Source organism: Symphalangus syndactylus, chromosome 8 (assembly GCF_028878055.3).
Source record: "Symphalangus syndactylus isolate Jambi chromosome 8, NHGRI_mSymSyn1-v2.1_pri, whole genome shotgun sequence".
Taxonomy (NCBI): Eukaryota; Metazoa; Chordata; class Mammalia; order Primates; family Hylobatidae; genus Symphalangus; species Symphalangus syndactylus.
The window spans coordinates 61,880,192-61,939,627 of NC_072430.2; the positions used below are offsets into that span (position 1 = coordinate 61,880,192).

The window sequence follows — 59,436 nt, forward strand, 5'->3', positions numbered from 1 at the left end:
GCATGCTGTTGGCATTGTTGTAAACAAGGGCAAGATTTTTGCCAAGAGAGTGAATGTGTCTACTGAGCCAGGCTGGTCTTGAACTCCTGACCTCAGGTGATCCACCTGCCTAGGCCTTGGCACTCTAAGAGCCAAGTAAGTTTCCTGAAACGCGTGAAGGTAAATGATCAGAAAAAGACGTCAAAGGGAGAGGTGTCTGAGTTCAACTGAAGCACCAGCCTGCTCCACCCAGAGAAGCACTTAGTGAGAACCAATGCAGAGGAGCCTGGGTTGCTGGAACCTATTCCCTATGAGTTCATGGCATAATAGGTGTCAAAAAAAATTCTGAACTGTACAAATGTTTCTCTTCATTGAGAAGTGTGGCACTGCCCCCTCCCCTTAAAGAAATATTTAAACTACATTTTGTATCCAAAAACCACAGTGCTCTGTTAAGTAATACATTAATATGCGTTCTCTGAAAATATATAGCAATATATAGGAGTTTCAAATAACTGCATAAGCTAAATACTATCTGTGATATCATCTAGCACGATAGGAATTAATTTGTATTTTTTGCCTTCTAAAATATTGAACAGTTGATCCTGATCATTAGGTATTAAGCACTGTGAAGGATCCTGTCTGAATACAAATGAAACATAAGCCCGAGACCTTAATAATCCTTTTGTTTGAAATGATCAGAAAGACTTCTCACTTAAAAACAAATCTTAAACTTTCAGGAAGCATTCAAGTTTAGTTTAAACTCTATTCAAGTTTAAACTGTATTGAAGTTTAAACTCTATTCTGAAAATAGAGAATTTTTGCTTTTGCTTGTTTTTGTAATCCTACGTGATTTGTATTTAAAAAGACTGGGTAAGATTAAGAAGATGGAGGAGCAAAGGGCTCAGATTCAAGACCTAATTAAGCTGTAGAATCACCAGCTTTTGATGGTGATGTGGAGATTAACAGGGAGGGATGGGCTAATATGAATCATGGCTCTTGGCTGTAAATCATCAGTGATTACGTCCTTCACCAAAGTAAGAAAACAGGTTTGTAGGAAGGTAGAGGTCAGTTTCCAACAATTTGTTTGTGGTGTCCTGGAATGTCACTTGATACCTAGTAAGTAGTTCTGGATCTTTGGGTATGCAACTTGAGAAAGGAATCCTGGCTAGAGAGAGAATTCAGGGCAGTTTATCAGTGGATAGTCTAGTAAAATCATCCTTGGGAATCACTGATCTATTTAATCTGACCTATAAACTCACTTTTCTCTGTAGTTTAGAGGCAAATTCAAACACTAATTACTCTGATAGGATTCTCCCAACACATCACCTTATATATCCCCTATCCCCTAAAAGAAACTTGAAGGGAAGTCCTAACCATCTACCTAGTTCAAATTCTCTTAAAGCATGGCCCAGGGTAGGGAAGGTACGTTAGCCAGGTGATTAACTTTTCAGAAAGATACAATTCTGACTTTGCACGTTCACTTTGGTGGTTTTCACTATTGGTAAAGTATAATACTATTAACCATATTAATCCTCACGGCATTAGATGGGTACTATAATTCTATCCATTTAACACGAGAAAACAGGCGCAGAGAGATTAAGGAACTTGCCCCGAGTCACACAGCTATTAAGCAGGTGAGTGAGCCAAAATTCAACCTAGTTCCAAGACCCAGCCCCTTCACCCTACTTTGTTTGCTGTAGTTTTAGCAGATTTTAAACCATCCACATTAAGTTAAATTCCCTTATTCTGCTCCCATTCCGTTTTCCCAGAATCCTTAGGGTATGGTATTACAATTTTCTGCACAAGTTTGAGGCTTTAACTCGTAGTCTTGGCCTGAGCCAGCAGATAACATTTTGTTTGGCAGACTAGCCCTCTAATATAACTCTTCCCCTGCTTCGGGACCTGTTGCCCCTCAGCAGACCGGAAAAGCAACAGTGCCCAGGACAGGTACCATGGGCGGCAGAGGAATCCGGGGGGTCGCCGGGATCCCAGCCCGCCTTCCCCAGGCCCCTCCTCCTGGCCCAGAATGCACCCGGTTGAAAACAAAATCCCACGTGACTGACTCTCCTCTCAGGCCATCATGGCGTCTCCCAGTGGGAAGGGAGCCCGGCCGCCGGAGGCTCCTGGCTGCGGGCCCCGGCCGCTCGCCCGGGACCTGGTGGACTCCGTGGACGACGCGGAGGGGCTGTACGTGGCTGTGGAGCGCTGCCCGCTGTGCAACACTACCCGCCGGCGGCTGACCTGTGCCAAATGCATTCAGAGCGGCGATTTCGTCTACTTCGACGGCCGCGACCGGGAGAGGTACGGCGGCCGCCACGGCCCTATTGTTTCTTCTGCTGTGTCTCCTCCAGCCAGGCGGCCGAAGGCTGGAACCTGGGGCTCCCCGTCCGGGCACCAGATCCCAGCGAGAGGAGGGAGAGGGAGGGAGTGTAGCTAGCTGCTCTGCACCGGAGCTTTCCTACCAGAGGACAGCGTAGGGGCCAGATGAGGGAAGGTCGCCGTTTCCCCATCACCCACCCAAGAGGCGTTTGACCCCACGGTGCTCTCGGTCACTGGGGAAAAAAGGAATAAGTGGTGACTCTCTGGAGAAGTTTTCCCCTGTTGCTGCCATTGAGTTAGATTCCTAGCTCTTTGCTGTATGTACTCCCATTCAAAAGCTTGGCTTTCTATTTTCGAAAGCGTGTTTATACTCTAGAGGAGAGAGTAGAAGAGAATCAAATAACCGCTTTAGAGGGATTTGAGCCTGGTAGTCTGTCACAGATGGACTTTGTTATCAGACATGCTTACTCTAATGTGTGAATTGGTGCTTGCTGTTAACTCCCCTTTCCCCTCCCTGCCTCTAAAGATTGTTTTGGATTCTTAGGAATTTGGGAACGTGTTTTGGTCTTGTTTTAAAATTCAGATTGGGAGCTGCATGCTTTTAGTTAAGAGAATTGCCTTTAGGAACGTGTTTTGGTTTCATTTCGAAATCTAAACAGACAGCTGCAAGTTCTTGGTTAAGAAAATTGAAAAATTAGTGTGATTAGCTGCAGGATCTCCCACTCTCAACTTCTGTTTCAACAACTTAGTGTCAATGATAGTAAGATAGCTAGCATTCTGAGCACAAAAATTCAGGTATTAATTCATTCGCAACAACCCAATGACTTATCCCCAACTTATTAGGAAGCTGCACAGTAAGTGCTTTGCCCCAGGTCACACAAATAGTTAAGTGTAGGAACAAGAATTAAAATTCAGACAGCTTGGACCTATGTACCCGCACTTAACCACTAGACTTTATATCCTCTATATTTGGGGACGTTTTGAGTTAGTATTTCTGTGATCGTGGGTGGAGTTCTTTTCTTTCTCTTTTGAGGAGATTTGAATGACAAACTTTTTTAGTTTGTTGCTGTGTCTCATTGGTGCTCTTGATGACTTTAGAAACTGCTTATGTAGTAAGTGATAGCTTTAAAAATTAAACCAGTTATAAGAATACTGGGTATGAGATGGAAATGTCTAACTGATGCAGTTAATTGAGGATTTAGTTCTGGACCCTCTTGTCTATCTGCACGTTTTACTGTATCTATTCATATAACTTAAATACCATCTATATGCCTAAGACTGTCAGACTTGTATCTCCAACCTAGACTTCTCTGAAGTCCAGAAAACAGCTGCCTATTCAACATCAATGTTTAGATTTGTAATAGATATCTTCATTTTAATATGGCAAACTGAACTCCTTATTTTCCATCATAAATCGGTTTTCCCATGCTCCTCCCAACCCAGTAAATGTCAATCTCATTGTTCCTTTGGTTCAGGCTAAAAAACCTTTCAGTTCTCCTTGACTCCTCTTTTTTTTTTTTTTTTTTTTTTTGAGACGGAGTCTCGCTCTGTTGCCCAGGCTGGAGTGCAGTGGCGCAATCTCGGCTCACTGCAAGCTCCTCCTCCCAGGTTCACGCCATTCTCCTGCCTCAGCCTCTCTGAGTAGCTGGGACTACAGGCGCCCGCCACCACGCCCGGCTAATTTTTTTGTATTTTTAGTAGAGACGGGGTTCCACCATGGTCTCGATCGCCTGACCTCGTGATCCGCCTGCCTCGGCCTCCCAAAGTGCTGGGATTACAAGCGTGAGCCACCGCGCCCGGCCTCTTGACTCCTCTCTTAACCTAACTCTATTTAGTCCCATCAACAAATCCCATCTACTCTTCAAAACTTATCTTAAATCTGACCCTTTCACCATCACCTGGTCTGATCTACTAGAAGCATAAGGTTATTTCCTCTTATGTCTCTGCTTCCATCCTTGCTCCCCTTTTATACAGTTTCCATATTGCAGCCAGAGTTATGCTACTCCTCTATTTCTGTTCGAATCTTCCAGTGGTTTTTCACTTTACCCAAAGTAAAAGCTGGAGTCCTTAACGAAAGTTCTATATTGTCTGTTCCTCTGATTTAATTTCCTATTATTTTCTCCCTTACCTAATCTGCTGTGCCACTGTGGCCTCCTTGTCTGTCCTCAAACATACCAAGAACACTCCTTCCTCAGGGCCTTTGTAGTGGTATTTAGACAGCCTCTTTTTCTCTCAGAAATCTTCATGGCTGCCTCCTTTGTCTGTTTTTAGGTGCCTGCTCATACGTTAGAGAGACTTTTTCTGATCCTTCTATTAAAATGCTAACCTCTTGCCTATTTAACCAGCTTTATTATCTTTTCCATAACACTTATCACCATCTGATGGTTGTACATATTAATTTGTCTAACTGCCCCCCACCCCAGTGATATAAACTCTATGAGGGCAAGAGTTTTTCTCTTTTATACACTGTCGTATTCTCACATAGTAGAAGCTCAATAAAGATTTATGGAATGATTGAGCTGACTCTGTCCGTCTTTCCCAAACTCAGTTTCTAGACCATTTTGGTATTATTCATCATGATCCATTTGTTACTAAAGCCAGAAACCTGGGAGTTATCCTAGACTTTTCTTTTTCTCTTACTCTCTGCATCCAAAAATCAGCAAGTGTAATTCACTTTGATGTCAAAATATATCTTGAATCTATCCGACTTTTAGTTCAGACCACCATTATTTCTCTCCTGACTACTTAGTGATCTCCCTTCTTTTACGCAGACAACTCTTCCTTAACTTGCCTCTGGTCTCCAAACTGCAGCCACAATAGAAATGTAAATAAGATAATGTCACTATTTTGCTTAAACCTTTCATTGGCTCCCATTGCATTTAAAATAAAATCCAAGCTCCTTACTATGGCATACGAAGCCTCGTGATTTGTCTACTGTTTGCCTCTCTTAGACTCTGGGGTTCAGTTTAAAATGTGGGCTTTGGACTCATGCTCCCTTGGATTGAGTCCAAGCTCTACCACTTGCTATGTGATTTATTTTATTTTATTTTTTTTTTGAGACAGGGTCTTGCTTTGTCACCCAGGCTGGAGTGCACTGGCACAATCATGGCATGCTGCAGCCTCAGACTCCTGGGCTCAAGCAATCCTCCTATCTTAACCTTTTGAGTAGGTGGAACTACAGGCATGCACCACCACACGTGGCTAATTTTTAAATTTTTTGTAGAGACAAGGTCTCCCTATGTTGTCCAGGTTGATCTCGAACTTGTGGGCTGAGCGATCCTCCTGCCTCAGCCTCCCAAAGTGTTAGGATTACAGATATGAGCCACCGCGCCTGGCTGCTATGTGAGTTTGAGGAAGTTTTTTTGAGGGGGGAGGGGACAGGGTCTCACCCTGTCACCCAGGCAGTGCAGTGGCAAGATCACAGCTCACTGCAGCTTTGACCTCCCTGGGCTCAAGCGATTCTCCTGCGTCAGCCTCCGTGGTATCTGGGACTACAGGCGCGCATCAATACGCCTAACTAGTTTTTTTTTTTTTTTGAGAAGGAGTCTCGCTCTTTCACCCAGGCTGGAGTGCAGTGGCGCGATCTCGGCTCACTGCAGGCTCCGCCCCGCGGGGTTCACGCCATTCTCCTGCCTCAGCCTCCCGCGTAGCTGGGACTACAGGCGCCTGCCACCTCGCCCGGCTAATTTTTTTTTTTTTTTTTGTATTTTTAATAGAGACGGAGTTTCACTGTGTTAGCCAGGATGGTCTCGATCTCCTGACCTCGTGATCCGCCCGCCTCGGCCTCCCAAAGTGCTGGGATTACAGGCGTGAGCCACCGCGCCCGGCCACGCCTAACTAGTTTTTTTGTATTTTTTTGTAGAGACAGGATTTTGCCATGTTGCCCAGGCTGGTCTTGGACTCCGGAGCTCAAGCCATCTGCCAGCCTCAGCCTCCCTGTGTGCTGGGATTACAGGCATGAGCCACCATGCCTGGCCTTGAGCAAGTTTCTTAACTTCATGTTTATTTCATTTTGAAAATGGCAGGGTGTCTAACTTCATAGGTTTCTAGTAGTGATTACATAAGAGCATGCATTTAAAGTGTTTAGCATGATGCCTAGAATGTGTTAAGCACTCAAATAAGTTCATCCTTGTGCTCCCTCTTTTTCACTGCTCCACAGTTATAGGCCTTCTCTCAAATCCTCAGTCACATGAAACTTCCACCAGTGGGGCTTTTTCCTTGCCGTTTCTTCTGCCTGGAACACTTTTCCTCCTGATTGATACCTTGTCTTTCACCATTCAACTTAAAGGCCACTTCTTCGGTGAGGCCTTTCCTGACCTCCCTCACTAAGATAGGTTCCCATCTCCATCTTTTCCCCCATTCATTATGTGCTATCACAGTACCGTATTTCTTTCATGGTACCACACACAATGTCTAATATTATTTATTTGAGGAAGATAGCCACATCCAGAATGTAGTTTCATGAAGGCATGAATTCTGGTCTTGTTCTTTCAGATCACCAGCCCAGCAGTAGCAGGTAGCAGAACTTAGGCATGTTGTTGAAGGAATGTCAAAAGCAATACAACTTTTAAAACTCAACATAGGGGTTGGGCGCAGTGGTTCATGCCTGTAATCCCAGCACTTTGGGAGGCCGAGGCAGGCGGATCACTTGAGGCCAGGAGAGCGAGACTACCCTGGCCAACATGGTGAAACTGTATCTCTACTAAAAACACAAAAATGAGGCCGGGCGCAGTGGCTCACGCCTGTAATCCCAGCACTTTGGGAGGCTGAGGTGGGCGGATCACGAGGTCAAGAGATTGAGACCATCCTGGCCAACATGGTGAAACCTTGTCTCTACTAAAAATACAAAAATTAGCTGGGCGTGGTGGCACGCGTGCCTGTGGTCTCAGCTACTCAGGAGGCTGAGGCAGGAGAATCGCCTGAACCCAGGAGGTGGAGGTTGCAGTGAGCCGAGATCGCGCCACTGCACTCCAGCCTGGCGACAGAGCGAGACTCCATCTCAAAAAAACAAAAACGAAAATTAGCTGGGTGGTGTTGTGCAGGCCTGTAATCCCAGCTACTCGGGAGGCTGAGGCATGAGAATTGCTTGAACCTGGGAGGCAGAGGCTGCAGTGAGCCAAGATCACGCCACTGTACTTCAGCCTGGACAGAGCTGGACAGAGCTGGACAGAGCTAGACTGCATCTCAAAAAAAAAAAAAAAAAACCTCAAAAATTCTTGGCTAAATTTGAGCATTAGATTTTCAGAAGAGAGATACGTTATAGTGGATTTCTTTTCCTGACCAAACAGAAAAATATAAAGCAAATACCAGAACCATTCAAAATTTAGAATAAAAAAGAAATTTTAGAGTTCAGGGATAACAGAACTGTCACAGTGGTCTGCTTAGATCAGCTTCACCTAACTCTCCATCTTTCTCTTTTCCAGACTATGTGTTTTAAGAAGAATGGTTTGTTAGTTTTTCTCTGTTTCCAGAATAGTGCCCAGTATCTAGTAAGGTGAAAGAATCTCTTGAGACCCAGGACCATTGTTCTAATAGCCAAATATTTTTTAATGAGCTCTTATTGGGCACTGTTATGTGCACAAAATTTTCTGGCAATACAGAGGAGAAAGGTCTCTGCTCTCAAGGATTTTTACTGACTGTCAATAGGCCTTGAATTGTGTGGGCCACAGGTTGATTTTGAGATACTCTGTCTTCATTATTTTTGAAAATGTATTCTGATTGCCTTTAGACTCTTTTTCCCCTTAATGTCATGAAAAGCCCCTAACTGTAGAAAACCACTTGTTAATAAAATATGGAACCTTACAGCACAGTTTTAAAACCCTTGTTTAACCTCTGATTTTCAGTAAATTAGCCAAACTGGCTGTGCCTGCATGGATCTTGAATGTGATCATGCATATCAAATGTATTCTTGTAAATGTATTTTTTTCAGGTTTCATTAACAGACTAGCTGAATATCTAGGTTTTAGTGGTTTAGCAGCTCAAGGAAAATTAAGTATGAAAGAAATAAATTGATCTCACATTAATTAGTTCCTTTGACTCTTAAGAAGGGAACCATGTGTCTTTATATACTTTTGGGGACAATATGAGTTTGGCAGACAGATTAGCTGAGAAATACCTAAACTCATTATTTTTTTGTTGTTGTTCGATGGGAAGACTTCCCTACAACTTTGATATCCTCACCCACATCATCCTTTCCTCATCTCCCACCTGGCCCCCAGTCCTGAACAATACCTCCTCTGCTTTCACATCTGCCTTTTCTTCCCCTGCCCCCCCCCCACCCCATCCCCAGGGGAGACCCAGCCTTCAATGTAAACTGAAGGTGTGTTCCCTGTCATCTGCCTTTTGAACTGTATGCTTCCTTAAGGAATGAAGAAGAGGAATGATATTAGGCATTACCTCCAACACAATCTTCTTTGGATCTGTACTGCTGGACATATTAAAATTAACAGGAACAGAACTGTATGGATTATGTATTTGTCTGACACCAGAAATAGCACTGCTACACAGTAGATACCTGATAGGTTGAAGTAATCTTTCCACTCACAACAGGAAAGAAATTGGTTACCAGTTCGTGGTAGGTGGGAGAATGAGACTGAGAATTAATCTAAGGATACCTGGGGAAATGTATCTGCTGGTTTAGGAGTCATTGATTTTCACATGTAGATTACAAAGAGAGACAAATTGTATGAACATATAGATACTGCTTTATAATTATGTTTTCAGGAATGATGCCACATTACTTTCACTGACAAGTTTTAGAATATATGATTATACTTTTGCCATGAAACAGAAATGCATGCCCTAAACAAATTGAGAAATGGGATAAAGGATGAGGAAGAAATTTAAATATTACTGCAGATTTCAAGGGGAAGGCACAACCAACATCCAAAAAATATCCTTTGGATACTTCTGTTCTCCCTCCAGTATATTTTTGGTTGTCAGCCACTGTGGCCCATAAAAATCTATTGTCTTGAGAATTCAATTTTGTATACTGAGCTCAGCAGAACAGAAGCTCTACAGGTAGACAAGAGTTCATCAGCCTTACGACTGTTTCACTGTGTCCTTCAGAGGGTCTCAATTCCTGTCCAATGGAGTTTGTTTATGGTATTTCCACCAGAAAATGTGGATCTACTAAGAAAATATAACTTGTTTTCAGCCAGTATCACTGGCTAGTCTTATGATTATACCTTTTAGAACTTATAAAAGATTTTTGCATTTACTATCTCATTTCTTCCCTACCCTCACCCCATGAGTTATTAATGTATTTAAAGCAGAGGAAACTGAGTCTCAGGGGTGTTGTGGCTGACTGACTCCTGGGTTGTGCTAATTCTTAAGTTCACATTTAGATCTGAACTGTATTTTTATACTGTGTGCATGTGTGTGTGTAACAGTATCAGAAAAGAAAAACATTCCATTTTGTTATACAGATTGCGCTATATCTTGGAAGGTCATATGTGCTCTAGTGAACCAAGGGCTGGGATTAACCCTGGAGAGGCAGCACCCCCAACCTGTACACCCTGCCACTGTGTGAAGATTGCTGGAATGCCCAATTTCTCTCCCCTCTAGATATTTTCAAGGCCTGTCATAATGCAAAAGAGTTTTCATAATCTCAAGTCTCTTTTGAACACCAAAAGACATACTTCATGGAAAATAAAATGTGATTATATAAAAATAATCCTGAGATTTGTCACCTCCTGTTGCTAGGGAAGGTACTGAATTGACGTGATGATGGAAATTGAGTGCTTACTTGCGCATGGCAGAGCAGTGATGGCACATCCCAGAGGGCTGTGTAAGGATTCAGAGAGAGCATGTGTTTTCTTTTAGAAAGGAGCAGGGTGCTTTAAGGATCAGGTTAAGGTGTCATTGTGAGATTTCAATGAGTGTCTTTTTAGTAAAATTGAACTACTTTCAGCCAGAGCCCAGTGAAAGTCTCCAGCCCTAGTTTAATCCTTTAAAATATTTTTCAGATGAATTTGTAGTCATGTCTTAAAATGGAAAACTTAGTTCACTTAATAATCAGAGCCCATTTGGGATAGATATTTGTGAACTCCTCTTGAACTGATCTACCTCAAGTAAATGATGTAATCCAGGCTCCCAGAAGGTCAGTTCCATGGGTCTCCTCCTTGGTAAAGAATAACTCTCAGTGACCATTTCCATCCCATCAAATTTTAAAAACGTTTTTATTTTGGATATTTTCTTCAAACAAGATGTAGTTGAATTTGAGTATTTTGAATTTTAAGTTTACATTTTAAATCTAAAATGCATGTTTTTAAAGAGTGCTTAATGTTGTAAATATGACATTTGAAATTTTGAAATGTTTACCTCAAACATTGTAGAAATAGGAAAATTCTCTCTCAATCCCACCACATAAAGGTGCCTCTATTATAGATGAGGCACAGTCCTCAATATCCTATGCATATTCTCTGCCAAAGTGGGATCACACAATACATACTATTTTGCTGGTTCGTTGTTGTTGTTGTTTGTTGTCATTTAACATACCTAAACATCTTTTCATGCCGGTATACAATATTCGTTTTACAGCTGTAAACTTTTATCTTTTTAAAACCCAAAGTTAGAATCATTCAGTCACTTCATGAAAAAAAAAGATTATATATGACTATCCCTTTTATTTTTATTTACTATTTTACAAACAAATGAATTTTTCTATTTTTGTTTCTAAAGGCTGTCCCAGTTTAGAGTAAGCTGAATGAAGGAACTGTAGTATACATTTTCTCTGTGTGCAGAAGAAGCGAGTGTAGTTAGGACTGCCTTATCCTGGTTTCATAATCCCTCAGTCTCTTTCCATGGTCTGATTCTATAGTTGAGTTTAATGCATGGTAAGATTAAGTGCAGAATCACTTGTTGCAGTGAAGAAATGGAAAGCTGGCATATGTGTGTGCTAAGCATCTGTACCCACTGCTTTCACATTTATTTAATCCCTTTACCAAGGAGTATGTAAGCATTATTCGCATTTTACAAACGAGGAAACTAAACAACACTTTGTTTCTATTTTATGTTTTGAGAGACAGGTTCTCACTCTGCCATCCAGGCCAAAGTATAGTGTAGGATCTTAGCTCACTGCAGCCTCTAATTCATGGGCTCAAAGGATCCTCCTACCTGAGCCTCCAGAGAAGTTAGGACTATAGCCATGCACCACCATGCCTAGCTATTTTTAAATATATATATATATATATTTTTTTTTTTTTTTTTTTTTTTTTTTTTTTTTGTAGAGATGGAGTCTTACTATGTTGCCAGGCTGGTCTTGAACTCCTTGACTCAAATAATCTTCCTGCCTCACACTCCTAAAGTCTTGAGATTACAGGTGTGAGCCCCACCACACCTGGCCTGTTTCTAATTTCTGTAAATGATTTTTAACCTTTATTCCTGACAGTGGGATATATTTATGCTTTCTCATATCCTAAATATTCTAACATAAGGTTAAAAAATCCTGATAAGGACCAGGTTTTTAAATCTTATTTGCCTATGAAAATCATGCTCTTGTATGATTAAAGAATAAAAGCATACTTATATCTTTGCTGATAAAAATATTTTAATGTCTTTTGTGGCAATATACTATCATTTAGTCTTTCTCCCAGTGAACACTAGTTTCCAGTTTCTTGCTGTTAGGACTGATTTTGTGATTGATGCCTTCAAACTTGAATCTTTCCTCATCTCTGTTATTTTCTTAGGATAGATTCTTTGAAATGCAATAACCGAATCAAAGGGTTGAATATTTTTTTTTAGGCCCTCAATTGCTTATTTGAAATCTATTTTTTGCCTTTCTTAAAATACATTAGTAGTGTTTCTGAGACTTTTCATTGCCATAACCTTAGGCACAAAGTAAATGTGTAGCCCTAGGATGAGGGAAAGGATTAGACAGGCAGGTAGAGGGGTGAGAGTTATGTTATGAAAGGTGCTGTGCTTGGGACATAGTAAGTGCTCAGTAAATTGTGGGTGTTACGGTGAGGCTAGTTATTCCTAGCACAGAATTAATAGTCTGCATCCCTAATAGAGTGCATGCCTCGGTGTTGTTTTTCTGGTAATACAGGGCAGATTTATGTGAATAGTCTGACCTGTGGTTAGGTCCACTCAGTTGCCCATGATTGTAGTCGGGGAACAGAGTGGAAGTGAGACTCACATTCATAACCACTACCTCATTAGTAGCATACTCCCGTCATTGTTTTCCCACTTGGCATGTTGAAATGCTTTGGTGCAGTTACATAGAATTTTCTCTGCCTCCATGCCCTTCCTTCCCTTAACAGGATCAACTCTGGCTCACCCTCAGGTCTCAGCTTGGACAGGCAGCGCTCCTGGGTGGCTGCCTCTGAAGCCCGAGCTGGGTTGTGTGCTTTCTCTGGTGCCACTGGGGCTGTGTGTGAGCACCTCTCTCCTTGTTCCCATCAATCTGTATCACAGAGGGACTGCTGGAAAGTCAGTTTAAGGGAGTACCTTTTTTAACAGAAAAAAAAAATCGTAAGTCATAAAAGTATGGAAGAATTTATGAAACCACAAAGTTCATTTGAGAGAATGCTTTTTAGGGGGGAACAACCCAAATCATATAAGTATGGAATAATTTAGTAAATAATATAGAAGACATTTTTTAATTGGGAGAGAAAATACAGGAAATAGTGTTGTAAGAGCCAGGCATGGAACAGGTTCACTGGCAGATTTCTTTCAGAAAACAGCACAAAAACTAGTGTCGTTAAACAACAACAACAAAAAGATGTGTGCCTACATAAAAGTTCAGAAAATTCTGTAGAGCAGAAACATAAGTAACATGAAAATAGAAAAAGTAACTTGTGTGAAAGAAAAATGACCAATTTCCCTGCTAAATAATCCTCAAAGGAAAAAAAAACTATAAAAAATTGGATGAAGGACATAGGGAAATAACAAGAAAAATCAGTAGCCAGTAAAATATGAAAAGTTGTTCAAACTTTCTAATAATGAAATAAATGCAGATAAATGAATTATGAACCATCTCTCAGAGGGAGGGATGGGAGGCCAATCAAATTAGCAGAGAATAAAAAGAAATGTCCAGTGTTTGGGGAGAGTGTGAGAAAACAGGTTCTGTTGGTGGGGTTGTAAACTGTATAAGTGTTTTAGAGGAAATTTGAGGATTGCCCACAATTTTGCATGTAAATATTCTTTGACTAAGCAGTTTATTTTATTTTATTTTATTTATTTTTTAAGACAGTCTCACTCTGTCACCCAGGCTGGAGTGCAATGACGTGATCTCGGCTCACTGCAACCTCCGCCTCCCAGGTTCAAGCAATTCTCCTGCCTCAGCCTCCCAAGTAGCTGGGATTACAGGCACCCGCCACTACGCCCGGCTAATTTTTTGTATTTTTAGTAGAGACGGAGTTTCGCCAAGTTGGCCAGGCTGGTCTCGAACTCCTGACCTCAGGTGATCCACCCGCCTCGGCCTCCCAAAGTGCTGGAATTACAGGCGTGAGCCACTGCACCCGGCCCAGTTTATTTTATTTGTAGGAATTTCTCATAGAGAAACTTAAAAGCCTATAAAGGTGCACTAGGCTATTCACTTGTATCGTTACTGATCATAGTGAAAATTTGGAAGGAAGAATGGTGTTCACCTGTAGAGGTTTATATAAATATATGGTGTCCATCCAGTGAAAGATACTTTATGTGACAGCCGCAATTTGGAAAACAATATGTGAAATATGGATCCCCCTACACACACCTTTAAAAACTATATATATAATATGTATCATTAAATTTGGTTTGAATATAGTGATACTCTGTTTTTCACCTCTTGGAAGCTGTATTGAGAAAGCACAGACTTGTGGAATGAGTTTTTTGTCTCCTTCTGTGAGTGGTGGGATGGAGACTGCAGAGCCTGGATGAGTGACCGAGTAAGCAGTTGCAGCCCTGACCCACCCGTGTGGCTTGGTATCATTTGCTCTTTAGCTTTACTGACACCACCTTTTTTTTATTTCTTTCATGAAGGAGGACGTGACTCATGAAGTATTAGGTTGGTGCAAAAGCAATTGCTATTTTTGCCATTCTTTTCAATATTTGATACACTGGGACTTATCTTTTGTTTTTCCTGCTGCCATCTGTATATTTGTAAGAGTTTGTTTCTTTTGTGTTTTTAACAAAGTCCAAGAAAATCAACCAGCTCACTATTAAGCTAGACACAGTTGTCTGTCTTCCCAATTTGTTTTAGAGCAAAGTGGCATTTTTACAACAGACCTCAAAGGAGAACTTTTATGGCCTCTGAAGTCAAGATTTTATTTTCCCTGTCAGTCCTTTGCATGGTTTGAGATTGCTAACTTGTGAGTTTGTTATTTTCTACATTATCAGAACATAAATCACCATGTTGTCTCAGTGATGTAAAAGTAAATACTATATTAGTCTCTCATTTTTGATACAAGGAAACAGAAGCATATAACAAGTAATAGGTCCAAGAATTCACAGTCAACTGCAGGAGAATTTATAATTAGATTTCTTAGTAGTCTGGAGGATGCCTTGTTCTGTGTTGCAGGTACCTAGTAAATGCCTGATAGACTGATTGATGAATCTGTGGGTTCATCCACATTCCACATTGGTTTCTGAGTTTTCTAATACTGTTTCACGCCATTGCCACCTTACTGGACATTACAGTGCTATTCAGTAGAACTTTCCGCAGTGATGGGAATGTTCTGTATGCATGCCATCCAGTAAGTCATATATGGCTGTTGAAATGTGGATGGCAGTACAACTGAGGAACTGAACTTTTAATATAATTTTAATTAAATTTAAATAGTCACATTATAAGTATATAATTCTGTCACATATAATATTGCCTATTTGCTTTTTCTGTTTAATGTATATTGTGCATTTTCAGTGACTATTAAATTTGTTAGGGTCCTGATTAGACCATTTTATTTCTTCCTCTTAGAAGCAGATATCTTGGGGTATGTTTCAAACGTGGGGTTACAGAAATGGTATTTTAGAAAGACTTCTTTGTCCAGAATATTTTTAAGTCTGTTATGGCCTGTTGAATTGTTTTCCTTTTTGCTGGGAGATAGCCAAAAGCCTGTTCTTGAACACCACATCATGTTACTGCAGCATGAGTCATTATCCCTGTTCCCTTGAAAATGGTCAGTGGGTCACGTTCACTCCACAGTCAGTTGTATGATGTTAGTCATACAATTTTTTTTTTTTTTTTTTTTTTTGTCCATGCCCTTATTAAGCAGCAAGCCACATCTTAGGCACTCAGTAGCCATATGTGGCTGGTGGCTACCACATTGAACAGCACAGATCTAGAAGACATTTATAGAACACTGCCCAACAGCTGTAGAATACACGTTATTTCAAGTACGCATGGAACTTTCTCCACGGCACACCGTATGCAAAGCCATAAGACAGTCTCAAGTTACAAGATTGAAATCACACAATATATTTTGTAACTACATCAGAATGAATTAAATTAGAAACAGTAACAGTAAGCTACCTAGAAAAGCCTGTATATCTGAAAATTAAACAATATGCTTCTAAATAATGGATGGGTCAAAGAAGGATTCTTATGGAAGATTAAAAGTTTCAAACTAAATAATAATGAAAATACACCATACTGAATCTTAGGATATAGCTAGAACAGTGCATAGAAGGAAATTTAAAACTTCATGTGATTATATTTAAAAGGAATAGAAGTTTAAAATTGACCTGAGTTATCACCTTAAACTGCAAAAAAAACCAAAAAACAACCCCAAGTAAGTTAGCAAGAAGAAAATAAGGATAGAAAACTGGCAAATAGAAAATAATAACTGCTGCCAGGCGTGGTGGCTCACACCTGTAAGCCCAGCACTCTGGGAGGCCGAGGCGGGCGGCCACCAGGTCAGGAGATTGAGACTATCCTGGCTAACACAGTGAAACCCCTTCTCTACTAAAAATACAAAAACAAAATTAACTGGGCGTGGTGGCGGGCGCCTGTAGTCCCAGCTGCTCGGGAGGCTGAGGCGGGAGAATGGCGTGAGCCCAGGAGGCGGAGCTTGCAGTGAGCTGAGATCGCACCACTGCACCCCAGCCTGGGCGACAGAGTGAGACTCCATCTCAAAAAAAAAAAAAAAAAAAAAAAGAAAAAAAAGAAAATAGTAACTGCAATGTGATACCTCTTCTTTTTGATAACTTTTACGAGTAATTTTTTAGCCTATGATAACTAGCAATAAAATTAGTGAAAAAAGTTTACAATTTTTAAAAATTTATTATAAGGAATCAGTTTATAGGAGAGAGCAGGATTGAATCCAGATTCGTAATTAAAATTTGTTTTCTAGTAAAAGCATCAATTTCCTTGAATTCAAATTCACTTTAGTGTTCTGATGTGCCTGTTTTGACAAATAATTTAACTTGGGGGGAAGATATCTATAGACATATTTTATAAACACAGGAAATAATTTTAAAGTTGAGGATTTGAGCTTAGTTTTAAAAGAACCAAATGGTTAGCAGTTGTGTGCACCCCGTTGAGAAGATGTGTATTTACTATCAGGACAGTGACATTTTCACATGACTGCAGAATGATTGGTTCTTGGGAATTTGCGTTGTCTCATTGAACTGAAAAAATGAACATTTAAATAAGACATTGAATTTTTTTGTTACAGGTTTATTGACAAGAAGGAAAGGTTAAGCCGACTTAAGAGCAAGCAAGAAGAATTTCAGAAAGAGTGAGTGTTTTGTTTTGCCTTTTAATTTGTGGAGGTGATCTAGTCACCATTTGGTTGAATTCATTGCTGTGGTATGCAGATATACGGATTGCTAACTTACTGAATTTAGGATACAACCTCTTAAAGTGTGGGAAAGGAGTGCATCTGGGAGAGGTAAAGCAGGAGAAGTTACCAAGTTTCTAGAAAATACTGGCCACAGATCCGGTGCATGGTACACAGTGGATACTCAATGAATCAAATCCCTGGCACTGATAATTGATATGTGGGTCCAGGACAGTCAGCATGATTAGTAGACTTAAGTTAGTGCTGGTGGCTCCCACAGGACATTACTGCTTCCATTTACCTTTCTTCTTTTGCCCATATCAGTATTTTACAACATATGGTCTGTACATTACCTGTATCAGAATTCATTAGCTGAGATAATGGTTAAAAATTCAGATTCTTGGAATCCTATCCTCAGAGATTCTGATTCAGTAGATGTGGGGAGAGGCCTAGGAATCTGAGGTTTGTTTTTTTGCGGGGGGAGTGGTGGGAATCTGAGTTATTAACAGGCACCCCTGATGAATCTCTGACCCCCTAGGATTGAGAATTGTCCTATAGAACCTTCTGGTATAGAACCTGCTCCCTAGATGCACCCTAGAGGTTTGCATCTCTGTGCCTTCATTCAGTTTCTCTCTACCTCAGTGCTTTTCCTCTTCTCTGAGCACACCCTGCCCAACTCTCAGGGTTCTAAAAGGGTTGTCTCTTCTGTGGCACCTCCCCAAACCATGCCAACATGGATGTCTCACACCTCCTGATGAAAACAATTAATGCCCAGGCCAGTGATTCCCAAAGTGTGACCCGAGCTTCTCTAGAGTCTGCAGTGGTCTGATAAACACATTCATGAGCAGTTTAAATCTACCAGGATATTCTGTATTAGAGAAACTTGCTTGAATTTATTTAACTCTGCAATTTCCGTAACTTACTCAAACACAAAAACTTTATTTTTCCCATAGAACATTTTATTCCATAGAACCAATATTTGGAGATACTGGCGTGTATCATTTCTTTGGGGACTATTAGATCATTAATTCTCTTGTAACTATTGCTATGAATTATGACGGATGGCAGTTACTGATGATGACTGAGGACAAAGGCTAAGACTGTTAGGCAGATTTATTGTGGACATTTGTAGAAAGGCTCTTAGCAATATTCAGAACTACAAAAGGAAGGAGATGAAAAAAATTGCAGAGAACAGGGAATTTGGAAAACACTTTAAATGCTAAGTCCCATTTTGATATTTCTAGCCATTTCTAAGAACTTAATTTTAAAAGTGTTTGATTTTACATTTTTGAACTTCACAGAATTTTATTATTTTTAAGAGCTTATTTTCTGTCTCTTTTCCTTACAGAGTGTTAAAAGCTATGGAAGGAAAATGGATAACAGATCAGTTGGTAAGTTGTAATACATGTTCTTTTTACTTGAGGCTACATGTTTTTAAGTTGGTAGAGCTTATAAAATTATTTTTAATTAAAAATTTTAAAAATCCTATTTAGCAGTCCTCTACTTAATCCACTTGTAGCGTGGCCTTCTCAAATATTTCATCTAGATACCAAAAATGGGTATCGGCTATTAATTATGGAGCCATTGTAAAGGATAATTGTGAAACCTGAGGTGTTGACATAGAAAAACAAAAACAATGGGCTATTACTCTTTTGTGCAAAAATTATTTATCATACACACTCCAAATGGATTAATGATTAAATGTGTCAAAGAAAATATGGGTGGCTATTTACATAATCTTGGAGTGGGGAGAACCTTTATAAACCATAGAGGAAAGCATTTTGACATTATATAACAGTTTAAAACTTCTGGCCAGGTGCAAGGGCTCATGCCTGTAATCCCAGCTACTTGGGAGGCTGAGGCAGGAGAATCACTTGAACCCGGGAGGCAGAGGCTATAGTGAGCCAAGACTGCAACACAGCACTCCAGCCTGGGCAATAAAGTGAGACTCCCTCAAAAAAAAAAAAAGGAAAATTTAACAAAGAGTTTGGGAGAGGCGTGGCAGCGGCCAGGCAGCCCAGCTTTGCTGAAGCTCTAGATGCGCTATGCCTCGCAGGCACTCGGCACGCGCCTTCCCTGCAGCTGGGATGCCCAAGAGGAAGGTCAGCTCCCCTGAAGGGGCCACAAAGGAAGAGCCCAAGAGGAGATCGGCACAGTTATCAGCTGAACATGCTCCTACAAAAGTGGAAACGAAGCTGAGAAAGCAGCAGGAAAGGATAAATCTTCAGACAAAAAAGTGCAAACAAAAGGGACAAAGGGAGCAAAGGGGGAAAAGTCAGAAGTGGCTAACCAAGAAACTGAAGATTTACCTGCAGAAAACGAGAAACTAGAACTGAGGAGAGCCCCTTTGAAGTGTCAGTGCTTTTTTTTAGGAGGTGAAATCATTCTCTGGTTGTTTACATTTTGGTACAACCAGAAGACAGTGTGAGATATTGAGTGATGGGAGGCTTTGACTGTCTTGGGTGTCAGCTTAGCATTCCGTAGTTGGGGGGTTAGTTTTTATATCCTATAATACCAGGCATACTAAATGGCACTATGGAGTCACAGTCCTGCATTTAATGTATTGAACATTTTTAATTACTTCTGTTCCCGTGTTGTTTTTTAGTAGAACTGTTTCCTAAAGAAAACCGCTCCTTGATGATGGCTCTCCCTGTCAGAATTTCGTGCACTCTGTGAGCTCTTTGGTCGTGGTAGTCCTGTTTTCCTAATAACTTTGATACTGTGCTGTGAAAGATTGAAAATTTGAATATGTAGTGTACATGCTATTCAGTTGTGAATTGGTGGGACATACGTAACAGCTTATCAATGTGTGAAGACACTGGTACTTGATGACCTCATAAGGAAAATTTGCTTCCAGATTTTAAGCTGGAAAGTCACTGGAATAACTTTAAAAAAGAATTAAAATACATGGCTTTTAGATTTTGGGTACGTATATTAAGAATTGGGTACAAATTGAAATGTCTGTGTACTGATCTTCAACACAACCAATGAAATCTCAATTGCGAAAGAAAAAAAGGGCCAGGCGTGGTAGTTCACGCCCGTAAACCCAGCACTTTGGGAGGCTGAGGCAGGCGGATCACAAGGTCAGGAGTTCGAGACCAGCGTGACCAACATGGTGAAACCCCGTCTCTACTAAAAATACAAAAATCAGCCAGGCCTGGTGGCAGGCGCCTGTAATCCCAGCTACTTGGGAGGCTGAGGCAGGAGAATCGCTTGAACCTGAGAGGCAGAGGTTGCAGTGAGGCGAGATCGCGCCATGGCACTCCAGCCTGGGCGACAGAGTGAGACTCTCAAAAAAAAAAAAGAAAAAAAGAGCAAGGAAATGCTCATGAATATAGAAATTAATATAAAAAATGCTGATTATAGCATAATGGTAAAGCTAATACATAAATAAATGTTCATCAATCAGGATGAGATAAAAGATTATACTGAGCTGGGCGCAGTGGCTCACGCCTATAATCCCAGCACTTTGGAAGGCTGAGGCAGGTGGATCACAAGGTCAGGAGTTCGAGACCAGCCTGACCAACATGGTGAAACCCTGTCTCTACTAAAAATAGAAAAATTAGCCGGGCGTGGTGGCACATGCCTGTAATCCCAGCTACTCAGGAGGCTGCGGCAGGAGAATCACTTGAACCCGGAGACAGAGGTCACAGTGAGCCGAGATCACGCCACTGAACTCCACAGCCTGGGCGACAGAGTGATACTCCATCTCAAAAAAAAAAAAAAAAATTATGATACTGTGTAGTTGTTAAAAAGAATGTGGTCCGAGGTCAGGAGATCGAGACCACGGTGAAACCCCGTCTCTACTAAAAATACAAAAAAATTAGCCGGGCGTGGTGGCGGGCGCCTGTAGTCCCAGCTACTCGGAGAGGCTGAGGCAGGAGAATGGCGTGAACCCGGGAGGCGGAGCTTGCAGTGAGCCGAGATTGCGCCACTGCACTCCAGCCTGGGTGACAGAGCAAGACTCCGTCTCAAAAAAAAAAAAAAAAAAGAATGTGGTCAGTCTACAGGCTGTGGAATGATGTCCAAGTTGTATTTATTAATGGAAAAAAATGTAAACTAGGATAAAGTATGATTTCATTTATGTGAGTATTTTAAATATAAATATACTCTTATAAAATCTGTGCTGAGTGTAGTGGTGCATGCCTGTAATCCCAGCACTTTGGGAGTCCAAGGTGGATTGTTCAAGCCCAGGAATTGAAAACCAGCCTGGGAAACATGGCAAAACCCCATATCTGCAAAAACAAACAAAACCCAAAAATTAGCCAGGCATGGTAGTGTATACCTGTAGGCCCAGCTACTTGGGAGTTTGAGGTGGGAGGATCACTTGAGCCAAGGAGGCCAGGCTGAAGTGAGCTGTAATCACACCACCATACTTTAACCTGAGTAACAGAGTGAGAGCCTGACTCAAAAAAAAAAATCTGAAAAGATGAAAAGATACACATTAAACTTTAATTTTAAAGGATTACCCCTGAGAAATGGGAAGGAGTCAGGCTAACAGTCACATTTTCTGTTTTTCTTCTGTAATGTGTAATTTTTTTTCACAACAGTAAACATTCATATATTTCTTTTTTTCTCTCTCCCTTTTTTTTTTTTTTGAGACAGAGTCTCACTCTGTCGCCCAGGCTGGAGTGCAGTGGCGCGATCTCGGCTCACTGCAACCTCTGCCTTGTGGGTTCATGCCATTCTCCTGCCTCAGCCTCCCGAGTAGCTGGGACTACAGGCGCCTGCACCACGCCTGGCTAAGTTTTTTTGTGTTTTTTTAGTAGAGACGGTGTTTCACCGTGTTAGCCAGGATGGTCTCAATCTCCTGACCTCGTGATCCGCCCACCTCGGCTTCCCAAAGTGCTGGGATTACAGGCATGAGCCACTGCGCCCGGTCATATATTTCATTATAATTAAAATTTGTGATAGAAGTGAATTTTGCTTATTCTCTGAATGTTTTAGTAAACAAAACGTTCTGTGGAAGATTTTCCTGAGTTCTCTGTAGTGTTTCTAGTTTTTCTATCTAAGACTTCAGTATTCATTTCTAAAGACTCTGTTACCTTTTTAAATTGAGGATAGGTCATATCTGATATATTTCTGAACCCCTCAGTCCCTGTGGATCTGTTTTTGAATGTCTGACTCTATTCGAGATGTTAGAGTTTCGCTCACCATAACATCCCTGTAATCTGTTCTCTATCTGTTACCATCAGACTACTTAGATAAGTGTAACACCATGAACATTTGAGCATTGTTTTAAGCTTTTAACTATTCACTTTTACAGAGGCATTAGAGAATAATCATTCTTTTTAACTAACTAGTAGATCCTTCTTTTTTTTTTTTTTTTTTTTTTTTTCTTTTTTGAGACGGAGCCTTGCTCTATAACCCAGGCTGGAGTGCCGTGGCACAATCTTGGCTCACTGCAACCTCTGCCTCCTGGGCTCAAGCGATTCTCCCACCTCAGCCTCCCTGGTAGCTGGGACTATAGGTGCATGTCACCACACCTGGCTAAGTTTTTGTATTTTTGGTAGAGATGGGGTTTCGCCATGTTGCCCAGGCTGGCCTCGAACTCCTGAGCTCAAGTGATGTGCCTGCCTCAGCTGCCCAAAGGCTAGGATTACAGGTGTGAGTCACTGCACCCAGCCATAGATCCTATTTTTATTGATCCTTTGTTCACTTTAAGGCAGTGGTCCCCAACCTCCAGGCCACATATACCTACTTGGCTGTGGCCTGTTAGGAACCAGGCCATACAGCAGAAGGTGAGTAGGGCGAGTGAGCATTACCGCCTGAGCTCCACCTCCTGTCAGATCAATGGTGGCGTTAGTTTCCATAGGAGTGCGAACTCTGTTATGGACTGCACATGTGAGGGATCTAGGTTGTGCACTCCTTATGAGAATCTAAAGCCTGACGATCTGAGGTGGGACAGTTTCATCCCTGTAAACCATCGGCCACCCTGTCCGTGGAAAAATTGTCTTCCACAAAACTGGTCCCTGGTGCCAAAAAAGTTGGGGACCGCTGCTTTAGGGGGTGCTGAACCTAACTCCTGGTAATATAAAGAGGCAATTTCATGTTTCATATAATTTTCTGAGGCTTTTCAGGAAATCTTACTTGAGTTATGCACTGAAAAAATAATGTTTTTTGCCATTTTTATTAACTTGCAAGTACTATTTGCTTATTGGGTGAGATGACTTGGTTATGTTAACCGTCTCCTCAGTAACCAGAACTAGAGGTTTGGAGCCGCACGTCAGTAGGACTCTGCGTGATGAGACTTGAGTTCTGTATCTGCGCTGTCCAGTCTGTTAGCCACTAGCCATATGTGATGTCAAACATTTGACATGAGGGTGGTGTGAGTAAGGAACTGAATTTTTTATTTTGTATGATTTAAATTGAGTTTTAAGTAACCACATGTGGCTAGTAGCTATATAGATAGAGTGGGTTTAGAGAATGTCCAACTTTTTTCTCTTTGCTTACTGATACATACAAAACTATGTGAATTTCTTTCTTGTAATTTCCCTTTCCTTTTTTTTTTTTGATGGAGTCTCACTCACTTGCCAGGCTGGACTGCAGTGGCATGATCTCGGCTCACTGCAAACTCCGCCTCCCTGGTTCAAGTGATTCTCCTGCCTCAGCCTCCCGAGTAGCTGGGATTACAGGCACGTGCCACCACGCCCAGCTAATTTTTGTATTTTTTTAGTAGAGACGGGGTTTCACCATGTTGGCCAGGATGGTCTTGATCTCCTAACCTCATGATCCGCCCGCCTTGGCCTCCCAAAGTGCTGGGATTACAGGCATGAGCCACGGCACTGGCCTAATTTCTCTTTTCTCTGCATTGAACTAAAAAAACATCGTTCTCTTTTTCGTAATGTTCCATAGTTACAAAAGCTGTAACATAAGGTCTTTTTCTTCATTATGTTTTCTGACATATCTGAAAATAAGCAGTGATCCCAGGTAGATAATCATATTAATCATAAGAGACCAACGTTTGTGATATTTATTACATGCTTTTTTCAGAGATGGAAAATAATGTCCTGCAAGATGAGGATTGAGCAGTTAAAACAAACAATATGTAAAGGAAACGAAGAAATGGAGAAAAGTAAGTAATTCACATCCTTCCTTCCAGCCCTAGAAAGCACCTATGTAGAATTTCATGGGATTAATAAACTAGAGGGACACAGAAAGAAAGGGAGGAGTGGGGCCGTGGCAACTTGGAGAATTTTACTACTCGCCTTCATCTTTCCTTGTAAAACATTTGTATAAGGAATTTTTAAAAATTAAATACACAATTATAGAGGCCTTAAATAACCAGATTCTTTTCTCAATTAAAAAAGTTGGCCAGGCCGGGCGTGGTGGCTCACGCCTGTAATCCCAGTACTTTGGGAGACCAAGGCAGGCGGATCACAAGGTCAGGAGATCGAGACCATCCTGGCTAACACAGTGAAACCCCGTCTCTACTAAATACAAAAAATTAGCTGGGTGTGGTGGCGGGTTCCTGTAGTCCCAGCTACTCGGGAGGCTGAGGCAGGAGAATGTCGTGAACCCAGGAGGCAGAGCTTGCAGTGAGCTGAGATTGCGCCACTGCACTCCAGCCTGGGCAACAGAGCCAGACTCTGTCTCAAAAGAAAAAAAAAAAAGTTGGCCAGGCACGGTGGCTTATGCCTATAATCCCAGCACTTTGGGAGGCTTAGGCGGGTGGATCACCTGAGGTCAGGAGCTTGAGACCAGCCTGGCCAACGTGGTGAAACCCCGTCTCTACTAAAAATACAAAAATTAGCCGGGCATGGTGGCAGGCGCCTGTAATCCCAGCTACTCAGGAGGCTGAGGCAGGAGACTTGCTTGAACCTGGGAGGCGGAGATTGCGGTGAGCTGAGATCGTGCCATTGTACTCCAGCCTAGGCAACAAGAGCGAAACTCTGTCTCAAAAAAAAAGTTAAGGAATGTATGTTCCTATTTGCCCTGGCTAACAGGAAGCTCAGAGTCTTAACTTGGTACTCACTTGTAATAATTATTGGCTCATGCCAGAAGCACAGAATATTGGTTTTTTTCCCTTAGTGAGTCTCCACATCGTAATCTGTATTAATTTTACATCATATTTGTACACTTTATCATAGGTCGTTGTCAAAATGAATTCTCTTAGAAGTCCTACATCCTTAACCCATTTCCCATTTGCCCCAAGAATACTCTTTTTTCTAATCCTAATGTAACATCATATACATTTCTGTTACATTAGGATTAGAGACAAGTTCTGTTTAGAAATAACTCCAAGAACAGTTTTTATATTTTATTTTCACATTAAAAATCAGATTTACTTCAGACTCAAAGAGCATGTTTATGTAACATTAAATGAGCGCTGGCAGCAAGCTGCAGTCCATGAATTTCTGAAGATCACTGTTTAAAGTTTAGAATGAGTCACCATCAGACCTCGTGAATACATTTTCTTGTCTACTCATTGCTTCCAGAAGCAAGTCTTTTATAGTGGCATGTAATGGTGTAAAGCTTCCGTTGAAAACATTTGTCCTAATAAAGTGCTCACGTGGAGTTTCACGGGATTACTAAACTAGAGAATTAGGGCAGCACAGTGAACAGTGCCCAGAACTATATAGAACCTACTTTCCACCCAGTCTTGCATGCATTCTCCAAAGGCTCTGGTTCAGTAGCAACATCAAAACCCATTCCTTAACATTAGTTCACGCTCTCCCCATCTTACCATGATATTCAGGGCTTTGCCACCGGGCATCTGTGAACCTCCTGAAAATTGCTGAATTTACTGAGCATGCGTGTTTCTCTGATGAGCATGTTAAAAGCGCTGATCAGCTCTTTTTAACACATTCCTAACTCCCAAAAACAAAAACAACCACCACAAGGAATTAGCCATAGATCTAAAGGAGTGGACCCTATAACAGTGGTTTTCATCCCTAGCAAATCATCACTCACCTGGTGACCCTTTTAAAATCTAGAGAGAACCCTAGGATCTATCCTGGACTTAGGAAAATGATCACATGCTTGAATGTTATGGCAGTGTCAAATTGCCGTGTTGAAAAAAGCTTCCACGTGCTTACTCTGTATTTCTGTCCTCCTCTCCTCATGACTGGTAACAGTTTACAGATGGGCCCAGATCTAGACACCGCACTTTGAATAGCACTACTCCAGGTGGTTCTGATGACTTGCCAGGGTTGGGAACTGCTGCTCTTTTAGAATGTACATGTCTCCTTCCCACCCTCTAGACCAGACTTAGAAAATCTGCAAACAATTTTAAAGGTGTTAATGGATTCCAGAAACTATGCTTGGACTCATGCTTAAGAGCTTGTTGTTGAATTACGACATGTAGTCACGAAAGGGCACAAATTATAAATTGTAGAGACTGATGAATTATTTCTCTAGAATCTTTTGACTTAAGGTTTCATGATATACATTATATGGTATAATACAGATATAGGGCATAGATAGGGAAGTTAGGTTATATGCAATTGTAGTGTTGAGTTGATCTGTGCTATAGTCAGAGTTACTTATCTAAAGAAGCAAGAGTAGATTACAGATACAGCACCAAACATTTTGATGTTTATGGGGAGATGGTAGGGAGAGAGGATGACTGCCTGCTGAGTCTGCACTGGGTGCAGATGAGGTGACTGATGATTTCCTGCCACCTGCGAGTGGTCATGATAATAAATTTGAAATGGATCCTCCCCCAAAAATCTGACCGCTGTATGACTCAGGATCATGGCTGGATAGATTCATTTCAGCACTTGTAAAGATTTCAGCACTTGGTAAGGATAATGAAAATAAGTTAGCATGTGATGGAACCAAGAGACTGAACCTTTAGGACATTCACATTAAGCAGGATGACAAAGAGATGTTGTTGTTGGTTTTGAGATGGAGTCTCGCTCTATCGCCAGGCTGGAGTGCAATGGCACGATCTCGGCTCACCGCAACCTTCACCTTCCTGATTCAAGCAATTCTCCTGCCTCAGCCTCCCAAGTAGCTGGGATTACAAGCACCCATCACCACACCTGGCTGATTGTTTCAAAACTTAAGAAATCGGCCATGTGCAGTGGCTCACGCCTATAATCCCAGCACTTTGGGAGGCTGAGGTGGGCGGATCACATTGAGGTCAGGAGTTCGAGATCAGCCATGGGCAAACTCCATCTCTACTAAAAATACAGAAATTAGCTGGGTGTGGTGGTGTGTGCCTGTAATCCTAGCTACTTGGGATGCTGGGTCAGGAGAATCACTTGAACCCGGGAGGCGGAGGTTGCAGTGAGCCAAGATGGCACCACTGCACTCCAGCCTGGGCAACAAGAGCGAAACTCCGTCTCAAAACAAATAAAAAAACTGTCAGAAATCTAATGCTTGCAACCAAATACCTAAGTTCAGTGGTGCTCAGTGAAAGAGGGTGGGAGGGTGGTTTGGACCCACGGACATTTATCAGGTGCGTTTTATACCCTAGTTAGGAGACAGCAAGGCTTCGGTAGGACCTCATATGGGGAACCAAGAGCTATGCACCATCAGAAGAATCCGAACACATTACCATAGGGTTCCAAAGAGCAAAAGGTCTGGGGAGTGTTTATGGATGGGGGCCTCCCTGAATGAGTAAAATTCAAACATTTAGAAAACAGGAGCAAATAGATAGCCTGAGTGTTAGGGAGTGATAACTGATTCAGCATTCATCCATCCATACATTCAAGTGGTTCCATCTTGCAGAAAGGATTTGAAATATGTTGCAATTGAGTACAGCTAGAGCGAAGAGTGTGCAGAGGGTAACTGTGGGATATGTACCAATTTGGAGGAGGCCTTGAGGCTGAGGAGTTTGCTCTGTATTTGGTGGGCAGTGGAGAACCACTGAGCATTGACTATAATTTGTAAAGATTGAGCAAGTGAAAGAGGGCATGAAGGCGTGGAGTCGAGCCGTGTTGGAGATAGGCAGAGTGTTGGTGAGCGTTAACTAGGATTGTGATAGTAGGAATGAAAAGAAAGGCCTAGATAGGAAAGACTTGGACTGGGAATGGAATTGACCATCAAGGGGTTGATTAGGCAGTGGACACGTCAAAAATAATCTTGAAGTAGGGAAACTGGAGAAGATTTTCCTGGAAAAATAATGAACTTGATTTTGAACTTGGGTTTAAGTTGACTAAGCAACTCCTAGATATCTGTCTGAGAGTTTACAGCTTGTTTTTGTTATTCAAGTGAAGTTTAGCTACAGCCCAACAGCCCTAGCAGGTGTAGGTAGGATCCAGAACTCGAAAGGACTCCACAAAAAGGACCTAAATCTGACAGGACGAGTGTATGTCTCCTCGTGGTTGTGTGGCCAGGCTTTTGTTTCCCTTGCAGCACTTAAAATGCTGGGCATGTGTGTCTAGATACCTCACCAGATGTGTTCCCACCCACCCTGCTGGTTGCTGCCACACTCCACTGTGACTTTTCAGAGCTCTTGGGCTGTTTCTGTTGCCCTTCTCCTCTACTGGATGTCCACCTGCTGTGAGATTATCCCTGGGTTCTCTGATTATAGCCCAAGGCACACCTAAGAAGTTTCTAGGGAAATCAGATAGCCAGTAAGTTTTTCAAACTTGAATTAGATCTCTTTTCTGCCCAATATGACTATTCTTTGGTGCACACTATAGGAGAATCAGGTCCTTCCTGTGCTAAACTTAAACTCGATAGTCATTGAGTGACTCCTTTTACTAGTGATTACAAATAGAGATCCAGAGTCATTTTAATCATGGTTCTCTTTGCTTTATGTGTAATATCTACTTGAACTAAACTCTCAAATTTTCCACTTAGTGAACATTATATTATTCAGGTTTTGCTTTCAGTTTAGATTGCAAGGGAAAACATGCGTGTTTGTGGGGTGGGGCTCTGCAGTACACAGGAACTATTTGCAGAGATAATTGTTGGGTGTGATTTATTTATTTTAGATTCTGAAGGCCTTCTCAAAACCAAGGAAAAGAATCAGAAGCTTTACAGTCGAGCACAACGGCACCAAGAGAAAAAGGAGAAGATTCAGAGGCATAATCGCAAACTTGGTGACCTGGTAGAAAAAAAGACCATTGACTTAAGAAGTCATTATGAGCGTCTGGCAAATCTTCGACGATCCCATATATTAGAGCTCACCTCTGTCATTTTTCCAATCGAGGAAGTAAAGACTGGTGTGAGGTACATTAAGCAAGCCTTTTGACTCCAGGAATAGATCAAGTTCCAGATACTTTTTAAAGTATGTCATTACCTCATTTATTGGGCCTTATTCTAGGGTCATTGGTTTTCCTGGTGATGGAACATAAGTCTTATCTGTTTCAACAAACAGTACGCACCGCACAAAGCTGGGGAGGCAGCCAGGTGAGGGGTGGGGCCCAGGCTTGTGTACTGTCCTGGAGCTTCTAGATGAGGTGCTGACTCACACTCCTGATTAAGAACCATCTGATGGCTGGGAGTGGTGGCTCATGCCTGTAATCCCAGCACTTTGGGAGACCGAGGCAGGCGAATCACCTGAGGTCAGGAGTTTGAGACCAACCTGGCCAACATGGCAAAACCCTGTCTCTACTAAAAATACAAAAATAAGCCAGGCGTGGTGGCGCGTGCCTGTAGTCCCAGCTACTCAGGTGGCTGAGGCAGGAGAATTGCTTGAACCCGGGAGGCCGAGGCCGCAATGAGCCAAGATTGTGTCACTGCACTCCAGCCTGGGTGACAGAGCGAGACTCTGTCTCAAAAAAACAAACAAAAACAGAGAACCGTCTGATGGGCAGTATTGGGCCATTTATTAGTTGTGTGTTGTGAGGCATGTTCTTGGACCTCAAAATCTTGATTTCCTTGTCTGATAAATGGGGATTTAAAAATGCCTTTTTCACAGAGAAATCATGACAAATACCTAAGAAAACATCTAGAGCTTGGGGTCTCTTAGATGGTGGGCACTACATGTTGACTTAGCCTTTTCCTGGTGACTGCTGCTTATTGTGTTAACTGTTACCGAGCACTGAATACTGTGACTTTAGTCTTAGGCGGTAGTGCATGGATAACCCCTGGTGGGATGGACAGGACAGTGGTTCCCCCATCTGGCTGTTCATCTGAGAAATAGAGGTTCCAGAGGGCACCCCTCCAACCTCCCAGTCCATCTTATAATACTTCTATATCTTTAAACTTCCCTGATGCTGCTGCTGATCAGCAGATTTGGAAACTACTACCGAAGGCTTCCATTTATTCCCACAAGCCACCAGGCTGCTCTAATTGAGGATTTTCCTGTCTCTTCTGGCTGCTGTCACTCTCCAGCACCTTTTCCTGGAAACTGACACTCACCGGACTATTGCTAGTTTCATAACTGTTCTCTTCAGTCTGTCCTTTAGTCTGTTGCCAGAGTTGGCTTCCTAAAAACCAAAAAGACTGATTGCTACTTCCAGCTTGAGAAGCTGCTCTCTTGACTCTAAGTATTTTGTCATTAGTAAGAGTTGACAAATAGAAAAATAAAAAGGCAGATTCAAAATAGAGCAAAATAGAAAGTTTTTAGGAGACTGACAGCTGAGTGCAATGTGTGATCTTGAGTCCTGAACCCCAAAAGAGATATTAGCAGGACAGTTAGAGTTGAATAAGGTCTGTAAATTAGTTAATAGTGTTGTAGCAGTGCTAATTATCTGGTGGTGATTATTGTATAATATTTTCCTGAATTGATACTTTGGGGAAGTTGAGTGAAGTGTATACAGGGAAACTTTAAAATTCTTGCAACTTTTCTGTAAGGCTGACTTTTTTCAAAAAGAAAATACACACACGAAGAGAAAACGTGAAGAAAAGCTATTTCTGTGCTGTTTTAATCTTTTATTTAGTGTATGTTATATGCCATTAATTTTTTTAAAAGACGCTGGTGGTTTTAAAGTTACCCTTCTAATAAGGTTTCTTGTTTGTATTTCTCTCAACTTCTTGTGGGAGAAGGGAGACGTAGCAGTACAGCTCAGAACTGGCCATGGTCTTATCAGGCGGTAGCAGCTATCTTACACGTATGTTGTGGCAGAAGGAAAGATAAGAAGAACCACTGGCCAAGAGGACAGAATCTAAATTTGGTGCAGCACAGAAGGCCCTTTCCAGACTGCCTGCTTCCTACCTGCTTTCCCAGTACCATCTCCTGGCACTTCCCTTGTGCATCCCACACACCAGCCACACTGAGCATCTCTGTTCCCCAAGCACACTATGTTCTTCCCCCTCACTGCATTTGTACCTGCTGTGACTTCTCATGGTGGGTTTTTTTTGTTCTTTGATTTGAGAGGGAGTCTCATTGCACTTTCAGAGGAGTGCAATGGTGTGATCATAGCACCATTCATGGGCTCAAGCAGTCCACCTGCCTTGACCTTCCAAAGTGCTGGAATTACAGGCATAAGCCATCATGGCGGGCTTGTTGTTATTTTTTTTTTGTTCTTGGTTTTTTTTTGTTCTTGTTGTTGTTGTTGTTGTTTTTGTTTTTTTGAGATGGAGTCTCGCTCTGTCACCCAGGCTGGAGTGTAGTGGCATGATCTCGGCTCACTGCAACTTCTGCCTCCCAGGTTCAACCAATTCTCCTGCCTTAGCCTCCTGAGTAGCTGGGATTACAGGCACCCACCACCACGCCCCACTTATTTTTGTATTTTTAGTAGCGATGGGGTTTCACCATGTTGGCCAGGCTGATCTCGAATTCCTGACCTCAAGTCATCTGCCTGCCTCAGCCTCCCAAAGTGCTGGGATTACAGGCATGAGTCACTGCACCTAGCCCTGTTGTTTATTTTCTTTTTTTTTTTTTCCCGAATATTTTCAGTCCTCGGTTAGTTCAAGACACGGAACCTGTGAATACAGGGCTGGCTGTGGCATGTGATGGCATAGGAAGCATGCGTAAGGCCCTCGTGCTGCACACTGAAGTACCATTGCTGGCTCAGGGAAAAGCACTTGAGAGACTGAGCTGCACGCTGAACTAGCTGCTCTTTTTGGGGGACGCTATTTTTACTTGAAGAACAACAGAAAGACTTTGAGTATTAAAGAGAGTTTAAAAAATGTAAAACAGTGTCACTCTTTACTAATTTTTTGTTTTGAAAGATTTTTTTCATAAAAATGTATAATAGGTTTATTGGTATTTTTGAATGAATTATTTATATTTTTCTCAGTATTTCTAATTCAGTATCAGTAATCTAACCCATATAAACAAAAGTTCTTTCGGATTCCAAAGTGTTTTAAACATGTAGAGAGGTGTTGAGACCAAGTAGTTTGAAAACCTTATATGTTCAGCCCTACCTCATGGTTCCGTCTTCCTCACATTGTGTGGGCTTCTGTGCCACAGCTGGTTTGATCTTCCTTTCTGATAGCAAGCTCTTATCTATGTATATTTCAGTTAAATTCATGGCCAGGCATGGTAGCTCACAACTGAAATATTCGCACTTTGGCTGGTCACGGTAGCTCATGATTATAATGTCAGCACTTTCAGAGGATTGCTCGAGGCCAGGAGTTCAACACCAGCCTGGGCAACAAAGTGAGACCCCATCTTTACAAAAAAAATTTTTTTAAGTTAACCAGGTGTGGTGGTAGGTACCTGTAGTCCCAGCTACTTAGGAGGCCGAGGCAGGAGGATTTCTGGAGTCTAGGAGTCAAGGCTTCAGTGAGCTATGATTACATCTGTCACTGCGCTTCATGTTGGGTAACAGAGTGACACCCGTCTCTAAAATAAAAAATAAAAATTTAATGTAAAATTCCTGTGCTCATAGGCAGCTTTTCGATGTTCTAGCATGTCTTGCAGGTATATTGCATGCCCTTAAAAACCCTCTCTCTTGAAATCCGTATGTGTCTTCCTACTTGTAGAGACCCCGCAGATGTGTCTTCAGAGAGTGACAACGCCATGACCTCCAGCACTGTGAGCAAGCTTGCTGAAGCCCGGAGGACAACTTACCTCTCAGGACGATGGGTCTGTGATGATCACAACGGAGACACCAGCATTAGCATTACAGGGCCTTGGATTAGCCTTCCTAACAATGGGGACTACTCTGCCTACTACAGCTGGGTGGAGGAGAAGAAAACAACCCAGGGGCCTGGTGAGAAGCAGCATATCCTTTGAAATCTATATATAGAGAGAGTTATAGGTAAAATTGACATAACAAAATGAACAACTTTCAAGTGAACAATTCAGGGGCATTTAGTACATTCACAGCATTGTGCTCCCATCACCTCCATGTCATTTCAAAACATTTTGATCACCACAGACAGAAACCCCATGGCATGAAAGTGTCACATTCCCCCACTCTCCCTTCCCCTCAGCTCCTGGCAACCACACATTGCTTTCTGTGTCTATAGATTTGCCTGTTCTGGGCAACTTATATAAATGGAATCACAGAATATATAGCTTTTTGTGTCAGACTTCTTTCACTTAGCATAATGTTTTCAAGATTCATCCACATGATAGCATATATTAGTGTTTCATTCGTTTTTATGGTTGAGTAATATTCCATCGTATGGATAAGCCACATTTTGTTTGTTCATTTATCACTTGATGGACTGAAAACATTTTTTAGATGTCTCACCTTTTGGGGGTTAATATTGCCTTGTTTATATGAGGACATTATTTAAAGAAGTATATTTAACCTGTTGAGACCCATATTTATAGTGTATAACTTTGTAATGTGTTTTAGTAGTCCTAAATGGAGATTGAAAGGCCCCAATGGAAAAACCCTTTAAAACCCCTGCAGTTTCTCTTTGGTGGAGAAAGACTGTTCATTTAGTCACTCAGTAAATATTTAGTGAGCTCATGCTTTGTGTCATGCACACTGCTGGGTGCTGGAGATACAAAGGTGACCAAGACAGATGTGGCCCTTTGCCCTTCTCAGGGGAGAAAGGTAGGAAGCAAGTAAATGATCAAGATGCTGTAAATTGAGTGGGTGCCGTGGAAGGAACTAGGGGAGCATCCTGGGGCAGGATGGGGTACAGAGGAAGGGATGACTCTTCCGCAGGGTTGTCAGGAGAGGCCTCTCTGGGGAGGTGACATTCAAGTTGGGCATTCATTGTTTTGATATTACGTTATCAGGTTCACGCAGGTCAGACTTTAATTTCATTTATGTTGGGTCTATTTAGGCCCATTTGCTCTGTTACATTGTTCTCAGCAAAAAAAAAAAAAAAATATATATATATATATATATATACACACAAATAATGGACCATTTATGTCTGGTCATGGAGCATCTATTAAGTAAGCACTAAAACGTAACAGTGCTATCATGATAAAATCATAAATGATAAACTCGTGGATCGTTAGTAGTTTTGTTGGAATTAAGGTTTTGTACATGGTGGTGGTTTTCTTACTGCAGACATGGAGCAGAGTAACCCTGCCTACACCATCAGTGCTGCGCTGTGCTATGCAACTCAGCTGGTCAACATTCTGTCTCATATACTTGATATAAATCTTCCCAAAAAGCTCTGCAACAGGCAAGTAATTGAAGGTGGTAATGTCATCTTTATCATGGCTCTTTCAAGTTTCTGTTTTGTCCTTATTTATTCCAATAAACCAAAAATAAGAATGTAAGTATTATCAAGACAGAGAAGGTCGGATTGAAATACTGAGATTAATTTCAAAAGCCTTATGTGCAGATTCGTTTCATTATGTTACAATCGTACATGAAGTCTTCCAGAAGACCACAGAGAATATAAAGGGGAGTATCAGGATGTTCAGAGGGTTTGCTGCAGATCCTCATATGTTAAATTGTAGCCGTTGAATTCTTTGATTTGTTGTTGTTGTTTTGAGACAGAGTCTCACTCTGTTGCCCAGGCCAGAGTGCAGTGGCGCAATCTCTGCTCACTGCAACCTCCACCTCACAGTTTCAGGCAATCCTCCCACCTCAGCCTCCTGTGTAGCTGGGATTGCAGGCACCCACCACCACGCCTGGCTAATTTTTGTATTTCTAGGAGTGAGGGGGGTTTTGCCATGTTGGCCAGGCTGCTCTTGAACTCCTGACCTCAAGTGATCCACCTGCCTCGGTCTCCCAAAGTGCTGGGATTACAGGTGAGCCACTGTGCCCTGCCCTGAATTCTTTTTGTTTGTTGTTGTTGTTGTTTAATAAAAAACTCACATGGTTTAAAATTCAAAACATTTATACAAAAACTAGCTGGGTGTGGTGGCCCGCGCCTGTATCCCAGCTATTTGGAGGCTGAGGCAGAAGAATCTCTTGAACCCAGGAGCTGGAGGTTGCAGTGAGCTGAGATCACACCACTGCACTCCAGCCTGAGTGACAGAGTGAGACTCTGTCTCAAAAATAAATAAATAAAATTCAGAAAATTTAAAGATATGCAGTCTACCCAGTTTGCACTACAACCTTCCTACTACCCTCCAACTATCATTGCATTTCAAGCATATATGAACATATTATTACCATCTTCTCCCACTTAAAAAAATTCTTATTCTTTTTAATTTTTTAAAAAAATTAAAAGTTTGCTTTCTTCTTTTTTCTTGAGACAGAGTCTCACTCTGTCGCCCAGGCTGGAGGGCAGTGGCACGATTTTAGCTCATTGAAACCTCCTCCCTCCCCAGGCCCAAGCGATCCTCCCACCTCAGCCTCGCGAGTAGCTGGGACTACAGGTTCACGCTACCACACCTGGCTAATTTTTTTTGTATTTTTTTGTATGAGACAGGGTCTCCCTATGTTGCCCAGGCTGGTCTTGAACTCCTGGGCTCAAACGATCCACCCTCCTCTGCCTCCCACAGTGCTGGGATTACAGGCATGAGCCACTGCACCCGGCCATCATCTTCCCCCTTTAAATAAACACAGATGGTAGTATGCTATACTATGGTGTTTTACACTTTGCTTTTAAAATTTTTAGTTATGTAACACATATTTATGAAGTACCTACTGCGTGCCAACACTGGAGGGTACATTGGTGACAAAAAAATAATCCCTGCCCTCTTGGAGCTCACATTTTCATGGAGGGCCCAGCATAAATAGTAAACAAATCAACAGCACGTCACATGGCAGTAAGTGCTGTGGAGAACATTAAAACAGGATGAGAGGGCCGGGTATGGTGGCTCATGCCTACCTGTAATCCCAGCACTTTGGGAAGCTGAGGCAGGAAGATCACTTGAGCTCAGGAGTTCGAGACCAGCCTGGGAAACAGACTTTGTCGCTACTAAAAATAAAAAAAAATTAGTTGGATGTGGTGACACACACCTATAGTCCCAGCTACTTGGAAGGCTGAGGTGGGAGGATCGCTTGAGCCCAGGAGATTGAGGCCGCAGGCTGTAGTGAGCTATGATCATGCCAGTGCACCCCAGCCTGGGTGACAGAGTGAGACCTTGCCTAAAAAACAAAAAAAGGTAAGAGAAAGGGAATGTGGTGAGAGAGGGGCTTGCTGTGTTTGAGTGGGCAGGTGTGTGGTCATAGGGGAACTGAGGGAGGGAGGGAGGGAGCAAGCAAGCTGTGTGGACCCCTAAGGAAAGAGGCTGTGGGCAAAAAGAATGGCAATTGCAAAGTCCTGGATAGAATAACGAGGGCAGAGAGGAAGATGGGGTGCAAATCTTGGCCTCATAGGGCCGTTGTAAGCCTTTGACTGCCATTCTGCGTAAAGCAGATGACAGTTGTAGAGTTTGCCTTTCTGTAAAGGTGTCAAGATCTTACCAGTCTGCTGTTGATGCTTCAAGAAATAATCTTGTACATTATTCACTTCATTAATGTGCAGATATTTGTGTAGAATAAATGTCCTGAAGTGGAATTGCTTGGTCAAAGGGTATGTGCATTTGTAATTTGTATAGATGCAGTATAATTGTTCTCTGAGGGGAATGGTGTATTCTTAGAAAGTCTTTAAGTGCAATTTACTAAGGAGTAAAAGGGCACAGAGTATGTGTTATACCTAATTGTACTGTAAATGGAGATTTTTTTTTTTATTATACTTTAGGTTTTAGGGTACATGTGCACAATGTGCAGGTTTGTTACATATGTATACATGTGCCATGTGGGTTTGCTGTACCCATTAACTCGTCATTTAGCATTAGGTATATCTCCTAATGCTGTCCCTCCCCACTCCCCCAACCCACAACAGTCCCCAGAATGTGATATTCCCCTTCCTGTGTCCATGAGTTCTCATTGTTCAATTCCCACCTATGAATGAGAACATGTGGTGTTTGGTTTTTTGTCCTTGGGATAGTTTACTGAGAATGATGTTTTCCAGTTTCATCCATGTCCCTACAAAGGACATGAACTCATCATTTTTTATGGCTGCATAGTATTCCATGGTGTATATGTGCCACATTTTCTTAATCCAGTCTATCGTTGTTGGACGTTTGGGTTGGTTCCAACTCTTTGCTATTGTGAATAGTGCCGCAATAAACATAGGTGTGCATGTGTCTTTATAGCAGCATGATTTATAGTCCTTTGGGTATGTACCCAGTAATGGGATGGCTGGGTCAAATGGTATTTCTAGTTCTAGACCCCTGAGGAATCGCCACACTGACTTCCACAATGGTTGAACTAGTTTACAGTCCCACCAACAGTGTAAAAGTGTTCCTATTTGTCCACATCCTCTCCAGCACCTGTTGTTTCCTGATTTTTTAATGATGGCCATTCTAACTGGTGTGAGATGGTATCTCATTGTGGTTTTGATTTGCATTTCTCTGATGGCCAGTGATGATGAGCATTTTTTCATGTGTTTTTTGGCTGCATAAATGTCTTCTTTTGAGAAGTGTCTGTTCATGTCCTTCGCCCACTTTTTGATGGAGTTGTTTGTTTTTTTCTTGTAAATTTGTTTGAGTTCATTGTAGATTCTGGATATTAGCCCTTTGTCAGATTAGTAGGTTGCAAAAATTTTCTCCCATTCTGTAGGTTGCCTGTTCACTCTGATGGTAGTTTCTTTTGCTGTGTAGAAGCTCTTTAGTTTAATTAGATCCGATTTGTCAATTTTGGCTTTTGTTGCCATTGCTTTTGGTGTTTTAGACATGAAGTCCTTGCCCACGCCTATGTCCTGAATGGTATTGCCTAGGCTTTCTTCTAGGGTTTTTATGGTTTTAGGTCTAACATGTAAGTCTTTAATCCATCTTGAATTAATTTTTGTATAAGGTGTAAGGAAGGGATCCAGTTTCAGCTTTCTACATATGGCTAGCCAGTTTTCCCAGCACCATTTATTAAATAGGGAATCCTTTCCCCATTGTAAATGCAGATTTTAACAGAATTTCCTCAAAAAATGCAACTTTATAAATTGTATGTTTGTTTTACAGTGAATTTTGTGGCGAAAATCTAAGCAAGCAGAAATTTACTCGAGCAGTGAAGAAACTGAATGCAAATATTCTTTACCTTTGTTTTTCTCAGGTATGAAAAATAGGTTGTGAACTAATTTTTACTTTGTTAAATAATTGAAAATATTAACCAGTTCTTTAATTTTTTTTAGCATGTAAATTTAGATCAATTACAACCACTGCATACCCTCAGGAATCTAATGTACCTGGTCAGTCCGAGCTCTGAACACCTAGGCAGGTAAGGAGATATTTGTTGCTTTTCTCTAAGTGTTTTTGTGAATCCTGTTAGAGGAGTTGTATATTGGCATAGTAGAGTCATGTTCCCTAATCCCAAACTCCTCAAACCGGACAAAAATAGTGGAGTCCCATACAGAAAGAAACAAAGGTAATTATATTTGAACTTTTATGGGTTTTTTTTTATAATCATGTCTTAGAAAAAATTAATATCAATCATTTTTAATACCTAAAGCACAGCTGAAGAACCCACGTGTTCCTTTTTGTGCTCTCCCTGAAGTCCAAAGACCATGTCTTTGGATCTGCGTCTATTTCTTCTCCAGCCCTTCCTGGACATAGACCCCTTTATAAAAAGCTGTGAACTCTCTAGCCCTACCTAGTGTCTGTCCTGTTTCCTGCACATTTTCTTTTGCTTATTCTCACTCCTTGTCCAATTCACCATTTCCTTTTTTTTTTGAGACAGGGCTTCACCCTTGTCACCCAGGCTAGAGTGCAGTGGTGCAATCTCGGCTCACTGCAACCTCCACCTCCCGGGTTCAAACGATTCTTCTGCCTCAGCCTCCCGAGTAGCTGGGATTACAAGTGCGCGCCACCATGCCTGGCTAATTTTTGTATTTTTAGTAGAGACAGGGTTTCACCATATTGGCCAGGCTGGTCTCAAACTCCTGACCTCTGGTGAACCACCCGCTTCGGTCTCCCAAAGTGCTGGGATTACAGGCTTGAGCCACCGTGCCTGGCCGCACAATTTTCTTCTTATCACTGAGTCAATCTGATCACCATTTGTTGGAGATAAAAGGTATTAGAGGTGTAGGGGATGAACTGGTTTGAAATCAATTAGCTTAAAAACAGTTAAACAAAAAATACCAACCAGGGCTGGTGTGTGAGATCTTTTTATTCTCTCAGCCCATGAAAGCACATACTGTACGAGACTTAGCTTTCGTTCCATCCAGGCACCCTTGTGCTGAGCGTTTGCCCTTTTTTCCTTGCTCTTAGCAGTCTGTCCATACCTTTCTGCAGAGATATGATATGGTTATATATTTACACTTTTGAAAGAGAACTCAAGAAAAGACAAATGGTGGGAAAGTTCTTTTGGGATTCCCTTCCGCATCATCCATCTACTGAAACCTAAGGCATTAGGGGAGGCCTCGGCCACTAAGGCGTGTGCCTGGCTTCCCCCATGCAGCAGTTAACTTTCGGTGATAATCTGCCTTTAAACATTGCCTTATGCTTCCTCCCCCTCCCCAACTCAGATAGTTAACATTTCCGGAACATAGACTCCTTTATAAAAAGCTGTGAACTCGCCAGGAAACTGCACATATACTTACAATGTTGTGCCATTTTACAGGGAGTTCATGCCTCTCACCCCTAATCCCATTAATTGGTTCATAAGCCATGGAAATGTGACATTAGAAATCCATCCCAGTTTTGATGGTTGGTTTCTGTGAGTTTACTCACCATTCTGTCTGTACCTTACCTGTAAAGGGCTCAAATTAGAAAATTTATCCTTACTAATAAGAGCTAATATTTATTGGGCCACTATTTATTGACACAAGGCCAACCACTTTACTTGCCTTGGATATTATTCCTACTTTATAACAGGAGAAACTGAAGCTTAGTATGATCAAGTAACTCATGGCCATGGTCACAGAGCCAGTACAAGTGGAGCCAAGCAAGGGTCTCAGTGCACACCTGGCTGACTCCACAGTAGCAGATACTCATGCAGTTAACCAGTATTTGTTATTTCATCACATTAACAGATTAAAGAAGAAAAAACATAAGATCGACCTGATAGATGCCAAAGAGAATTAAATAAAATGCAGTTCCCATTAATAATTAGGGGGAAAAATTACTAGCAAGTTAAAAGTAGATTATTACTAGTGGATATCTATCATAAACCTACAAGGAAAGTTATACTTAATGGCACGTTACTTACATAGATATTGATGTAATTTATGTAATAGATTACACAGGAAAAATCAAGGATGCCTACTATCAGTGCTGTGTTAACATAGCTCTGATGGCCTTGCCAAGGCAAAGCATTTTTAAAAAGAAGTGAAGTGTATTTATATTGGAAAGAAAGAAACTAAGTTGAGAGTATTGTAGATGGTATAATTATTGAACTGGATATCCAAGAGAACTAAGAAACTATTTGAAATGATAGTTCAAACCAGGTGTGGTGGCTCATGCCTATAATCCCAGCTACTTGGGAGGCTGAAGTGGGAGGATCACTTGAGCCCAGGAGTCCAAGACCAGCCTGGGCAACATAGTGAGACTCCATCTCTACAAAGAGTAAAAAAACAACAACAAAAAAAAATTAGCCTGGCATGGTAATGCATGCCTGTAGTCCCAGCTACTCTGGAGGCTGAGGTGGGAGGGTCGCCTGAGTTGAGGAGCTCCAGGCTGCGGTAGTTTGTGCCACTGCACTGCAACCTGGATGACAGAATGAAACCCTGTCTCTTCACAAAGAAAAAGATAAACATACAAAAAACAGTTGCTGTCTTGTGTGCCAACAACAACCAGTTTGGAAATTTAATGGAAAAAGTATTCCTTTTATTGTAGCAGCAAAAACTGTAAATTCTATAGCAGTGATCTTGATAAAATATATGTAAAATGATTATAAAAATTATGAAGCTTATTTTTATTCCACATGTATTTTTTGAATGGCTCTACACACTGTATGAGGAGTGGAGCTGAAAGAAAGCCACAGGCCGGGAAAACCCTTATGATTTTCCAGGATGAGAAGGCTCAGTGTTGCAAAAGGGCTACTTCTCAAAAGGAAGACTGATCGTATTTCATGGAGCTTTGACAAGCTGATCTAAAGTTCAGCTAGAAGTATAGTCTGCAAGGAAGTTTTGAAAACAATAATGAGGGATGGTGTTGGTCCATTTAAAACATAGCATAAAGGTAATTAAAACAGAGTGCTGTTAGCATGCAAATAGGTGGAGTGATCAGAGGAAGAGAATAGTCCCGAAACAGACTCTTGTATGTGTGGAAATATAATCTTATGATAGAGGAGGCGTTGAATCAGATAATGGTTCAATAGTGTTGGGCCAGTTGGGTATTCATATGGGGGGAAGTTGAGTTCATACCACATTCTATATAGAAAAATAAAATCCAGATGATATAAAAAACCTTATTTTTAAAAAATACAGCTATACAATAAGCAAAAGGACAGTGTTTTATAATGATAGGGTGGTGAGGGAATTCCCAAGTAAGCCACAAAACCCAGAAACCATAAAGGAAAGGAGTTAGACATCTTCCTGTGTCAAAACTCTGAGTGTGTCTAGTGAAAGCTGCCATAAACAAAGCTAAAAGACATGTCATAGATAGGTTTCACAACCTCTATAACAGACAACAGATTAAAATCTAGACAACTGAAATATTTCAAATCAGTACAGGAAAGACCAACAACCTATTAGAAAAATAGACAAAAGATTAAAACATGCGGCTCACACAAGAGATGTAAGTAGTCAGATCACTTGAGCTCAGGAGTTGGAGGCTGCAGTCAACTGTGATCACTTTTGTGAATAGCCACTGTACTTCAGCCTGGGCAACATGGTGAGACCCCCACCTCTTTAAAAAAAAAAAATTAAAATAATAAAAAATTTAAAATGCAGTTCAAAACAAGTTTGCATTTGCAACCATCAGTTTGACAAAAATAGGAAGGATCGATGAATCCAGCATTGCTGGTAGTTGAGGGAAAAAGGCACTCATACTGGAGGTGAATTTTTGTAGCGGGTCTAAAGTTTTCTGTAGGCTTACTCTTGAGTCAGGTTTTCCATTGAGAATTGCACACACAATTAGGCTGTGAGCCACATCTAAGTTTATGGCCAGAGGACAGGAAGTAGAACTTCAAAAGTCCCCTTTTCACACCTGCTTCATCAGAATCAAAGTGTAGAGAAGATTGTTAATGGAACCTGGGTGAGATTTCCTGTTTCTATTCAGACCGGCACAACTGAAGATTCTATTCTGAAAAGATAAACTTTGTTTTTTTTTTTGAAACAAATTTAAACTTACAGAAAAATTACAAAAAAATAAAAATAGGGCCAGGCATGGTGGCTCACACCTGTAATCCCAGCACTCTGGGAGGCTGAGGTGGGCGGATCACTTGAGTTCAGGAGTTTGAGACCAGCGTGGCCAACATGGGAAACTGCATCTCTACTAAAAGTACTAAAATTATCTGGGCGTGATGGCGGGTGCCTGTAATGCTAGCTACTTGGGAGGCTGAGGGCAGGAGAATCGCTTGAACCCAGGAGGTGGAGGTTGCATGAGCTGAGATCGTGCCGCTACACTCTGGCCTGGGAAACGGAGTGAGACTCCATCTCAAAATAAAAAAATAAGTAATAAAAATAAAAATAGTACAGTCACATACACCCTTACCCAGATTCACCTGTTAATATTTTGCCTATTGCTTATCCTTTGTGCAGTCTCTGTATCCATAAATGCACACACTCCCACATATTTGAAATAGGATATATTGTAAAAGTGACTTACAAAGCTAGAAAGATCCTTATGTTGCCTTAATTGGTAGAATATCTCCCTGCAGCACCATGAGAAAATGAGTATTCCTGGTTCAGAGTCTTGAATAAAAAGATATCCATTATTCAGCTAAACTAAAATTAGGAAACTATTTTATAATCTTTATTCCCCAAAGACATTAAGCAAAGTAGGATGAATTATTTTGCTAGCTGGTTGCATGTTCTGTGTCTCTAGCTTGGGGTCTGGCAGGCAGGTGATGTATCTCTAATCTAGAAGTGGTGGGAGAGAGGCATTGGGTGGAGAAACATTACAGGGGCCTCTGCCAGGACCCTCCTCCTGCTCTGTGGCTTCTCAGAAATGTAGGTTGATCATTGGAACCAAAATTGTTCCATACTGGCCCCTTGAGGAGTCTTCCATTCAGTCGCTTTTCATTGTCCTTAGCTGAGCGCCTGCTCCATGCCAGGTGGGTTTCTCCACTCAGAGAACTGGAGTCCCCCGGGAACTCTGCCTGGAGGAAATGTCATTTCCTCTTCTCTGTCCCTTCTGCCTGTCTCCTGGGAAAACTAAGTCCCCAGGATTAGAGAAGGCAGCATCAAAGAAGAAAACAGGCTGAGCCTTGGAGGGAGGGAGGAAAGAAGGAGCTGTGGTAAAAAGGAAGGAATGAAGGAAGGAAGGGAGGGAGCAGGGAGGAGCGAAGGAAGGAGCGAGCTGTGGAAAAAGCTGACTGGGGAAGAAAGGAAGGGAGGGAGGAAGGAGGGAAAGAAGGGAGGGACAGAAGAGAGGGACAGAAGGAGGAAGGGAGGGAGCGAGGAAGAAAGGACGGAAAGGGAGGGAGGGAGAAAGGGAAAGAAGGAAGGGAGGAAGGGAGGAGCGAGCTGTGGTAAAAAGCCGACTGGGACCTTTGGGGGATCCTGGGAAAGATGAGAGACTTAGCCTGGCAGTCAGTTCTGAGGTCCCCTGGACTGCACAGCTGAACAGAACAGAATCAGAGTATCTTGGGTTTAGTAAAGGAGGGAGCCCAGGGAAGGAATTTAAATTGTGAACATTTTTAGTGGGTTCATGCCAGGAGGAGAGAGGCAGCTCTCCAGCAAGATGAGGCAGGTGGGAAGTGGTGGTGATATGCTGAGGACCTGGGCCAGGGTGACAAATTGAGAATGGAAAGGGGGCTTATTTAATGGTAACAGGTAGCCCTGGTGACCCCAGACACAGAGCGGGAGGTGGGAGGGGAGGAGCCCCAGCCAGCTAAAGTTTTGAGACTGGTTCAGATAGCTGAGATAAGCCTGAGGGTTTAGTAACCAGAGGATATTTGGGAGTGGCGCTAGGAGAGGAATCTGAGAAGATGGCTCTAGAGTAGAACTGTTTGCCAAGGAAAGAAAAAGGGGAGAAAAGAAATGAAGTGCAAGGAGAAACTTGAGGATACAGAAAAGGGTGCTTAGAGCTAAAACCTGTGCTGTCACCAATAGTTTGCTGGCAGAGAAATTCAAGGGGCAGTAGGAAGTCCTACTCCTTTCACCCTTGCAAAATACTGACTTCTGGGCAGGGTGGGGCCTAGTAAACTTGGGAGCACCCCTAGTCTGAGGGGCTCTTTGTTTGTTTTTTTCAGACAGAGTCTCGCTCTGTCGCCCAGGCTAGAGTGCACTGGCGCCATCTTGGCTCACTGCAAGCTCCGCCTCCTGGGTTCACACCGTTCTCCTGCCACAGCCTCCCGAGTAGCCGGGACTACAGGCACCCGCAACCACGCCCGGCTAATTTTTTGTATTTTTACTAGAGACAGGGTTTCACCGTGTTAGCCAATGGTCTCAATCTCCTGACCTCGTGATCTGCCCGCCTCAGCCTCCCAAAGTGCTGGGATTACAGGTGTGAACCACCGCGCCCGGCCTGTGGGGCTCTTTGAAAATGTAAATTGCTCACTGGAGACCAAGTGGGAAACCCCATGGCATATCTTCCAATTTAATAAAGCCCTAAAAACAGTCCCTGGAGCATAAATGTTAGCTATTATTATTGCTTTATCCAGCTGGGAAGCACAGGTGTCTGGGAGGAATGAGGGCTGCTTGCTTCTGTAAAAAGTGAGTCAAAGGTGCAGACCTGGTGAGGTGCGTTGGAGGCCAGGGCTAGCCCTTCATCATTGTGAAGGCTGTGGAGAATTTGGGACCATAGGCTGAAATGGCAGGCTATACAATTCTAGGCTCTCATTTCTGCCTGCTATTTATTTTGACCTCTCTTATTTTCCCCAAAGTCATTATCAGTGAAACCCTTAAATGAACCAAGGCATCGTGTGCTTATCTTGGGGGCAGCAGCAGGGAGAGAGCGGCACCTTGGTCCCACCCTGTAGCTGTTTGCAGGGCAGTTCCCTGGAAGGCAGTGGGTGGGGGTGGCTGCCTACAGGGAAGACATGCAGCCTGACTGCCCTGGAGCAGGAGCTGAGGGGCATTTGAAAGGGAGGGGGAAAAGAAGCAGAAAGGCTGCCGGGCATAGTGGCTCACGACTGTAATCCCAGCATTTTGAGAGGCGGAGGTGGGTGGATCACTTGAGCTCAAAAGTTCAAGACCAGCCTGGCCAACATGGTGAAACCCTGTCTCTACTAAAAATACAAAAATTAGCCGGGCATGCTGGCAGGTGCCTGTAACCCCAGCTACTCAGGAGGTTGAGGCAGGAGAATCGCTTGCACCTGGGAGGTGGAAGTTGCAGGAGCCAAGATCGTGCCACTACACTCCAGCCTGGGCAACAGAATGAGACTGTCTAAATTTAAAAAAAAAAAGAAATGCAGAAAGGCTTCTGAGGTTTGCTGACTCGGTTCCCTGTGCTGAGGTGCCAGCAAAGAGGATGAAGCCTAAGAAAGGGTTATTGGACTTGGCAGTGAGGGTGTTATTAGGGACCTTTGGGAAATAAAAAATTGTTTTCTCCTGAAATACAGTGCAGAAATATACAACATTGCCTCTGAATATATTCTAAACAGTTGTGCCTCATTCTGTGCTAGAAATGTGTCCTAGAAAATTGTGGTGATATTTTTAAACATGTTACAGGAGCCCACTGAGTTTTCTTTGTATACCATTTATTACTTGTTACACTAAATAATATCCAGAGTATACATGAAGTGGCTTTTTGTTAGAATTGTTTCATTGGAGTGCCGTGTATTTACTTCATAGACACTGCAGTTCTTTACAACAGGAAGTCAGACTTAGGACCAGCATGGGCAATCTCAGTGAATATCATCACCAATTAAGTAGGCAGACTTGTGGGAAAGTGTGGTATCATGATTTTATTTCTAACTTGGATGGAGATTATTTGGGTAAAGGAAAATGCAATCATATGTCAACACGGAGTGCTGCACAGACTTGGGGAATGAATGGGGTGTGCGGCGTCCCTCATCCCCTCAGGTGAGGGCCTTCAGGAAGATGGCATATTTTCTGGTGTTGAGAATGGTGGTTATCCTAAAGAGACCCTCACTGTCTGCACACAGGTCAGGGCCCTTTGAAGTACGAGCAGACCTTGAGGAGTCCATGGAATTTGTGGATCCCGGAGTTGCTGGAGAATCAGATGAGAGCGGAGATGAGCGTGTCAGCGATGAAGAAACCGACCTGGGCACAGACTGGGAGAACTTGCCTAGTCCCCGGTTTTGTGATATCCCTTCCCAGTCCGTGGAAGTCTCCCAGAGTCAGAGCACCCAGGCGTCCCCACCCATCGCGAGCAGCAGTGCAGGTGGGATGATCTCCTCTGCAGCAGCCTCGGTGACCTCCTGGTTTAAAGCTTACACTGGACACCGTTAACGAGCATGGACCAAAACATGCCAAATCTGCATCACGAAAGTTCTTTTCCCACCTACACTCTAGTAAACATTTTCTGTTTAAGTTAAGATAGTGCCTGGAACAAAGAGGTTAAAGTGTTTTTTTTTTTTTTTAAAGCAGGGAGACAAACATTTCTATTTGTCAAGTGGCCTACGATGGTGACCAACATGCTTATGATAATAGAACAGGGGTCGAAGGTCTTTCTACCCAGACCAGTGTTGGTGGAAGGACCTGTGCGTGTGGCCAGTTCTGCCAAGGAAGCAGTTGATTTGGGTTCCCTCTGGGCCCGGGCCACTGGGCCCACAGACATGGGTCAGCGTGCCGGTTCTTTCGGTGCTGAGACTGTTCCTGACACTTTAAGTTTTAGAGGTTGGTTGAATCACAAGAGGTGATTCTTGATGATGAGGACATGAAAGATAAAAGCTCTTTATTTAATAAGAGTTTTTCTGCCATTGTTTTTTGTATGAGAACCAGCAGGCAATTTGAAATTTCTTTCTAATTTGGTCCTTTGATTTTGTTTGGGAGGGGTGAGTTACACGTATTTTATTCATGCTGCTCTGTCGTAGTTTGTCAGACATTCCTGTTTTTCTTTCCCCCACACACCAAAGAAAGTGAAAGTCTTTTTCTTTAGGACCCACATCCATAAATGGAAGAAATCCTGGCTGCAATAATGTCGAGAGTTTTTAACTATTTTCTTGTATTCTGAGGGGAATTAAGCTTATTCTTACCTAGTTGATTGAATTCCTGCCATCCACACTATGAGCATTTTGAAATTGAACTTATCTTTTCTGGGTGAAAATAAGTCATGAAGGTCATTCCCTTATGTAAGCTCAATGCCTGTCTGGGCACAGGGGAAAAGCCACTTAGTTAAGTGGCCTCTGGTCATTCTTGTGGTATCCACTTTCTTTCTATGGGATTGAGTAGGTGGCAGGTGTTTTCAGGGGAAACCATCCTGCTTGTTTCCCCGAACTCTTTGTTGCTCTGAGGACACAGCTTTGCTCAGAAATGCAGCACAGATCCTTACGGCTGACGCTGCTCTGCTCTGTTCTGGGGAAAGCACAACATAAAGAATTTCCCAGCCGGACGCAGTGGCTCATGCCTGTAATCCCAGCACTTTGGGAGGCCGAGGCGGGCGAATCACTTGAGGTCAGGAGTTCAAGAGCAGCCTGGCTAACATGGTGAAACCCTGTTTCTACTAAAAATACAAAAAATTACCGGACGTGGTGGCGCATGCCTGTAATCTCAGCTACTCGGGAGGCTGCGGCAGGAGAATCACTTGAACCAGGAGGCAGAGGTTGCAGTGAACCGAGATTGTGCCATTGCACTCCAGCCTGGGCAACAAGAGCGAAACTCCATCTCAAAAAAAAAAAGAATTTCCCTCACCAGGAGATCATTTTCAGCTCATGTGTCTTGTCATTCTTTTAGTGACAATCTTACAAGAAAACTATAAGGAGGCATTATGTACAAATATGTAAGTAGTTTATTTTTAATAATTGTAAAAAATCCTATGTAACAACTACCAAAAGAAATCCTATGAGAGTCCTAACAGGCATTATTACCGTATCTTATGTGATTGGCATGATAGCACCTCTGATAAATCATTCAGAGGTTTGCCATGCCCCAGCTTCTTTTCTCATAATGATAATTATAGTTGATACTTTGCCTCCAAGTCCAGGGTGCTATATAGCTTTTGCTAATGGTATATTTGGTGTTTGGTATAGTTTTGGGTAGAGTTACAGAAGGGAGAGTTTATTTATTTCTATCTGGTAGTCACAAATTCCTTGGCTCTATGAATTTTCCATGAAAGGAGGAAGTAGGCTTTTCTCGTTGTGGGTAGTCTTTTTTTTTTTTTTTTTTTGGAGACAGAGTCTTGCTCAGCTGCCCAGGCTGGAGTGCAGTGGCACCATCTCGGCTCACTGCAACCACCATCTCCTGGGTTCAGGCAATTCTCCCGGCTCAACCTCCCGAGTAGCTGGGATTATAGGCACCCGCCATCATGCCCAGCTAATTTTTGTATTTTAGTAAAGACAGCGTTTTCACCATGTTGGCCAGGCTGGTCTTAAACTCCTGACTTCAGGTGATCCGCTTGCCTTGGCCTCCTAAAGTGCTAGGATTACAGGCGTGAGCCACCGTGCCCGGCCCCTTGTGGGTTCTTCTACACTGCTGGGATCTCTGTTTTAAGTGCTCAGCTTCATGATTGATTGCTGGGTTTCCATTTTCCCATCCAGTTCTGGAGTTTGTAGAGAGTGAAGATGGTAGGCTTGAACAGATACCAAATAAACTTACGATCTTGTAAGAGTTGTCTAGCTACTTAAAACCCTCAGAAGTAAGAGCTTAGTCTCACGAGTTGTAAGAGTGGGATTTGGAGCTTGGTGGTGGAGATTGACTTCAACTGAGAGACGCGCAATAGTCATGGTTTTCTTAAGCCTCTTATGAAACCATGAATGTGAGATGAAGCTAAATAGAATAGAATCCAGAGATCACAAACTCATCTAGAGTACTTCCACAAAATTTACAAAGATGTGGGAACTTTAGGGATAGGATATATTTTGTTGTTAATATCAACTAGAGGCACTTTACGTAGGGTTAAATGATCGAACCCTTTTGTGGTTTTGAAACACCAACATACTGGCTTACACTGCTGAAATATTTTGGGTTTCATTATTTTGCACTGGATCCACCCTGTAAATACTCTTAAGTATACATTTCAACCACTGTTTTTTCTACTCCTCTTTTTGCTGCTCATTAAAATCTTTCATGTAGGTGCCAGAACCTTATGTAAACAGCTTTTTAAAAAATTGAAGCTGGTATTTTGTTTAAACAAAAAGCCATAGAACTTGGTCATGTTTTCCATTTTAAAATGATTTATTGAAACAAGGTAATACTAATAAAAACCCACAGGCACCAAACAGGCTGCTTAAAATGGTCTATTAAAGACATTTTTTGGTTATGGAATATAACTAAGAAAAGTTTTGCACATCTGTAAGGGGGAAAAACAGTATATGACCATTGGGTAGAGTGGACGGGACTCATGTAAGGACTCACTTAATTTGGAGAAGAGCATTCAGTGGCATGCTGTTAGAGGACTAGTGTCTGAGAATCTCCTCACAGTATCATGTTGCAGGAATTCCTCATTGCTCTGCAACTTCCAAACCAGTTTGAGTCATACAAATGTTTTCTAAACTTTTATTGTATTATTGCAATAAATCTTTTAACAGTACTTCGCTAATGTGTATGTATGTCTTTTTCAAACTGTTCATTTGCACTGCTACATTGAGGGTAGCAAGAATGAGATTGAACCCTGGGGTACTTTATACAAATTATAGAAGAAGTTTGTAGAATTTTTTTGCCAGGTAAGAAAAAATGTTAATATTTTTTTAAATTATGGATCATGGTGGTATTAACAATGATCTTTCTCAAGCTGAGAAGCTGGTTGCATACTTTCCCTAAAGACGTGTTTTTCTTTGGTAGCCATCATTTGATGCATGTGGCCTACAATGACCTAGTTTTGTGCAACAGACCCCTGGGGCAGAGGGCCTCTAGGATGCCCACGTGGAACCTGCCAAGACTTCCTTCAGGACAAGAGGAAAAGGGAAATGTTAGAGGGAACCATTCACATGCCTGAGTAGCTTTGGAGAATCCCTCCCCAACCCAATACCCCTTATTTTTTATAACTAATTTCTCCCAGGTGGGTAGTCGGCGGTACCCTTCAGATTAGATTATTGTAGAAAAGGACCACCTGCAGGTGGTGGAAAGCTACCAAGAGTGACTACTGTGGAAGAGCCAGGCCAGCCAGGATACCTCCAGGAGCTATTGCCATGGTCATACTGCCCCTTTATCTGGAGCAGAAGGCTGGCAGGCAACAGGAGGAAATAGGCAAGGAAACGGAAGGGTTCTCAAACAGGGTGTGTGCTTTGGTGGCAATGTCCTTCAGTCTTTCCAGGCAGCAGTTTAAAGCATGCTCCCATCTGGTGTTTAAAGGGAGATTTCTCCATCCTGAGTTACATCATGATTGATGCAGGAAACAGATTGAAACAGATTGGGAGGAATTAAGGATAACTTTGTCATTGGTAGTGAGGAGATTATTTAAAAGTTGCATCAATAAAATGTACCAGAAAACTTGAAACTGGACTCTTGGGCAAGCCATCTGCACCTCAGCCTTGAAACTCAATGAGGAAAAACCACCACCAGCCGACCTCGTAAGAAAATACACTGGAAAGAGTTCACAATCTGCTTAGATAGTTGAAGTGAATTTTTTTTAGGGCTGGGCACAGTGGTTCATGCCTGTAATCCCAGCACTTTAGGAGGCCAAAGGCAGGAGGATTGTTTGAGCTCAGGAGTTCAAGGCCAACCTGCGCAACATAGTGAGACCCCATTTTTTTTTTTTTTTTTTTTTTTTTTTTTTTTTTTTGAGACGGAGTCTCACTGTCACCCAGGCTGGAGTGCAGTGGCGTGATCTCGGCTCACTGCAAGCTCTGCCTCCCAGGTTCACACCATTCTGCCTCAGCCTCCCCGAGTAGCTGGGACTACAGGTGTCCACCACCATGCCTGGCTAATTTTTTTTTTTTTTTTTTTTAGTAGAGATGGGGTTTCACCATGTTAGCCAGGATGGTCTCGATCTCCTGACCTCGTGATCTGCCTGCCTCGGCCACCCAAAGTGCTGAGATTACAGGCGTGACCCACTGCACCCAGCCGGTGAGACCCCATTTCTACAAAAATTTAAAAATTAGCCAGGCATGGTGGTGTGCATCTGTGGTCCCAGCTACTCAGGTTGAGCTGGGAGGATCACAAGAGCCTAGGATGTTGAGGCTACAGTGAGCTGTGATTGCACCACTGTACTCCAGCTTGGGTGACAGAGTGAGACCTTGTCTCAAAAAAAAAAAAGTTGGGCGCAGTGGTTCACACCTGTAATCCCAGCACTTTGGGAAGCAGAGACAGGCGGATCACCTGAGGTCAGGAGTTCAAAACCAACCTGGCCAACATGGCAAAACCCCATCTCTACTAAAAATACAAAAAAAAATTAGCCAGGTGTGGTAGTGCATACCTGTAATCCCAGCTACTCAAGAGGCTGAGGCAGGAGAATCACATGAAACTAGGAGGCGAAGGTCACAGTGATCCAAGATCGCACCACTGCATGCCAGCCTGGGCGACAGAGAAAGACTCCATCTCAAAACAACAACAACAAAAACCAGAAACCACCAGTGGGATAATCTTTCCTCCAAGAAAGAGGATAGTAAACTAACAAGAGTTACATCAATTACTTTTGTTGTGCCTTTTGTAGGGAGGAGTGAGAGATACTCTGGTGGTGGGAGGGATCTAATGGAGCCTTTGAATGAATGCTGCCCTTTAAAAAGAGAAAATTAGCTTCCTTCCTTCCTTCCTTCCTTCCTTCCTTTTTCTCTCTCTCTCTCTCTCTTTCTCTCTCTCTCTCTCTTTCTTTTCTTTCTTTCTTTCCCTCTCTGGCCCAGGCTACAATCTACTCGGCTTGCTGCTGCCTGGGACTGCCGGCACGCGCCACCGCTGCCTGCCTTTTCTCCTTTGGATGCAGGCACGCGTTCGCCATCTTGGCCACGCTGGTCGCCAGCTCCTGACGCCGAGTGCTCTGCCCGCCTCAGCCTCCCGAGGTACTGGGACTACAGACGGAGTCTCGCTCACCCAGTGCTCGGTGTTGCCCGGGCTGGAGTGCGGTGGCGTGGTCTGGCCTCGCGGCAGCCTCTACCCCCCGGCCGCCTGCCTTGGCCTGCTAGGGTGCTGGGATTGCAGCCCCTGCCCGGCCGCCGCCCCATCTGGAAGGTGGGGAGCGCCTCTGCCCGGCCGCCCCGTCTGGGAGGTGAGGAGCGCCTCTGCCCGGCCACCCACCGTCTGGGAAGTGAGGAGCGCCTCTGCCCGGCCACCCACCGTCTGGGAAGTGAGGAGCGCCTCTGCCCGGCCACCCACCGTCTGGGAAGTGAGGAGCGCCTCTGCCCGGCCACCCACCGTCTGGGAAGTGAGGAGCGCCTCTGCCCGGCCACCCACCGTCTGGGAAGTGAGGAGCGCCTCTGCCCGGCCGCCCCGTCTGGGAGGTGGGGAGCGCCTCTGCCCGGCCGCCCCGTCTGGGAGGTGAGGAGCGCCTCTGCCCGGCCGCCCCGTCTGGGAGGTGAGGAGCGCCCCTGCCCGGCCACCCACCGTCTGGGAAGTGAGGAGCGCCCCCGCCCGGCCACCCACCGTCTGGGAAGTGAGGAGCGCCCCTGCCCGGCCACCCACCGTCTGGGAAGTGAGGAGCGCCTCTGCCCGGCCGCCCCGTCCGGGAAGTGAGGAGCGCCTCTGCCCGGCCACCCACCGTCTGGGAAGTGAGGAGCGCCTCTGCCCGGCCACCCACCGTCTGGGAAGTGAGGAGCGCCTCTGCCCGGCCACCCACCGTCTGGGAAGTGAGGAGCGCCTCTGCCCGGCCACCCACCGTCTGGGAAGTGAGGAGCGCCTCTGCCCGGCCACCCACCGTCTGGGAAGTGAGGAGCGCCTCTGCCCGGCCACCCACCGTCTGGGAAGTGAGGAGCGCCTCTGCCCGGCCGCCCCGTCTGGGAAGTGAGGAGCACCTCTGCCCGGCCACCCATCGTCTGGGAAGTGAGGAGCGCCTCTGCCCGGCCTCCCATCGTCTGGGAGGAGAGGAGCGCCTCTGCCCGGCCGCCCCGTCCGGGAGGAAGTGAGGAGCGCCTCTGCCCGGCCGCCCCGTCCGGGAAGAAGTGAGGAGCGCCTCTGCCCGGCCGCCCCGCCCGGGAAGAAGTGAGGAGCGCCTCTGCCCGGCCGCCCCCGTCCGGGAAGAAGTGAGGAGCGCCTCTGCCCGGCCGCCCCGTCTGGGAAGTGAGGAGCGCCTCTGCCCGGCCGCCCCGTCCGGGAAGAAATGAGGAGCGCCTCTGCCCGGGCGCCCCATCCGGGAAGAAGTGAGGAGCGCCTCTGCCCGGCCGCCCCATCTGGGAAGAAGTGAGGAGCGCCTCTGCCCAGCCACCCATCGTCTGGGAAGTGAGGAACGCCTCTGCCCGGCCACCCACCGTCTGGGAAGTGAGGAGCGCCTCTGCCCGGCCACCCACCGTCTGGGAAGCGAGGAGCGCCTCTGCCCGGCCACCCACCGTCTGGGAAGCGAGGAGCGCCTCTGCCCGGCCACCCACCGTCTGGGAAGCGAGGAGCGCCTCTGCCCGGCCGCCCCGTCTGGGAAGCGAGGAGCGCCTCTGCCCGGCCACCCACCGTCTGGGAAGTGAGGAGCGCCTCTGCCCGGCCACCCACCGTCTGGGAAGCGAGGAGCGCCTCTGCCCGGCCACCCACCGTCTGGGAAGCGAGGAGCGCCTCTGCCCGGCCACCCACCATCTGGGAAGTGAGGAGCGCCTCTGCCCGGCCACCCACCGTCTGGGAAGTGAGGAGCGCCTCTGCCCGGCCGCCCCGTCTGGGAAGTGAGGAGCGCCTCTGCCCGGCCACCCCGTCTGGGAAGTGAGGAGGGCCTCTGCCCAGCCACCCATCGTCTGGGAAGTGAGGAGTGCCTCTGCCCGGCCTCCCATCGTCTGGGAGGTGAGGAGCGCCTCTGCCCGGCCGCCCCGTCCGGGAAGAAGTGAGGAGCACCTCTGCCCGGCCGCCCCGTCCGGAAGAAGTGAGGAGCGCCTCTGCCCGGCCGCCCCGTCCGGGAAGAAGTGAGGAGCGCCTCTGCCCGGCCGCCCCGTCCGGGAAGAAGTGAGGAGCGCCTCTGCCCGGCCGCCCCATCCGGGAAGAAGTGAGGAGCGCCTCTGCCCGGCCGCCCCGTCCGGGAAGAAGTGAGGAGCGCCTCTGCCCGGCCGCCCCGTCCGGGAAGAAGTGAGGAGCGCCTCTGCCCGGCCGCCCCGTCTGGGAAGTGAGGAGCGCCTCTGCCCGGCCGCCCCGTCCGGGAAGAAATGAGGAGCGCCTCTGCCCGGGCGCCCCATCCGGGAAGAAGTGAGGAGCGCCTCTGCCCGGCCGCCCCATCCGGGAAGAAGTGAGGAGCGCCTCTGCCCGGCCACCCACCGTCTGGGAAGTGAGGAGCGCCTCTGCCCGGCCACCCACCGTCTGGGAAGTGAGGAGCGCCTCTGCCCGGCCGCCCCGTCCGGGAAGAAGTGAGGAGCGCCTCTGCCCGGCCGCCCCGTCGGGAAGAAGTGAGGAGCGCCTCTGCCCGGCCGCCCCGTCCGGGAAGAAGTGAGGAGCGCCTCTGCCCGGCCGCCCCGTCTGGGAGGTGAGGAGCGCCTCTGCCCGGCCACCCATCGTCTGGGAGGTGAGGAGCGCCTCTGCCCGGCCACCCATCGTCTGGGAGGTGAGGAGCGCCTCTGCCCGGCCACCCATCGTCTGGAAAGTGAGGAGCGCCTCTGCCCGGCCACCCATCGTCTGGGAGGTGAGGAGCGCCTCTGCCCGGCCACCCATGGTCTGGAAAGTGAGGAGCGCCTCTACCCGGCTGCCGCATCTGGGAAGTGAGGAGTGCCTCTGCCCGGCCACCCATCGTCTGGGAGGTGAGGAGCGCCTCTGCCCGGCCACCCATCGTCTGGGAAGTGAGGAGCGCCTCTGCCCGGCCACCCATCGTCTGGGAAGTGGGGAGCGCCTCTGCCCGACCACCCATCGTCTGGGAAGTGAGGAGCGCCTCTGCCCGGCCACCTATCGTCTGGGAAGAAGTGAGGAGCGTCTCTGCCTGGCTGCCCCGTCTGGGAAGTGAGGAGCCCCTCTGCCCGGCCGCCCCGTGTCTGGGTAGAAGTGAGGAGCTCCTCTGCCTGGCCGCTCCGTCTGGGAGGTCTACCACGGAGGCCAGAAGCAATGTGGGGGCTGGACGTGGTGGCTCACGCCTGTGGTCCCGGCACTCTGGGGGGCGAGGCGGGTTGATCACTTCGGGCTAGGAGTTCGAGACCAGTCTGGCCAACTTGGCAAAACATGAAGAATACAACAGACAAACCAACCAACCAACTCAATGACAACAAAACAGGTCTACCCTGGAGTCATACTCTAATTTTTTCTATTTTCCTCCCTTTCTGATCCTTTATCCCACTTTCTTTTTCTTCCTCTTCCTTCTCCCTCTTCTTTGTCAAATAGAGGATTGAGTTATTATCACTGATCCATATAAAGTCCCTCTCTCATTTATTTTAACTCCTACCCCCATTTCTATTCCCCGACTTCCCATGTGCAACCTTCCTAATATGTTTGATACGCATCTTTTTGTTTGTATGTATTTTTAGAAAATGTTTATTGTTTTTGTATGCAAAAAAAATTAATAATAAAAAAAAGAAAGATGCAAAAAAAAAAAAAAGAGAAAATTAGCTGGGGGTGGTGGCTCACGTCTGTAATCCCAGCACTTTGGGAGGCCAAGGCAGGCGGATCACGTGAGGTCGGGAGTTCCAGACCAGCCTGACCAACATGGAGAAACCCAGTCTCTACTAAAATACAAAATTAGCCAGGTGTGGTGGCACATGCCTGTTATCCCAGCTACTCGGGAGGCTGAGGCAGGAGAATCGCTTGAACCCAGGAGGCAGAGGTTGCAGTGAGCCGAGATCAAGATCACACCATTGCACTCCAGCCTGGGCAACAAGAGCGAAACTCTGTCTCAAAAAAATAAAAGTGAGAAAATTGGCAGAAGGTCTTTGATGATACTAGTTAAGTGTTGAAAATGGGCTAGAGCCAGTTGAGTAAAAAAAAACTCAGAGGCATTAAGCAGGAGTGTCCAATCTTTTGGCTTCTGTGGGCCTCATTGGAAGAATTGTCTTGGGCCACACATAAAATACATTAACAATAGCTGCTGAGCTATTAAAAAAAAATTGCAAAAAATCTCATGATGTTCTAAGGAAGTTTACACATTTGTGTTGGGCTACATTCAAAGCCATCCTGGGCCGCGTGCAGCTCATGGGCCACCGGTTGAACAAGCTTGCATTAAAGAGTTTTGTGGGCTGGGCGTGGTGGCTCACAGCTGTGATCCCAGCACTTTGGGAAACAAAGGTGGGTGGATCACCTGAAGTCAGGAGTTCGAGACCAGCCTGACCAACATGGTGAAACCACATCTCTACTAAAAATACAGAAATTAGTCGGATGTGGTGGTAGGCACCTGTAATCCCAGCTACTTGGGAAGCTGAGGTGGGAAGATAATGTAAACACGCGAGGCTGAGGTTGCAGTGAGCCAAGATCATGCCACTGCACTCCAGCCCGGACGAAAGAGCCGATTATCTCAAAAAAAGAAAAGGCCAGGTTTGGTGGCTCATGCCTATAATCCCAGCACTTTGGGAGGCCAAGGTGGGTGGATCACCTGAGCTCAGGAGTTCGAGACCAGCCTGGCCAACATGATGAAACCCCATGTCTACTAGAAATAATAATAATAAAAAAAAAAATTAGCCAGGTGTGGTGGTGTGTGCCTGTAATCCCAACTACTCGGGAGTCTGAGGTGGGAGAATCGCTTGAAACCAGAAGGCAGAGGTTGCAGTGAGCCGAGATTGTGCCATTACACTCCAGCCTGGGCAACAAGAGCGAAACTCCATCTCAAAAAAAAAAAAAAAAGAAAAAAAGGGTCCTGTGGCATTGATACCTCCAGATCCATATCAGATTGTTCCTGACCTCACCCTCCCTTTGGGTGTGGCATTTTAGCATTTACTGTATGGCTTCAGAAAACACCTGGATTTTGAGGAAAGAACTTTCCTACCCTTTCCAGCAGCTTATTTCCCTAATTTAAAAAAAAAAAAAAATTGTCAAGACAACATTTCTGGAGTGTAAGTATGTTGCTCTCAATTTGGGAATGAAAGTGCCAAGTGGTTTGATGGTAGATGGAATAGAAACACCTCTCAACCCAAGGCTGATGAAAGAATGATAGGAGCAGAGAGTATCTTCTGTGATCAGCAGTTTCACAGTTGCATTCAAAATAAAGAGGACTAAGTCTAGTATCCACAGGAGGAAATAACTGTTTTCTGGTTCAGGGGCCACTGGTACTGGCTTAAGGGAGTTCTGCTACTCCTTTGAGACATTTTACATTCTTTTTTTCCTTAATACAAGCATACCTTGTTTTATTGCGCTTTGCTTTGTCACACCTCTCAGTGGGTTTTTTACAAATTGAAGGTTTGTGATAACCCTGCGTTGAGCAAGTCATCAGCGCCATTTTTCCAACAGTATGTGCCCACTTCATCATGTCTGACATTTTGATAATTCTCACAATATTTCAAATCTCTTCATTATATCTGTTATGGTGATCAGTGATCTTTGATGTTACTATTGTAATTGTTTTGGAGGCCCACAAACTGTATAAGAGAGCAAACTTAATAAATGTGTGTATTCTGACTACTTCACCGACCTCCTGTTCCCTCATTTCCCTCTCTTCAGGCCTCCTTATTCCCTGAGACACAACAATATTGAAATTGGGCCAATTAATAGCCCTACAGAGGCTTCTAAGTGTTCAAATGAAAGAGTCCCATGTCTCTCACTTTAAATCAGAAGCTAGAAATGATTAAGCTTAGTAAGGAAGGCATGTCAAAAGCCAAGACAGGCCGAAAGCTGGATCTCTTGTGCCAAACAGCCAAGTTGTGAATGCAAAGGAAAAGTTCTTGAAAGTAATTACAAATGCTACTCCAGTGAACACACAAATGATTTAAAAAGCAAAACAGCCTTATTGCTGATACGCAGAAAGCTTTAGTGGGCTAGATAGATGAAACCAGCCACATTACCTTAAGTCAAAGCCTTACCCAGAACAAGGCCCTATCTCTAATTCTCTGACGGTTGAGAGAAGTGAGGAAGCTGCAGAAGGAAAGTAGAAAGCTAGCAGAGGTTAGCTCATGAGGTGTAAGAAGCTGTCTCTGTAACATAAAAGTGTAAGAGAAAGCAGCAAGTTATCCAGAAGATCTAGCTAAGGTAATTGATGAAGATGGTTACACTAAACAACAGATTTCCTATAGAGATGAAACAGCATCCTACTGGAAGAAGATGCCATCTAGGATTTTCACAACTAGAGAGAAGCCAGTGCCTGGCTTCCAAGCTTGGGAAGGACAGGCTGACTCTCATTAGGGGCTAATACAGCTGGTGACTTTCAGTTGAAGCCAGTGTTCATTTACCATTCCAAAACTCCTAGGCCTGTTAAGAATTATGCTAAATTTACTCTTCCTGTGCTCTGTAAATAGAACAAAGCCTGCATAGCAACACATCTGTTTACAGCATGGTTTACAGATTGTTTTAAGCCCACTATTGAGACCTACTGCTCAGAAAACCAGCTTCCTTCCAAATTATGACTACCCATTGACATTGTACCTGGTCATCCAAGAGCTCTGATGGAGATATACAAGGAGATTAATGTTTTCATGCACGATAACACAACGTCCATTCTGCAGCCAATAGCTCAAGGAGTAATTTTGTCCTTTCAAGTCTTATTTAAGAAATACATTTTGTAAGGCCACAGCTGCTATGGATAGTGACTCCTCTGATGGATTTGGGCAAAGTCAACTGAAAACTGGGATGGATTCGCCATTCTAGATGCCATTAAAAACATTTGTGATTCATGGAAAGAGTAAAAATATCAACTTTTTTTTTCTTTTTCTTTTTGAGACAGGATCTCACTCTATCACCCAGGCTGGAGTACAGTGGCATGATCTCAGCTCACCGCAACCTCCACCTCATGGGTTCAAGCAATTCTCCTGCCTCAGCCTCCCGAATAGCTGGGATTACAGGCGTGCACCACCATGCCCAGCTAATTTTTGTATTTTTAGTAGAGACAGAGTTTCACCATGTTGGCCAGGCTGGTCTCAAACTCCTGACCTCAGATGATCCACCCACCTAGGCCTCCCAA

General features: G+C 44.0%; 1 protein-coding gene across 1 annotated transcript; it reads left to right on the plus strand.

Annotated features, from left to right (window-relative positions):
• Positions 1–2,031: 2,031 nt before the first annotated feature.
• ATG14 (autophagy related 14) lies at positions 2,032–49,893 on the plus strand. The gene is made up of 10 exons (XM_055289293.2): positions 2,032–2,280; positions 16,896–16,958; positions 18,349–18,391; positions 23,994–24,075; positions 28,889–29,126; positions 32,772–33,001; positions 34,268–34,385; positions 38,158–38,248; positions 38,328–38,413; positions 46,349–49,893. The coding sequence occupies exons 1-10, from the start codon at positions 2,060–2,062 to the stop codon at positions 46,653–46,655; spliced, it is 1,479 nt and encodes a 492-aa protein (XP_055145268.1). The 5' UTR covers positions 2,032–2,059; the 3' UTR covers positions 46,656–49,893.
• Positions 49,894–59,436: the final 9,543 nt, after the last annotated feature.

Excerpts from the sequence above, each read along its gene's own strand:
- ATG14 (XM_055289293.2), top strand. The coding sequence starts at position 2,060 with ATGGCGTCTCCCAGTGGGAAGGGAGCCCGGCCGCCGGAGGCTCCTGGC. Across the intron at positions 18,392-23,993 it reads AATGGATAACAGATCAGTTG|AGATGGAAAATAATGTCCTG; the intron begins GTAAGTTGTAAT and ends TGCTTTTTTCAG. Across the intron at positions 29,127-32,771 it reads GAAGTAAAGACTGGTGTGAG|AGACCCCGCAGATGTGTCTT; the intron begins GTACATTAAGCA and ends TCCTACTTGTAG.